The sequence below is a fragment of the Podarcis bocagei genome (assembly GCF_964188305.1).
Source record: "Podarcis bocagei genome assembly, chromosome: 7".
Lineage (NCBI taxonomy): Eukaryota > Metazoa > Chordata > Lepidosauria > Squamata > Lacertidae > Podarcis > Podarcis bocagei.
The window spans coordinates 74,128,926-74,199,300 of NC_138132.1; the positions used below are offsets into that span (position 1 = coordinate 74,128,926).

The 70,375-nt window shown below is 46.5% G+C and overlaps 3 protein-coding genes across 4 annotated transcripts in view; all 3 read left to right on the forward strand.

Annotated features, from left to right (window-relative positions):
- The first annotated feature begins 6,681 nt into the window (after positions 1–6,681).
- Positions 6,682–26,694, forward strand: LOC308591105 (C-signal-like). The gene is made up of 6 exons (XM_081201702.1): positions 6,682–6,860; positions 16,600–16,651; positions 18,040–18,227; positions 19,448–19,603; positions 22,715–22,825; positions 25,370–26,694. Exons 1-6 carry the CDS (start codon positions 6,720–6,722, stop codon positions 25,481–25,483), a joined length of 762 nt encoding a protein of 253 aa, XP_081057828.1. The 5' UTR covers positions 6,682–6,719; the 3' UTR covers positions 25,484–26,694.
- A 3,355-nt stretch (positions 26,695–30,049) lies between these two features.
- Positions 30,050–33,400, forward strand: AURKAIP1 (aurora kinase A interacting protein 1). 2 transcript variants are annotated; one of them, XM_081203769.1, is made up of 4 exons: positions 30,050–30,159; positions 31,101–31,166; positions 31,898–32,367; positions 33,238–33,400. In XM_081203769.1, exons 2-4 carry the CDS (start codon positions 31,115–31,117, stop codon positions 33,346–33,348), a joined length of 633 nt encoding a protein of 210 aa, XP_081059895.1. In that variant the 5' UTR covers positions 30,050–30,159; positions 31,101–31,114; the 3' UTR covers positions 33,349–33,400. The 2 variants fall into 2 exon arrangements, with proteins under 2 accessions (XP_081059895.1, XP_081059896.1); XM_081203770.1 differs by having other exon boundaries at positions 30,117–30,275.
- Positions 33,401–49,790: 16,390 nt separating this feature from the next.
- The window catches only part of LOC308591556 (maestro heat-like repeat family member 5), a gene marked incomplete at its 5' end in the record, with an annotated part of 29,785 nt that continues 9,200 nt past the window's right edge, over positions 49,791–70,375 (forward strand). Inside the window, 17 exons of the mRNA XM_081202323.1 lie at positions 49,791–50,124; positions 51,324–51,463; positions 52,155–52,244; positions 54,332–54,448; positions 55,341–55,451; positions 57,710–57,850; positions 58,358–58,477; positions 59,248–59,526; positions 60,829–60,924; positions 61,802–61,906; positions 63,852–64,112; positions 64,872–64,994; positions 66,670–66,819; positions 67,155–67,309; positions 68,137–68,284; positions 68,678–68,859; positions 70,315–70,375. The exon at positions 70,315–70,375 is cut by the window's right edge and continues 92 nt beyond it. Of these exons, the coding sequence (XP_081058449.1) occupies positions 49,791–50,124; positions 51,324–51,463; positions 52,155–52,244; positions 54,332–54,448; positions 55,341–55,451; positions 57,710–57,850; positions 58,358–58,477; positions 59,248–59,526; positions 60,829–60,924; positions 61,802–61,906; positions 63,852–64,112; positions 64,872–64,994; positions 66,670–66,819; positions 67,155–67,309; positions 68,137–68,284; positions 68,678–68,859; positions 70,315–70,375 (2,613 nt within the window). The remainder of the gene's footprint in view (positions 50,125–51,323; positions 51,464–52,154; positions 52,245–54,331; positions 54,449–55,340; positions 55,452–57,709; positions 57,851–58,357; positions 58,478–59,247; positions 59,527–60,828; positions 60,925–61,801; positions 61,907–63,851; positions 64,113–64,871; positions 64,995–66,669; positions 66,820–67,154; positions 67,310–68,136; positions 68,285–68,677; positions 68,860–70,314) is intronic.

Consider the following 70,375-nt stretch of genomic DNA (forward strand, 5'->3'; position numbering starts at 1 on the left):
GCCTGCAGGAGCAGCCTGGAATTAGCCAATCACGCAGGGCCCATTGTGTAAATAATGTATATATAGCTAGACGTTTTAGGGAAAGATTCATTCATTGCTGCTATGAGCTGAATAAAGAGCATGAAATTCACACTCGACTCCAAGTATATTTCATCTTCCATAAACACAATCTTAACAGTGAGTCCGTAAGTGACTGTGGAGGCCAATTCTGGATCCACACGTCTTTCCACAGTGGGGACAAAGGTTTCCGGGCGGGAGTTGATCATGGTGAGGGTTTGCCAAACGTGCCTTCCTCTTAGCTCGTTTCTCCCTTTCATCCTGAGTCTGAGTGTCTTCAAAGCCCATGACACCTTTGGTAAACGCTGTTTTCCAATTGGAGCGCTCGCAGCCCACTGTTTTCCAGTTGCCAGTGTTCATATTACATTTTTTGTAGATTTGCCTTCCTTCCTGTTATCTATTTCGGCACATGCAAAAGCCAGGGAAAGGGCTTCTGTGGCAGAACTCAGTCAGGTGTCTTCACAAATCCTTCCTTATTCATGTGAAATTCCTCCCCGCTTCCCATTCTTCTCCCAACAGTCTCCGGTAGAGGATCAGTACCTGTCACAGATGGGTGCTGAGTGCCAGTTCTCAGCACATGTGTGTTCAAATATTTCAAGGCACATCAAGCACCATAACCATCAAGGGTAATATTTTGATGGGAAGCCGCTGGAAGGCGTTTGGGGAGCAGAGATGTGTGTGAAATTGTCAAAGCATCTGGGCTGAGGAAGATTGCAGAAGCTGGTGGCAGTTGTTTCAAGGATCAGTCAGGAGCCTTATAAAACAATACACGTTATCTATACAAGCTTTCTTTAACTGCTAACTCTCACGAACCCCCCTGCTCTCCCCCTGTACTTTAAGTGCTGAATCACTTCCTGGCAGCTGTTCCCTTAACCTGTGCTCTCTCTCATTGGGACTCACATGTACTTGCCTTTGCTCTACATTTCTAGGAAGAGGTCTAGGATTTTCAGGTCTGTGTCCAAGCGCTTATTCCCCACCCCCCACCTCCTGCTGTTTCCCCTGCAAAAATCCGCTCTTTAATGCTGGACTGGAACAAACAGCAGTCCGTGGAAAACCCACAATGCTGCTTGCTCTGATTCAGCGGTAGAGATTGGGTTTTACTGGGGAAAGTGGACAGTTGAAAGAAAAACACTCAGACACAGACCAAAACAAAGCGCAGAGCAAAATGTAAGTGTGCAGAGCCCTGAAGTTCCTCAGGTTAAGGACTTAATTCGTTCTGGAGGTCCGTTCTTAACCTGAAACTGTTCTTAACCTGAGGTACCACTTTAGCTAATGGGGCCTCCCGCTGCTGCCCCGACACTGCCGCACAATTTCTGATCTCATCCTGAAGCAAAGTTATTTACCTGAGGTACTATCTCTGGGTTAGTGGAGTCTGTAAACTGAAGCATCTGTAACCTGAGGTACCACTGTAAAAAGGTAAAGGTAAAGGTACCCCTGCCCGTACGGGCCAGTCTTGCCAGACTCTAGGGTTGTGCGCCCATCTCACTCAAGAGGCCGGGGGCCAGCGCTGTCCGAAGACACTTCCGGGTCACGTGGCCAGCGTGACATCGCTGCTCTGGCGAGCCAGAGCCGCACACGGAAACGCCGTTTACCTTCCCGCTTGTAAGCGGTCCCTATTTATCTACTTGCACCCGGGGGTGCTTTCGAACTGCTAGGTTGGCAGGCGCTGGGACCGAACGACGGGAGCGCACCCCGCCGCAGGGATTCGAACCGCCGACCTTTCGATCGACAAGCCCTAGGCGCTGAGGCTTTTACCCACAGCGCCACCCGCGTCCCTAGGAGGTACCACTGTACTACTGTCCTAACTCCTAATCCTTTTACGTAGTTCTATATAACACGGACACACCTTTCCTTTATAACTTTAACAAAAGAAACCAAATATTACAGCTAACTATATAGTTTTTAAAAGTCCATATGCAGTACCCTCATCTTTTAAGTGATCAGCTTCCTGTACTAGCTAACCTGCCCGGGTCTTTATCAGTTTTGCCACAGGACACGTAATTCTTTCCTGAAATCTGTGGTATCCAAACAGGATGGAGAGAAGCGTGAACGCTCATTCTACTTGTGCACGATAAGTCTCCAGGCTGCAGGCCAGTTGCTGTGGGCCAACTCTCTCCCCCCCCCCCCAGGTGTCTGGTCAAAACTGATTTATTTTGGGAGACCTGAATTGCTTCTTGCGTGTTTTATTCCAGCCACCATTTTTCTTCTTTTCTTTTTTGAGATTTTAAATTTCAGGGGTTTAAAATTGTGAAGGGTTGACTTGCTTTACATTTGGTATGTTGTGTCATTATAGGACTGAGGGTTGGTTTGGATGATGCCTGTGGGTCCCAACCAAGCCAGTGATTTAGTATTTGGTTAGAGTGTAGTTTGTAGTAGGGGGAACTGCAGAACTGGCGGAACCAGTTTCTTTGTTAAGTTACTCCCCCCCCTGTCCTTTTCTATAGGCACCTTGCCTTTATAGCTGGGTCACCTTCCTTTGTCTCCCTTTGTGTCTGCAAGGAGGTGACGCCATTTCCCTTGCTTTGTTTTTATAGAGCATGAAGTGAGAGAATGAGGGATTAAAAAGTACAAAACCAGTCCTGTAAAGTTGCCATCCTTTGGGGCTTAATTTATTGTGGGTTCTTTAGGAGCGTGGGCAGGGTTGTGATTGCTTTTAAATTAACACAATTTTAATAGTACAGAACAATCTCCTCCAAATTTCATAGAGGAGAGTCTAAAGTAAAAAAAAAGGCAAGCCCGAAATATTAATCCGTCAGTATGAGCCATCAGGAAGTATCAAAATTCAAGTCCACAATGTTCATAGCAGCCAGAAAGTTTTGTGTCACCTGGGAGATGCCTTTGTATTTCATCTTAGCTCATGTAAACAATAACACCAGGCCACAAAAGAATCTTTATACTGCATTCTTTTAGTCAGAGGTTGATTATTTGTGAATTTTTCCGACTTGCCAAGCCATCTTATACCAGTTAACAACATGGCGCCCTTTAGGTCTTTTCAACATCAAACAACTGGCCAGGCAGCTAGGAAAAGATAGCCAATTCGAGGTTTGAAATGACAACGGTAAGTCCAGTCAAAGGCAATTATGGGGTTGTAGTACTCATCTCCCTTTCAGGCCGAGGGAGCCGGCGTTTGTCCACAGACAGCTTTCCGGATCATGTGGCTGGCATGACTGAACCGTTTCTGGCACAATGGGAACACCATGACGGAAACAAGAGCACACGGAAACACCGCTTACCTTCCCACCACAGTGGTACCTATTTATCTACTTGCACTGGCGTACTTTTGAACTGCTAGGTTGGCAGGAGCTGGGACAGAGCAACAGGAGCTCATGCCATCGCGGGGATTCAAACCATCGACCTTTTGATCGGCAAAGCCAAGAGGCTCAGTAGTTTAGACCACAGCGCCACCCGCATACTGGGTTGTATCCAGTGCTGGTCTTCCTCAGAGGGGTCTCACTGGATACTCTATCCCTGCAGCGAGATGTCTAGCGCTTGCCCAAGTAGGAGAAATGCCCTCTGGGTACCCTTGTGGTTCTTGTTTCTTTGGGAGAGGATCCCTTGCGCAGGAAAGGCCTCTCCCTCAAACCACAGGTCCGCCGTGTTCCCTGTTATTGGTTTTGCTGTCCGGATTGAGCTCAAGCACACACAACATGTATGAGCACGCAACACTCTCCAACAGCTGGCATCCCTGAACAGCTCCTGTTGTGTCAACAGACTTTTGAAGAACGCCAGAGCGTCTGGCACCAGAGAGCTTGACTGATGTGCTGACAGCCAGGATTAAGCAAAGAGCAGATTCAAAGGCGTCTTAAGCCATTAATGAATGCTCCGATTGGCAAGGCGGCAAAAGCTGTCACCAAAACAGCCCGACGACGTGGGGAAGGCTGGGGTTTCCGTTGTTAGGATCTAGCTTTGGTGTGAGGAAATGGTGGACCTTCAGATGTGGCTGAACTACGAATCCCATCATCCCGGGCCATTGGGCCTGCTTGCAAGGGCTGATGGGAGCTGCACTTCAGCAACATCTGGAGGGTAAAGGTTCCCCCACCCTCAGCGTTGGCCAACCTGCTGCCCAACAGGTATTTTGGACTTCAGCTCCCCACAGTCCCAGCCACAGGACAGGGATAGCTTAACGAATGTTATCTTTGCTCTGGTAACCTCAAGGTTAGATTCCTGCAATGCGTTATACGTAGGGCTGCCTCTGAAGATGGTTCGGAAACTTCAGCTGGTACAGAATTCAGCGGCCAGGTTGCTCACCGGAGAAAACATTCCTCTTTAACCAAGCCTTTGGCTAATTGACATCCAGTGCCCTTTTAAAATGTGTTTGGAGGGTGTTATTGGGTTGCTTTGTTTTTGTTTTGGTTATGTATTTTGTGTTTCTGTACTGTGATTTCATGTTGCAACCATCCTGAGACCTGCGGGGGTCTACAAATTCAATAAATAACAATAACATATAATAGGAACATAGGAAGCTGCCTTATACTGAGTCAGAGTTAGCCCATCAAGCTCAGTAATGCCTACACTGACTGGCAGTGGCTCTCTGGGGTTTTAGTCGTCTCTTCCAGAGCTGGGTGGCAAGTGGCGCTGTGGCTGACGCAGGTGGCGCTGTGGGTTAAACCACAGAGCCTAGGACTTGCCTATCAGAAGGTCGGTGGTTCAAATACCCGTAACGGGGTGAGCTCCCGTTGCTCGGTCCCTGCTCCTGCCAACCTAGCAGTTCGAAAGCACCTCAAAGTGCAAGTAGATAAATAGGTACCGCTCCGGCAGGAAGGTAAACGGCATTTCCGTGCACTGCTCTGGTTCGCCAGAAGCGGCTTAGTCATGCTGGCCACATGACTTGGAAGCTGTACGCTGGCTCCCTCGGCCAATAAAGCGAGATGAGCTCCACAACCCCAGAGTCAGTCACGACTGGACCTAATGGTCAGGGGTCCCTTTACCTTTACCCAGAGCATGCTAGGGATCGAACCTAGAACTTACTACAAGCAAATCTGCCCCAGGCTGAGGCTGCTGAACAGACTCTGGGGCTAGGGGGAATTCTGGAGATCTGCCACAGTTGCCATGCTAAGAGGGACTATGATCCAGCAGGTTCCCTGTTTCGTTGACCCTGGGTTTGCTCTCGGGTGGATAAGCACAGATCTGCAGCCATAAAGAGCCATGGTGACTCCTGCCAATTGTTGTCTTTATGGGCCGAGACCTTTCGGAGTTGGCAAAGTGTTTGGCATTGCATGCCAGACGCCCTTTCCCATGGGTGTGTCACTGTTTGTGAACCGTGCAGAGTGAGGACAGTTATTTTTTTTTGGCAATGCTGAGTTGGATTTTTACAAAAAGTGGGGGGGGGGAGAGTATAAAGCAAAGTACAGTCATACCTCGGGTTACAGACACTTCAGGTGGTGTTTTTTCAGGTTGCGGACCGCCGAAACCCAGAAGTACTGGAATGGGTTACTTCCGGGTTTCGGCGGTCGCGCATGCGCAGAAGAGCCAAATCGTGCTTTACGCATGCGCAGAAGCAATTAATCATAACCTGCGCATGCGCAGGTTGCAAACGCTGCAGCTTGCAAACGTGCATCCCGCACGGATCATGTTTGCAACCCGAGTGTCCACTGTACAGAACTCAATGCCAACTTTTTAAATATCTTTAATATCTTTATATGTCTATCTCTGAATTTATGTATCAATATTAATATTAATATTAATATTAATATTAATATGGGTATCGATAGATATCTCAAGGATGAGTTGGGTTCTCAGTGTGATTTCAATTTCAAATACTTTAAAACTTCTTTCCCCCGATAATTTTTCACTGTTCTTTTTGTAAACCGTTTTGAGGTTTGCTTGTTTTACAATCACATCGCACGAAACGATGATTAAAAAATGAATATCTCAGAAGGGGGTTGGTGGTGTTCATATTTTTGGACTCACGCCATACCCTCCAACACTTCTCCCATGAAAATAGGGATGTCCCATTCCATAATGATATTTTTACTATTTATACCCATCTTGCTGGGTTGCCCCAGCCACTCTGAGTCTGAGCAGCTTCCAACATATATAAAAACACAATGAAACATGAATAAAACTTCCCTATACACAGGATTGCCTTCAGATGGCTTGGGGGATCAGATAACTCCAGTGCTTTTTCTCTTTAAAAAATGTTTAGCGGTACTCTCATTTTCCTACTCATATTGAAATACTGCCTCTCAATGAGGCCAAACTTAGATTCAAAAAATGTTTAGGGGTATGCGTACCGCCAGAAAAAAGCACTGGATGACTCCATACCTTCCAACATTTCTCCATTGAAAAGAGGGACATCCTATGGAAAAGCGGGACAATCTGGAATCAGATCAGAAATCAGGGATTCTCTAAATCAGGGAAAATAGGGACACTTGGAGGGTCTGACACGCCTACATATGCAGAGTGCATAAAGGCATCAACCAGAGCTCACGTGGGATCCCTTTTTTGTAGGACTCCCTTTTGATCAGGAGGCGGAAGCGGGGAGACTTTTTTGCCGCATCAATAAGTAAATAAACAAAAGCCTCTTCTCGCCTGGCTCACCGAACGGCGTCAAGATTCGGAGGGGCGGGGTTTTGGGGGGGGGCTCGCGGGAGGGGGCGGGGCCCTGCTTTTAAAAAACCCTCCTCGGCGCTCCCAAAAGTGGAGGCTCCCTGCGCGCTGCGATGGATCAAGCGCTCTGCCGTTCCGTGCTCATCACCGGCGCCAACCGGGGCATCGGCCTGGGCTTGGTCGAGGGGTTCCTGGCTGCCTCCCCCTGCCCAGAAGTCGTCATCGCCACCTGCCGGTGCCCTGAAAGCGCTCAGGTAAGGCGGACGCATTTCCCTTCACCTGCACACACCCGAATCCCCCCAAGCCCACCTGGACCAGGATACTGACCCGTCCCAGTGGCCAGCCAGGTAACAGAGTGGTGTAGTGGTTAGAGGCAACGCCGGCCAACGGGGGTTGGGATCCTGACCCCCTCCCGCCATGAAGATCACTGGGCGACCTTGGACTAGTCACAGGCTCTGCCAGACCAGCCTAACTCGCAGGGCTGTTTTGTGAGGATGAAACAGAGGGCGGGGGGGGAGATGAGATTTGCGGAGACCGCCTTGAGTTCCTTGGGAGGAAAGGGAGGATATAAATAAATATTGAGACCCTCCTCTCTCTCCCCCCCCCCCAAATCTCAGATCTGGAGAGAGCATCCTAAATCATGCTTCTTATGCTGATAGTTTTGGGAGAAACCTTACCCTCCTTATAGTGACGCTATAACCCCTTTTGAAGATTTCCCCTCTGCTCCAGAATGGGGAGACCCTCAAGTTTCCCCTTTCCAACACACTGTATGCCTGTACAGTAGTACCTCAGGTTAAGTACTTAATTCGTTCCGGAGGTCTGTTCTTCACCTGAAGCACCACTTTAGCTAATGGGGCCTCCTGCTGCCACTGCACGATTTTTGTTCTCATCCTGAAGCAAAGTTCTTAACCCGAGGTACTATTTCTGGGTTAGCGGAGTCTGTAACCTGAAGCGTATGTAACCCGAGGTTCCACTGTATCAGCAATGAGGTTCTGAGGTCTACTATCTGCTTTTCCATAGATGCTAAGGAAAACCACACAAATTTTTTTCATAAAATTATCATCCGGCTCTCTAGGATAAGTGAGTTGAACAAAACCAGTCAGTTTTCCAGTGAGTGTGGTTGCATCATGGATTTATATAAGGGCTAGATGACCTTGCCAGTTTTATTTTAAATCTCTTTCTTTAACTCTACCCAATGCAGACGGTTGCCATTGCTCTTTCTGAGTGAGATTTAATTGGCATACCGGCAGATTCAGGACTGCACAGTTAAAGTGGATTATGTCCATAGATATGTACTTTTATTTTTACTTTTTATTTGCTGCCGCCTTTCCAAAGTTCAAACCATGCTCAAGGTGATTTGCAGCATGAAAAAAAATACATAATTATGACATAACAAAAGCAGTAATAAACTGTTAATAAAACATTTTAAAATAAACAACCAAACCGAACAATTTCCACATAAATCACAAGAAGATCTAAAATAAAGATGCAAAAAAAACAACAACACAGCAACATCCCCCCCAACAAAAAAAAAATGCAAACACCCGAGACCAAGAGGCTTTTGTAGCTGGAGTCTGTCCAGCCCTCCCCCCCCCCCCAGCTAGGCTGAACAGGCCTGCAAGACAGGGAGAAAATCTTCCAGGACTCACAGATAATATAGTCTTTGGCTACTTCTGCCTCAGTTTTTTTGATTGGCAGGTCAATCAAAAGGTCGGACTTTTTGAGCTAACAGACTATTGGTTGCTTTGAGGCAACATCATCCAGGCTTCCCAGAAAGAAGTGGGGATGAATGCTCAACATGCCAACATCATCTAATCTTCCCACAGGCAAACCAGAATGAATCTTTGGTGAACTGGTTCCTGGAGGCACCTGCTTTCATCAACCTAAGCCGGTGTTTCTCAAACTTGGGTCTCCAACTGTTGTTGGACTACAACTCCCACCATCCCTAGCTAGCAGGACCAGTGGTCAGGGATGATGGGGGTTGTAGTCCAACAACTGCTGGGAGAAACAATGATCTCAGGAACTGTTTCCTGGCCAGTCCCTCCCAAGTCACCAGTTGGAATAATTTCTCTTCAATTTACCTCACTCAGCGCCTGCCAACCTAGCAGTTCGAAAGCACCCCTAGGTGCAAGTAGATAAATAGGTACCGCTTACCAGCGGGAAGGTAAACTGCGTTCCGTGTGCTGCGCTGGCTCGCCAGATGCAGCTTTGTCACCCTGGCCACGTGACCCGGAAGTGTCTCCGGACAGCGCTGGCCCATGGCCTATAGAGTGAGATGGGCGCACAAACCCCAGAGTCTGTCAAGACTGGCCCGTAACGGGCAGGGGTACCTTTACCTTTACCTTTACCTTTACACTCGCTTAGTACACTGAACCCTCTCTGCTATTTTGATCCCCGTTCCCCCCGGTTTGGAGAGATTCTTTTTTGCACCTCACTGCTGGGCAGATGAGTTCTGTCTCTGTCTATTTTGCAGGGAGGAAAGCACACTCTGTGCATCCTCAGAGGCGCTCTTGTGATTGAGCAGCACCTTCTAGTTCCCTGGGCTGTGAATTCCATTGGGAAGAGCTGCCACTCAGTGTGGTAGAACAGTAGCTTTGCTTCCAAAGGTCCCAGGTTGATTGATTGATTGATTGATTGACTGATTGATTGATATTTATTACGGCCATTGGCCCGTCACACGACAGTTTCCCACCAACATATATATACTTAAACCTCCAAATTTAAAACAGCTAAAAACTTACAAAAACAGACAAGAACCAAAGCAAAATAAGCAAAAGACCAACAACATACATTACAAAAAATTTGCAACATAAACATCGCCCTCTGCTCATAAATTAATAAAAGACATCAGTAGTGATATCACCTAGTTACATCCTAAAACATATATCATGGTTTAAAAGGGTTATCCGAGCCACACAGGAGACCGTTTTTCTTCTTTAGGGATAGGACGCTGATCAAGAATCTGGCAACCGTGAGTGATCTTAGGGGATCTTCATCATTTAGTAGATATCTCAGTTTGGCTTCATTCGAATCATCGGCGATTCCCTTTAGATATGGATCAAGAAACTTGCTCCTGGCCAATGAGTGAGAAGCACAATCAAAGATTATGTGATGCAACGATTCCGGTGCCCCACAATTACAATCACATAAGAGCGATATCTGTCCATTGGAAAATCTATTTCTCAGCACGTTCGATGGGAAGGCGTTGAATCTTGCCTTTATAATGGCATATCTATGAGCCGAAGAAGTTAAGGAATTCAAATAATTTGGGAGCCTTAAGAGGGGTAATAAACCAAGGTTTTGAGGTGAGCAGGTACCATTGCCCAACACCATTTTCTGCTGCAAGTCCATCTCCTCTAGTTTACAGGTTACTGTTCTTTTAGCTGGAACTATATCCTGCTCTAGTAATTTAGATGGGGAGATTCCCATTGCCGTAATTTTCAGTTGTAAATTTTTTGCCCATGGGCTCTGGAAATCATCTCTCCACATACATTGTATCAAATACAAGTTTGGGAGATTGTGCCATAGAGATAACCAGTGACAGAGTATGTGCTTCCACAGGGCGTTTTCCAGGGATACAATATTAAGTTTCATGCGTAACGCTGTATTACTTACACAGTTGGGCAGTTTCAATATCCCTCTTAAAAACTGATTTTGAATAACCTCTAGGTGAGATAGATTGACAAAAGTCCCCCAAGGAAAGAGTTAAAGGTGCCCTAAAAGAATATTTGGATTTAAATTTGAAAAAGGAAACCACCATAGACATGGTATGGGACGCCAGTAAGGCGGTTCTGAGGGGCCTCTTAATACAACAAAACAATCATAGGAGGAAATTAAGGGAACGTAAGAAAGAGGATATCCTCACTCAATTGAGAAACTATGAGAGAAAATTGACCATAAATCCGACAGATGATGATGCCATTCGAGCCTCCAAAGTGCTGCAGTCTCAATACTCAGCGATACTAAATCAAGAGATAGAATGGAAAATTAAATTTATGAAGCAGAGGTATTTCGAGTCAGCAAATAAAATGGGGAAGTTACTTGCATGGCAGCTAAGAAAAAGAAAGAAACAAAATGTGATAAATAAAATAATAATGGAGGATAGTATCATAGAAGACCCAGAGGAAATAGAAAAAAGGTTTATTCAATTTTTTGAAAAGCTGTATGAAAGAGGAAAGGAAGATAGCGTAGAAATTAAGAACTATCTGGATCAAAGCGGAGGGAAATACATAACAGAAGAGGATAGAGCACAATTGAATAAGGAGATCACAGTAAATGAGATCAAGGAGGCTATTAGTAGGATGAAGAATGGGAAAGCCCCCGGGCCGGACGGCCTGTTCTCAAAATATTACAAAACGCTAGAGGAATACCTAGCACCGGTGCTTAAAGATGTGATTAATAACATCCTCCAGGGAGGGAAGATCCCTGGCTCTTGGAAAGAGGCATATATAACTTTGATTCCAAAAACAGAGAATGAAAAAACAGATATAAAAAACTATAGGCCAATCTCCTTGCTCAATAACGATTATAAGATCTTCGCTGATATTATGGCAAGTAGACTTAAGAAGCTTCTAATGAAATACATACATAAAGACCAAGTGGGATTCCTCCCTAATAGACATCAGAAAGAAAATGTTCGCCATATATTAAACATCATTGAATATTTAGATATGAGAATAGATATCCCAGCAGCATTAATCTTCATAGATGCTGAAAAGGCCTTCGATAATGTTTCATGGGAATTTTTATTACAATGTTTGGAAAAGGCAGGCGTCGAAGGCCCTTATATGAAAGGTATTAGGGCAATATATTCAGAACAACAGGCCAGGCTGATTATAAACAACAATCTGACCAAACCCTTTAAGATTAAGAAAGGTACAAGGCAGGGCTGCCCATTGTCCCCCTTGCTATTTATAATGGTATTGGAAGTAATTGCAAATAGAATAAGAGAGGCAGTAAACGTGAGGGGGATAAGAATCGGGAAGAAAGAGTTTAAGCTGAAGGCGTACGCTGATGATCTAGTCCTGACCTTGGAGAATCCAGTGGATAGCACCAGTAGGGTGGTAGAGCTATTGGAGGATTTTGGCAGACTGTCTGGATTTAGATTAAATAGGAAAAAAACAAAAATTTTAATAAAGAATTTGGCTGAACAGGATAAAACCCAGCTGGAAAATAAGATTGGTATCAAAATTGTGAATAAAGTAAAATACTTGGGAATTTGGCTTTCACCAAAAAATATAAATCTGGTTGAAGATAATTATAATAAGGTCAGGCAGGGAATTAAAAAAGACTTAGACACCTGGCATAGACTGAAACTTTCATGGACAGGGAGGATGGCTGCGATTAAGATGTGTATTCTTCCGAGACTACTGTTCTTGTTTCAAAACATTCCGATAATCAAAGGTACCTCCCTCTTCAGGAATTGGCAAAAAACCCTGACCAAGTTTATATGGCAGGGGAAGAGAGCCAGAATAAAGTTTAAATACTTAACAGATTCAAGAGAGAGAGGTGGTTTCGCAGTCCCGAATATTAGGCTTTACTATGAGGCAGCCTGCATATGCTGGATAAAGGATTGGGCCACCCTTAGAAACACAGATTTATTAGATTTGGAGGGTTTCGATATTAGGTATGGGTGGCATGCCTACCTCTGGCAGGAGAAAGGGGAGGTCCACAGAGGTTTTTCTAACCATATAGTTAGAGGTTCTTTATTAGAAGTGTGGAACAGGTACAAAAAAATGATTGAAAAAGGTACCCCGTGGTGGCTCTCCCCAATGGATATCATCAAAATTAAAAAAATAAATATGTCAGGTGAAAGATGTACGTATGAGGATCTCTTAGTAAAGACAGAAGAAGGATGGAAGGTGAAGCCCTATGAGGAGCTGAAAGGCAAGATAAAAGAATGGCTTCATTTTCACCAGATTAATGCATTATGGGGTGAGCATAAGAAATTGGGGATGAACAAAAAAAAATCAAGGTTCCATGTGGAAATTTTAGAGAGTAATGACAAACTCCTCTCCAAAATGTACAAACAATTACTGGAATGGGATACCAAGGAGGACCTGGTGAAGGGAGTGATGGTGAAATGGGACAGAGATATTGGTCATAATATTGAATATAATAAATGGCAGACACTGTGGAGGAAAGGTATAAAATTCACAGCATGTGCAACCCTTCGTGAAAATCTAGAGAAAATGATGTACCGCTGGTACTTGACTCCAGCAAAGTTAGGAAAGATGTATAAAACTGTTGATAATACCTGCTGGAGATGCAGAGATAAGATTGGGACTTTTTACCATATCTGGTGGACCTGTGATGTAGTGAAGGAATTCTGGGGACAAGTTTATGACCAATTGAAAAAAATCTTGAAGTATAATTTTCAAAAAATCCCCGAATTGTTTCTTTTAGGTATGATTGGCGATGAAATAAAAAAAATAGATCAAACCTTTTTCCAATATGCCATGGTCGCAGCGAGGATTTTAATAGCGCAAAAATGGAAATCCCCTGACTTACCTACGATCGGAGAGTGGCACATGAGGTTATACCAATATATCGAATTAGCGAGATTAACACAAAAAATAAGACAAAACAATACAGTTAAATACAATGACGAATGGACTAAATTCTTAAATTATTTTGAGACTATCATGGGAATTAATAATTTATCAGTAGACGATAACTAAAACCTTCGATGTATAACGCAATTTTTCAGTAATACTGCAGAAGTAATATAAGGATATGTAATCCAAGACCAAGTTGAACGGAAGTTTTTCTTTTTTTTGTAAGTGTTCTTGTATTGTGTGTCTTTTTTCTTTGTTTGTTTTTTGCTTCTTCTTTTCTTTTCTTTCTTTTCTTCTTCCTTTTTTGATGGATTTTTTCTTACATGTATATATATGTAACATAGTGTGAAATGTGTATTTTTCTTAAATTAAAAAAAAAAAAGACAAAAGTCCCCCAAGCTGAGATGGCATAAGCAATTGTCGGGATCACCTTGGCCTTGAACACTTTCAACGCCGATGGGATGTGGAGGGCTTCATCGGTGAAGAAGAATCACAAGATCGCCAAGGAGATAGCTTTGGCTCTGTTTGTAACATAAGCTATATGGGCCTTCCATCTAAGGTTATGTTGTAACCAAACTCCCAAGTACTGGAATCTATAAACTTGTTCGATGACTCTCCCATCAATTCTCCAATTGCGGAGTTTCCGGCTCTTTGAGAAAACTAGGATCTTAGATTTTCCATAGTTAATTGTAAGGGAATTTGTGTTACAATATGATCCAAAAAAATTTTAAGGTCCTCCTGAGACCTACTCTAGAAAAGGAAAGGATGACTGCGTCATCCGCATATAGTAACAGAGGGCAACGATAAAGTGCTAGGCGGGGTGCATGAATCCTTTCTTGAGCCTCTATTAGGGGAGTCCTCATGTCGCTTATGAACAAATTGAACAGGAATGGAGCCAATATACAGCCCAGGTCCCAGGTTCAATCGCTTACGTCTCCAGGTGGGGCTGGGAGAGACTCTCAGATTTCCAAACTCATGGAAAATGACTTGCAGTAGAGAGAAGGACTTGCAGAGTAGATGTTAACATTGTAATTAGCATTTATTGCCTAGGGGGAAAGGGTGGAATCCAAATAACTATTTAGGGTAGTATTGAACAAAAGCATTTCACCAACAAAGCACAGAGATTTCTCCTTTCATTGACTTACGTTCTGCAATCCCAAAATCTGTTTCCTGACCAGCTCAGTGTGTTTGTGAAATTGGGATTCTTTTTACCTTGACCTGCCTTGTTCCACACTCTCTTAGTACACTAAATTGTACTACATGTACCAGTTAGCTAAATATTAAAAGTAAAGGACCCCTGATGATTAAGTTCAGTCACAGACAATTCTGGGGTTGCGGCACTCATCTCACTTTACAGGCCGAGGGAGCCGGTGATTGTCCACAGACAGCTTTTCCGGGTCATGTGGCCAACATGACTAAGTCACTGCTGGCACAACAAAACACGAAAACCAGAGCAGTGCACAGAAATGCTGTTTACCTTCCCGCCGGAGCAATACCCATTTACAGTGGTAGCTCAGGTTAAGTACTTAATTCGTTCTGGAGGTCCGTTCTTAACCTGAAACTGTTCTTAACCTGAAGCACCACTTTAGCTAATGGGGCCTTCTGCTGCCGCTGCGCTGCCGGAGCACGATTTCTGTTCTTATCCTGAAGCAAAGTTCTTAACCCAAGGTACTATTTCTGGGTTAGCGGAGTATGTAACCTGAAGTGTATGTCACCTGAAGCGTATGTAACCTGAGGTACCACTGTATCTCCTTGCACTTTTTGGCGTGCTTTCAAACTGCTAGGTTGACAGGAGCAGGGACCGAGCGACGGGAGCTCACCCCGTCGCGGGGATTCGAACCGCCGACCTTCTGATCGGCAAGCCCAAGAGGGTCAGTGGTTTAGACCACGGCACCACCTGCGTCCCTAGCTAACTATTAGGGGTGTACAATTCTCCCTAGGGGGTGGAAAGGCTACAGCCCAATTAAACAAACCGACAGGAGAAGAACGGTCTTGCCTAGGCTGGATTCAGACGCAGATAAAAATTGAGAGGCAGGCGGTTACAGTCCCTTGCCGCTGCCCCATACAGACATGCAGCATATTGGGGGTCCTGTTGCATTATGTCAGGATTGCAATACCGTAAGTACCGCCTCTCTCCATATGAAACCTGAGATCATCATCTAAGGCCCTTTCCTGTGTGCCTCTGCCATGAGAGGTGCAGAGGGTGGCAGCATGAGAATGGGCCTTTTCTGTGGTGGCTCCCTGCTTGTGGAATGCTCTCCCCAGGAAGGCTTACTTGGCACCTTCCTTATAAAATGCCCCTCTTCAACCAAGCCTTTGGCTGATTAACATCCAATGCCCTTTGAAATGTGTTGTGGGTGGGTGGGGGGATTATTGGTTCCCCCCTTCTCTCGCAGCCCATTGGCTGAGCATTGAGGGGATCCAACCTGCCAGCCCAGAAAACCCACCCCCAGGTGAGTCACCCACTTTGGTTAATGCCGCTTATCTCATGGGGGTGCTTTCAGCGTTACTTTCTGCAGGGTTGGATTGGTGCTCTTTTATGAAGAAGTAGTAGTAGTAGTAGTTTGGATTTGATATCCCGCTTTATCACTACCCGAAGGAGTCTCAAGGCAGCTAACATTCTCCTTTCCCTTCCTCCCCCACAACAAACACTCTGTGAGGTGAGTGGGGCTGAGAGACTTCAGAGAAGTGTGACTAGCCCAAGGTCACCCAGCAGCTGCATGTGGAGGAGCAGGGAATCGAACCCGGTTCACCAGATTACGAGTCCACCGCTCTTAACCACACTACACCACCTTTAATTAACGAGAGTTGCCTGTGTTTATGACATATACCCCAAAACCGTCCTTTTCAAGACAAGCCTTACCCCAAACCTGGCAATCCTGGAATGAGACTTTATGTTCTGATAACACTACAATTCTTTACTTGGACTCGTATTATTTTTCAGATCTTTGCAACTGGGCTCATTCCACATGCCTGCTTTACGGTTTTCCTTTTTCATCCTTTAATTTTTGTTTGTTTTCCGCTTTTTATTTATTGATACTTGTTCATAAATGTACAGACGTTCGTACCCATTACAAAGTGTACTTTTACAATACGCTGAAATTAAAACAGCTGCTTAATATAGCAAAGAGCAAAGGCAGAAAGAAGCAAAGGGGAAAAAGAGACCGAAAGAGAGAGAAAGCAAAAGAAGAGGAGGAGAGAGGAGATTAAAGAAGCATTTCTATTATGTATTTTGTGGTTTTTATATTGTATTTTTATGTTGTGAACCTGCCAGGGATCTATGGAAGAAGGGCGGTAAATACATTTAATAAAAAAGACTAATCATAATAATACTATTGCTATCCTTTGGGTGGAGGAAGGCTGGTGAGGGCTGCCATTAAAATTCATTTAGGCAGATGGGATGTCCACAAATGTTGGTCTTGCTCTTTCTTTCTAGGAGCTACAGAAACTCTGCAAGCAGTACAGCAACATCAGGGTTTTGCCGCTTGGTAAGCAAAAAGTTTCCTCTTCTGCTCTGCGCCTGACGTCCCCCATGAAAATATCTGAAGCTTGGGTATCCAGCTGTTACTGGACTACAACTCCCATCATCCCTGACCACTGGCCCTACCAGCTAGGGATGATGGGAGTTATAGTCCAACAACAGTTGGGGGGACCTGAGTTTGAGAGACACCGAAAGAAATAGGATTGTATCCAGTGTTAGTCCTGCTCAGAGTAAACCTGTTGAAACTGAAGGACGAGGGGATGTGACGACTCCCCTGTTAGGAAGTATGGGATTTTCTAATTGAGAGAAAGGTGAATCAGAGGTGGCAGGACTGAAATTTACAAAGTGGCATGGAGATAGTGGATAAGGAAATGTTTTCCTCCCTTATTCAGAAAGAGTGCATGTCTTTTCTTCTTCTCTCGTAACACGAGAACTTGGAGACGTCCAATGAGGCTGAAAGCTGGAAGGTTTAGGACAGGTGAAAGAATATATTACTTCATGCAGTGCATAGTTTAGCTATGGAACTCACTGCCACTGGAGGCAACGATGGCCTGCCACCAACTTGGATGGCTGTAAGTTGGGTCCTGCTTGTGGACTTCCCTTGGGGTCAGCTGGTTGGCGACTATGAAAACAGGGCTCTGGACTCGATGAACACCTGGCCTGATCCGGCAGAGTCTTCTTATGTTCTGAGCATAATTAAGATGGGCCCATTAATTTCCATGGGTCTACTTTGAGTAAAACATTGGTTACAAACAACCGTGGGAGAAAGGCCATGAATTGCACATCATTTGCAAATGCAAAGAACAACAACGAAGAGAACAAATCCCAATCGTTGACCGATTTCCATTTTTGTACACAGACCAGCATGTGAACTGCAGCAAATTCTACTTTGTTTCTCTGCAGATGGGCCCATTAATTTCCATGGGTCTACTTTGAGTAAAACATTGGTTACAAACAACCGTGGGAGAAAGGCCATGAATTGCACATCATTTGCAAATGCAAAGAACAACAACGAAGAGAACAAATCCCAATCGTTGACCGATTTCCATTTTTGTACACAGACCAGCATGTGAACTGCAGCAAATTCTACTTTGTTTCTCTGCAGAATTCTCTGACATCCCTAGTTGCTAGTCACTATAGACAAGGCTGACCTATGGATCATTGTTCTGGAGCAGTTACTCCTTAACTGCTCTCTCCTCCCCACCTGCTCTGGACACCTCGGTGAGAGAGCTATGCAGAAGTTGACAGGTTCAGTCCCCAGGTAGGGCTGGGGATGTCTACTGTCTGAAAGCCCGGAGAGCTTCTGCCAGTCAGTGTAGACAGTATTGGGCTAGATAGACCGGCAGTCTGACTCTCTCTATTATGCATCATCATCTCCTGTGTTCTCGAATCCAGATGTGGTTTCCGAAAGCAGCATCAAGGAAACGGTCAAGAAGGTGGAAGACATTGTTGGGGGAAAAGGGCTGAACTGCCTCATCAACAACGCTGGCATCAATGTCTTAGGTTCTCTGGAAGACGTCACCACGGAAGCCATGCTCAGGACCTTCGAGACCAACACTGTTGCCCAGCTAATGCTCTCCAAGGTAAGAACAAAGTCGGTAAATCTGGCATCTACCATGTTCGCCCGGGACAAGTAGTCCTCTGCCGCAGGCAAACAGCCAGTGACATTTAACCAGCAGTAGTTCTTCTGTTTGGTTGCTAAGCTGCCTGTTACTTAACCTATTTTGTAAGATTTATATATCGCTAGAGTGTTAAAAAAAAGCTCAAAAGTGCTCGAACCTGTATGTGGACCTGTCAGCTTTGCAGCCTTAAGGCTGAGTTAACAGGGGATGGCTTGGGAAGAAGGTAGATGTAGGTCCGCAGGTGGTTTACTCTGGTAGAAGAAGGGCTGTAGCTCAGTGGTAAAACATTTGCTTTACGTGCAGAAGGTCCCTGGTTCAATCTCTACCAGGCTCTCCAGGCCAGGCTAGGAAATATTCTCTATCTGAAACCCTGAAGCGCTGCTTCTAATCAATGCAGGCAATACTGGTTAGTTGAGTCAATGGTCTGATCTGGTGCAACACATGTCCTACATGTCTGTGACTGGCAAGAGTTTCTGACTCCCAAGTCGCTCTAAACAATTATTGTCTTCCCTCCCCCACCCCACCCATCTAAAGTATGTTCCTAGAATATCCACAAGAGCTCAGATAAAAGTTGCACTTCAGTCTGTACCCAGCGTATCACTCATATTGGCTTGGCACAGATTTTGCATCTGCCTCCACACCTGGCTCCTGTAGATGGACTCTGGGGCTCTAGCAGAGAGGCAGTCAGTCATTGATGTCTTGGGAACTCCGCACTGCAGCTCTGTTTCACACAGGTGGTCATGAGAAACAGTCCACTGTGAAATTGGCTGCAGAATTTCACTTCAGTGAGAAATCACAACTTTTGATCGTTGTTTTTTTAAATCAAGTTTCTAGTCCTTATGTTCAGTCGCCCCCCCCCCCATAAATTAATATATAGATAAATAAATCGAGTTTCTATTCCTTTGGACCTGGAGGATCGGTTTGAATCTCAGAACTGCCTGAATCTCAGAAGTTGGAAGAATTTCCAAATAAGATTTCTCAGGAGATAGGAAATAAGAGGATATGCAAATTTGCTTTAACTTGCAGAGTGTATTCGCCCTTTTGTAGGATTGCTAACTTGCTGAAAGGTTATGTTTTTATTTGTTTTAAGGAAATGCTAACCGCGTGCTCTTTTAAAAAATACGTTGCCTGTGCAGACATCACCTTCCGATTTCCCGTTAAAAATAAATAAATTCCTTTAGGCATTTCTGCCGCTTTTGAAGAAAGCTGCCAAGCAAAGTGCCACCATGGGGTGTCACCGTGCTGCAATTGTCAACATGTCATCCATCTCGGCCTCCATAGGGCTTGCAAAATCCAATGACGTTTACCACACGATATACCCTTACAGAATTTCAAAGGTGAGTGTTCTTAGTAGGTAATTATATTGGGAGAATGGAGAGGGGGCGGGCGGGCGGGGGAGTGGGAAGAGATGTAAGATAACTTTCAAAGTGATGCTACTCCTAACTTGGTGTACACCTGTTGAAGTTAATGGATCTACTCAGCAGTGCTCCAAACCATGAATCCTTAGAATGGATGGGCTCTAACTCAGTGTTGGAGCATCTGCTTTGCATGCAGAAAGTCCCTGGGCTCAGTCCCTACCATTTCCAGGAAGAGATGGGACAGACCTTATTAATCTGCAGGAGGTAACTGGACCTATTTCACCTATTGACTGGGAAGAAAATTGGAATATAGCTCTGAAGGTAGCTTTAGATACAGCTCAGTCTATCTGAAGGACTATATTCTCCTGTAAGAACCTGATCAGGCTCTGAGATCTTCAAGGGGAGGCCCTTCTCTCTTTCCTGCCACCCTCACAGGCACCCTTGGTGGGGATACGGGAGAGGGCCTTCTTGGTGGTGGCTCCCAGACTTTGGAACTCCTTCCCCTAGAGCAGTGTTTCCCAACCACTGTTCCGCGGCACACTAGTGTGCCGCGAGATGTTGCCTGGTGTGCCGCGAGTTGTTGCCTGGAGGGAGGTGGGCGAGGCGGGCGGCGAGAGGCGGGGCGGCGACGGCGAGGAGAGGCCGCCCAGCGCGGGGCTCTCGCCGTCTGCCTGCCTGGCTGCCTGCGAGCTCGGCGGGCAGCGCCTCCGTCCGCAGCGCCCGCCTCGCGGCTCTCATTCCCTGCCCCTGCCAAAGCTCACCCTGCCAAGCCGCGCTCTCCTTCCTGCCTCGCTTTGCTGCCTCCTCCCCCCCCCACCCCAAAGCTTGGAGGTTCCCCGGCAAGGGGGAGGGAAAAAAATTGAAACTTACACTTTCGTGCGTCCCTCCCGGCGTGACGCTGCGCACTGACGTCACGGGGCTGTAATGGTGGTGTGCCTCGAGAATTTTTTCATCAAACAAGTGTGCCTTTGCCCAAAAAAGGTTGGGGAACACTGCCCTAGAGAACCTGGACTGGTTTCCTCCTGGCTCGTCCCTCTGCTGGCAGTTGCTGTGAACCACAGGAGGGGAGAGGGCTCTGGTGTTCAAACCCTGCTTGTGAGTTTCCCATGTACATCTGTTTGGCCACTGTGAGAGAAGAGGATACAGGACTCGATGGGCCATTGAGCTCTTCCAACAGGCTCTTCTTATGTTCTTGATGGGATGGGAACCTAACTGCACAATAAGAAAGGAAGTCGGCAAGGTAGAAGGTAGTGAACCAGGATACAGAGGTGACTGGGTTTGCACAAAAGAGCATCTCAAATTCCAAAGAGCTAGCGTATTTCCATAGCTTGATATCCTCTGCTCAGCCAGTAAAAGTTGATTTCCAAATAGTGGTTCCAGTTGATATCATCCCTCTGGTTATATCTGCAGAGCTGGGTTCCCAACAAACAGATCTAATTTGACACCCGCTTTTATCTCCAAAGGGCCATTAAGGGTTTTTTAGCTCTTCTAGGGCGGAGATGAGATTTTCAGAGGCAAACAAAATCATTCCTCCTGATGAGTTCTCAGCGAGTCAGCTACAAACAAACACCTAACATTCCCTAGCCAGCCAGGGATTCAAATATCAGGTGTTGCCTTGACAGGAATCATATTGTATTAGTTGAGGAAGGTTGCAGCACACCCTCTGCAAATTTAAGAGCTGGATTAAAATACGTATGAAGAGAATAGAGGACAAAGAGCTGAGCGCTCTTATCGCCTCTTGACGCAACGTGAGATTTTAGGGTCAGGTAGGAATCCCCGGTATTTTTCAGCCTTTTATGGAGGGGCATCACTTCAGACTTTTATTGTAGGTAAATCTCTTGGAATGTGGCAGGACTAGCTAACAAAATAACTGATAAGGAGATGGTTACCCCTTTGAAGAAATATTACACGACCGGCCTCCAAGAAACCAGGATTGGCTTGGACCAGACTGACATTAATATGAAGGGGTTTAATTATTGGATAATACCTGCCCACAGGTTGCTAAAGTATGGTCTTGGGATTTTGTCACATGTGTATCTTCTAGATATGATACATTATATGATTTGTGCTGTATTTGTGATGTTCTGTTATGGTTTATTATGCTGTTGTTGTTTATTGTTTGTAAGCCACTTTGGGATTCATTTGAATGAAAAGCAGCATAGAAATGCAATCTGTCAATCGATCCTGATTTTTCAGCAGCTTTTGATTCACTCAGTCATAATTGTCCTTGAGATAAGGATTGATAGAAGATTGCTGATGCTGATGCAAGGACTTCATTGGGATACCAAATTCCATCCAAATTGTGATAGAATTTATCTCTAGGAAGAGATCAGTAGTCACCACTTGAAACTATGCTTTCTTCCTTTGTTTTATTTATATTTTAAATGAAAACACTCTGTCTGACCTTGATAGTTTGGGATAAAAGTTGGCAGAGAGTGAATTGGTTCACATTAGCTGAAATGCCACATAACCTCCTTATAATAATTTGAGTTCTTTTTAAAAGGCAGTGGACTGCTGCCAACATTAGTCTTACGCAGAGTAGATCCATTCAAATTAATGGGCAGGATTTAAGTTAGCTTTATTAATTTGGATGTGTCTTATCTCAGCAAAATTTAGCTATAACTCTATATCAAGATATGTGTGTAGGGGGAGTGTTAATGCACAATTGCTATTATTAGAAATTTTAAAAAAGAATAATTATTAGTGGGAACTCCTACGAGTTGCGTTCAATGAAGTTTTACTCAGAAGACTCATTCAAATTAATGAACGTGACGAAGTTAGGTCTATTGACTCCAATGAGTCTGCTTTGAGTAGGACAAGCATTGGCTTTGACCCGATGTTTCGAATTCCTGATATTACTGACGTGTTGTTTGTTGCTTAAAAGTGGTTCATTGCTCAATAGTAAAAGAATTTTGCGGAAAGAAAAAAGATGAGTTTTCATAGAATTGTCGAGATGACGCGGGTCATCAGATTCGGCCCCCTGCAATGCAGGAATCTTTTGCCCGACGTGGGGCTCAGACCCACCACCCTGAGGTTAAAAGCCTCATGTCATCTAACTCTTTCCACTTCTCTCCCTGACCTCCCTCCAAGGCGGCACTAAACATGCTCACAAAGTGCCTTGCTACAGACCTGAAATTGGAAGGGATCCTCTGCATCGCCCTCCACCCAGGCTGGATCCAGACGGATATGGGAGGGACAAAGGTCAGTAAAGTCAATCTTTTCTCCCCCACTCTTGTTTAAGTAAGTTCTTTGCCCGCCATGTGTTGTTGTTCCTGTCAGTATTTTCATCCCTTGCCATTGCAAGGATCACCAAGAAAGGAGGGGGCAGAAGCTACTTTTCCAGACTTCCGTCTCCAGTACTGTGTGGCTTTTTCTTTGATCTGTCAATAATAATAATAATAATTTATTATTTATACCCCGCCCATCTGGCTGGGTTTCCTCAGCCACTCTGGGCGGCTTCCAACAGAATATCAAAATACAATAATATATTAAACATTAAAAGCTTCCCTAAACATCTTGTCTAGAGACAAGATGGCAGTATGAGAGAGCTGTTTCTCTCGTACATGTTTGTTAAAGGTAAAGGGACCCCTGACCATTAGGTCCAGTCGTGGCCGACTCTGGGGTTGCGGCGCTCATCTCGCTTTATTGGCCAAGGGAGCCAGTGTACAGCTTCCGGGTCATGTGGCCAGCATGACTAAGCCGCTTCTGGTGAACCAGATCAGCACACGGAAACGCCGTTTACCTTCCCGCCAGAATGGTACCTATTTATCTACTTGCACTTTGACATGCCTTTCAAACTGCTAAGTTGGCAGGAGCAGGGACTGAGCAACGGGCGTTCACCCCGTCGCAGGGATTCGAACCGCCAACCTTCTGATCGGCAAGTCCTAGGCTCTGTGGTTTAACCCACAGCGCCACCCGCATCCCACGTTTGTTATGTTCTTTTATTTGTTTAATTAGAAGAAATAAATTAGGTATGCAACAAAACCTCCAAAGCTTTGCTTCCGTTACTCTGCTGCATTTGAGGTGCTCTCATGAGCAAATGTGAGTCCACAGCATCAGAACCTATTCCTCAGGAATGCTGTGTTCTGTTCCTGCATTCCTGTGATCGAAAGGTCAGAGAATGTGCTCCCGACACCCAGTACATGCAGGCGTTGAAGACGTGGGCTGTACATGGGTGTACGGAAAATTCCCTCCGTTTTTGATGTTTGGGGTGGAGTGGGGTGAGTGTGGATGCTTTACGTCGCCATTCCTTGAGCTTGTTTGCAGGGTGCTGTGTGCCAAAGACACAAATTCCCTTTCCCTTAAAAAACTGGAAATCTGACAAACTTCCATCTACGCAAGATTGGATCCAAAAATCGACTGAGTATGCGGAGTTAGATAAAACTTGTCTGAAAAAAATAAAGAATAAACCAGAACAGGTGTTTCTTTCAAAATGGGAAGTCTTTAAAATATATTTCAAAAACAATTGCAGAAGTTTAAACTCTGTTGCAGCATTTGGCTAATTTCAGTAGTAGTATCAAGAATGGTGTGAGATGAAAGAAAAACTAAGAATCAGTTAAACCATGATAATAGTTTTTACCAGCAATAAGTTATATGTAATTGAATTAAGGAGTAGACGGGAGGTCAGGTCTGCAGTCAAAAGACCTCTTTTCTTCTTGTTATAATGCTTTGTGTTTTTTGTTTTACTTGGTTTATTATTATTTCTACTTGTTTTTTGTTCAGTTTTGATGTATGGCTTTTTTCACTGTGCATTAATAATATATATTTTTTAAAAAGGAAAGGGGCAGACTGATCAGTGTCTTATGAACACATAACATTGCCTTGCACTGATCCAGCCCATTTTTCATCCTTCCATTTATCAGTGGAGGCTGATACATTGGGGTGCAGGGAGCCCCAATGCGTCAGTCTGCCCTCTGCCAGGTCCCGCCTGCCTACTAACTTACAACCAATCTAGGTGGTGGCCCTGCCTGCCAGCTGTTGGCCCTTGTAGAATTCAGCGAGGAGGAGGACGGGGGCAAAACTAGAATGAGTTGGCTCTGCCTATTGCTGGCTCTAGCACCACCTACTGTTGGTCTCCCTGCCTTCCGCCCTACCAGTTGCCACTGCCTTCCAGTACTGTCCTGGCCCCAAAATAATAATAATAATAATAATAATAATAATAATAATAATAATAATAATAATAATAATAATAAATAATAAAAAATAAATAAATAATTTATTATTTATACCCTGCCCATCTGGCTGGGCCTCCCCAGCCACTCTGGGCGGCTTCCATAAAAACCAAAAATACAGTAAAATATCACACGTTAAAAACTTCCCTGAACAGGGCTGCCTTAAGATGTCTTCTGAATATCAGGTAGTTGTTTATCTCTTTGACATCTGCTGGAAGGGCGTTCCACAGGGCGGGCGCCACTGAGAAGGCCCTCTGCCTGGTTCCCTGTAGCTTTACTTCTCGCAATGAGGGAACCGCCAGAAGGCCCTCGGCGCTGGACCTCAGCGTCCGGGCAGAATGATGGGGGTGGAGACGCTCCTTCAGGTATACTGGACCGAGGCCGTTTAGGGCTTTAAAGGTCAGCACCAACACTTTGAATTGTGCTCGGAAACGTGCTGGGAGCCAATGCAGGTCTTTCAAGACCGGTGTTATGTGTTTTATGTGTGGGTCTCCTTTATTTTATTTTGAAGGACACTGCTGCTGTAATAAGCTTGCCCTCTCTCTCTCTCAACCCTTCTCCTCTGTTCTCCTAGGCTCCGTTGAAGGTGCAAGATGCTGTCCCGTCAATCATCTCTCTTTTAGCTCAGCTCAGCGAAAAAGACAATGGTGCTTTCCTGGATTGGGAAGGGAAAACTTTGCCCTGGTAGCAGTAGCTCCTGGATTCCAAGAACCTGAAGCAACAGCTTGAATCTGGATATACACATTTTAACAGGAATGGACTTTGATTTGCTCACTGGTGTTCCGCCTCACTGTGTTTTTAACATACACGTAGCAATAGCTGTATTGAATGTGGTCCAAAATCCACCTCCGTCCATCGTAGCTAGTAGCTGTTTGACAGGCCTCCCACATAGGAAGCTGCCTCATATCACGTCAGACATTGGTCCATTTAGTTCTGTATTGTCTACGCTGACTGGCAGCAGCTCCCTAGGGTTTCAGTAATGGGACATTCCCAGCCCTCCGTTTGAGTTAGGCCAGGTTGCATCCATAGCTGGGACAAGTATTCTACCACACAAGCAATCAGAAAACTGTCTCAGCCTATCAAAGCATGGATTACCTCAGCAAGGATCATGCCAATCTGATTAGTTGCTCGGCAACACCTCCACTCTGAGAGTTTGTCTGGCTGTCAATAGTGAGCTTACTAACTGAATGATCCCTGCTATTGTATTCCCAACAAGGTTGTGGTGAATAGTGTCCAAGAGGGCTCAGATTAATTTGGATACTCAAGACAGAAAATCCCACTGGTGTATTTCCTCTTTCCTGGTAGTAAAAATACAAAAAAATAAATAAATCATTTATTAGTCGCTTCCCACAAGGCATCACAAAGCAATTTACAACATATAGTCCATAAGTTTATCGTTCTGGCCAGAGGCCATGACAAACTTGTAGCAATAGTATTAATAAAATAATACAGAACACACATCTATAATATAGGCCAACGTCTATGATGTAACAGAGGCAAGATAGCAGAGATACCAAAAACCTTAAATCTAGCTTGATTTCAGATTAAACCTCCGAATCACCACCACAACTTATAGTGATTTCATCTATCTCATTTTTCCTTATTTATTTTGTACCCAGTGCACAGAGGGCCACTCTGTGTGTTGCAAAGCTATTATTGTCACTCAAAAGAAATGGAAACATTTCTGTCAGGGTGTACCTGCTTGATTGTGTGAACAAAGGTTTCAGAACGTGATCTTGGGTCTATATAAGGTGCAGGCTAACAGATAATGAATGTCTTCCACCTGAGGCTGACCACAAATACAAATTCTATCTGCGTACAGGACCTTGTAGCAGTCATCCCAAACTACAGTGGGAATCACTTGGAAACGCAGCTCAATAAATACATTTCTTAAGGAAACTGGTGAGAGTCTGGTCAGATAACTGAAGTGAAGGCACAAGACAGGTGTTGATCATCATGTGAGCTGCGCACAGGTGGGCTGAAGCGAGCTGCTGGCCAGTCCTGTGGAGCCTCCTTTTATTGAGACAAATATGCAAGCTAGGCATACATTTTGGGCTGTGACCTTTACACATCTTCCGTCCCGAGATCGTGGGGTGGTACAAAGAAGAAGAAGAAGAAGAAGAAGAGTTTGGATTTGATATCCCGCCTTTCACTCCCTTTAAGGAGTCTCAAAGCGGCTAACATTCTCCTTTCCCTTCCTCCCCCACAACAAACACTCTGTGAGGTGAGTGGGGCTGAGAAGACTTCAAAGAAGTGTGACTGGCCCAAGGTCACCCAGCAGCTGCATGTGGAGGAGCGGAGACGCGAACCCGGTTCCCCAGATTACGAGACTACCGCTCTTAACCACTACACCACACTGGCTCTCGAGTTATTTTGGCACCTGTTTCCACAGTGTCATTTTCCCCTTGCACAGTGTATGACGAAGGAGACAAAGGTCTCGGAGACAAAGGTTACAGACAGGACACCGCCGACTACTGAGACCGCAAAAGGTCAGACAGAGGGAACGATGTTCCAACAGCCAGCACCCCAGGGTCACGCGTGCAGGCAGACTGTGACTGCCTGCTGGTGGGGAATGTGCTCCCTCCGTACCTCACTCCCCACTCCGCAATTATCCCTACAGATAACTATCTCTAAAATGCTCTGTTCTCAAGAGCAGATGCCAAGGGGGGAATCTGGTGTTTCTAATTATTTGCGGGTCCCTTCTGAATTCTATCCAGAAGTTCCAACCCCGTAGCTGACACTTAAAGTCAATGCAGAGCTCAGTTCTGGAAAATAATAATAGTCTGAAACATCTTGACAAGCTGCTTTACAGAGTTGCTTATCACTCAATTCTATATTGTACAGCAGAGGGGGGGGAGGGAAATGATTGGCATGGTAGCAATTCTTTTAATACACATTAACTAAGCACAGTCCGCTCTTGCCTTAATTGTTGGCCACCTGGATTCTGTACAAAGAAGATATTCTGATATATAGTCCTGATGGTAGAGTGTTTTCTGCACAGTATTCAAAATTTAAATGGAGTTTGATTCGGAGCACCAGATCTCAACACCATAGAGCATTTGAGTAAGCACTTTACTACCAAATATCTTTAGGGTTCAATCAGCTGCCCTCCCTTTTTGTAATAAAACTTCATCAATGCTCCCATAGTTTGCTTTGTGTTGACTCTCACTGCCTCCATATGTCACTGCCAAGAGAGGGTTTCACTCAATACACCCAGAGATATCTAAATTAGGAAGTTTGTTCTAGAGGTTGCTGTTCTTAGTATAGTTCCTTATCATGTGGTTCCAAGTAAAGCATTGGTCAATGTTACCGTGTCCTCCTCTGACCCCAATCTAATTGGCTAATAGTTTTGTGGGTCATTCCCATCCCTTCTTATCAGTTGGGGAAATGATACTCATACCATCCAGAGGGCATTTTGCCTGTGTTTTAGTGGTAAATAAGCCAGGCAGGCTAGGCATCCACCATTCTATGTATTCTTTATAGAACAGGCAGAAGCAAATCTCCAGAAAGTTTATTTGATTTCAGGCAGGAAATAAGGACATTTATCTCATTACAGGAGACTGGCTGCTATTCAGGTCGGTAGGGAAATCCTTACATGCTATTAGTGCATGTGATTGACCAGACTGACCACTGAAAATACTGCAAAAATATTTAACCGAATTGGAGGCAGGGATTGAGCCTTCCTGTGATGATCTCCCACTAATGAACTGTTATTGTGTCAATGACATATTGCAAAAGACACGCTGGAGTAAAGGGGAAACAAACCCAGTCTGGAGAGGCCCTTAATCAGCCCATCCAAGATTTCCTTTAATCAGGGGATGTGCTGGACGATTTCAAGTTCATTCTTCATAAACAACATTGAGTAACAAAGCAACAGGACAACCACAACTTCATACAGTGGTGCTGTTTGGTAACTATAGGGTTGCCATATTTCAAAAAGTAAGAACCAGGACACCCCGAAAGTTGATCCAAGGCGAAACGCTGCCTTTCAGAAATTCCCCCCAGATGTCAATTCTGCCATTGAAATTCCGGTAGTGTCCAGGAAAATCTGGACGCATGGCAGCCCTAGTTTGTGGAGTTAATGGTCTGGGGAGTGTGATCTTTCAATGGGATTCCTTCAAAGCATTGCAAGCAGTCAACCCTGCCATTTAGCATGCGTGCCTGCACACACACAAACCTTTCTGCTGAGTGGAGCCCTGGACTTCTTCCCATAAGTCCATTTTATAAAGTGGTACCATGGCTTAAGAACTTAATTCGTTCTGGAGGTCCGTTCTTAAACTGAAACTGTTCTTAACCTGAGGTACCACTTTAGCTAATGGGGTCTTCTGCTGCCGCTGCACCGCTGCACAATTTTTGTTCTCATCCTTAAGCAAAGTTCTTAACCCGAGGTACTATTTCTGGGTTAACAGAGTCTGTAACCTGAAGCTTCTGTAACCTGAAGCATCTGTAACCCGAGGTTGTTTAGTCGTGTCCGACTCTTCGTGACCCAATGGACCAGAGCACGTCAGGCACTCCTGTCTTCCACTGCCTCTCGCAGTTTGGTCAAACTCATGCTGGTAGCTTCAAGAACACTGTCCAACCATCTCATCCTCTGTCGTCCCCTTATCCCTGTGTCCTCAATCTTTCCCAACATCGGTCTTTTCCAGGGAGTCTTCTCTTCTCATGAGATGGCCAAAGTATTGGAGCCTCAGCTTCAGGATCTGTCCTTCCAGTGAGCACTCAGGGCTGATTTCCTTCAGAATGGATAGGTTTGAACTTCTTGCAGTCCATGGGACTCTCAAGAGTCTCCTCCAGCACCATAATTCAAAAGCATCAGTTCTTCGGCGATCAGCCTTCTTTATGGTCCAGCTCTCACTTCCGTACATCACTACTGGGAAAACCATAGCTTTAACTATACGGACCTTTCTTGGCAAGGTGATGTCTCTGCTTTTTAAGATGCTGTAATCCGAGGTACCACTGTATAATGAGTCACACCTTTCATCAATCTAGCCATGAGATGGGGAACCTGTGACCCTCCAGATGTTGACAGACTCCAGTTCCCATCACCTCCAGCCAGCACAGCCAATGGAACCAGGGATGGTGGGTGTTGGAGTCTAGCAACATCGGCAGGATCCGGACTGGCAATACCTCTCCTGCTCCTGAGCGGCGTTCCTGCTTGGTTGCCAGGGCGGGGATTAAGCTCGCTGCGTTGCTATCCCACGGACTACCGCCAGAGGGGAGCAGCGGCAAATGGGGAAAGAAATGTAGGAACTTTTTTTGCGCCGGAACTTCCGGATGACCGGGAGGGACCGAGCTGCTCTGCCGGAAGTTACCCGTTCAAACAGCCCCCTTCATCGTGAACGGGATGGTAAGCCCTTGTGGGTGGTAAATTAAGATTGATGAGCAGCGCTTCTTCTCTCCCTACACCCGGAAGTAGGAAAGATTGACTTTGGTAGAAGCCGTGTATTCATTTTGGAGGCTACATTAGTGTGTTATCTATGGTAAGAGTGCTAATAAGAGTGACTGTTAATACTGTATATACGGAAAAGCTTTTAAGAGGCGGGGAGAGGCTACGTTGGGGTCCTGCCTTATTAAGGGGTCGCCAGTAATACGTGGTTTATTGTAGCCTGCGGTAGGGAGGGTCTAATTCTGGGGGGATTGACTGGGCATTGGGGGACTCACCATCAGAAATGATGTTTCTGGGTGCGTTTCTGTACAGTAGTAGTAGTAATTTTTTATTTATACCCTGCTCATCTGGCTGGGTTTCCCCAGCCACTCTAGGCAGCTCCTAACAGAATATTAAAAACACGATAAAACATCAACCATTAAAAAGTTCCCTAAACATGTGACCTTTAACACATCTGCATAGGGCAGTTCCTTACACATCTCCAAAAAGGAAGGTAGGGAATGAGATATGTATCAAAATCCGCCTGCTAATTTTGAAACAGAGGTGCTATACATACATTGCAGTGGGTTGGGGAAGATTTTGGCTCTGTAACCTGCATGCCTGCCTACTCGGTATGTTGTTCAGGTGCTTAACTTTTAACTTGGGACACAGGAAGTTGCTTTGTGCGCAATCGGTTCATTGTGCCACCCAGTCTACGCTGACGGGCAGCCAGAAAGTCCTGGGTTTCAGACAGGAGGACTGTGTCATCTCTTCCTAAAGATGGCAGGCATGCAAAGAAGATACTCTGAAACTGAGCTACAGCCCATGAATTCTGATGGTGTGTGGTTATGGGCACTGTATTTGAGGAAGGAGGGAACACAGTCCTATAACGTATAAAGGTTGTTTTTCCCTTTAAAAAATCTGTCTTGATTTCTGTTAGAGTGGTCCTCCAGTATGCTGCTACCACGGCTGACGTCTCAGATAGCGAGGGCCTCTCGATTTGCAGGTAAGCGCAGCCATTCTTTGGGAATGTCGAGTAGATGCCATGCACCAGGTCAGACTATTTGCCCATCCAGACCAGTATAGTCTACCCTGGCTGGCAGAGGCTCTCCGGGGATTTGGACAGAGAGGGACCTTTCACATCACTTTGCAGGACCTTCCTGCAGCCAATCAGAAGCTGTCATTTGGTTTTCAAATGTTTTGGAAGTTGGACATACTTCCGGAACGGTTTTCATTTAACTTTCAAGCTACAACTGCATCTTAATTATATACACAGCCTGTCATTATGTAAGCCATTTTGTTTCCATGTGGGCATTAAACCAACTTTCCCCTAACTTTGTGTCCATCAGATGTTAGACTATCAACTCCCATCATCCCCAGCTAGCACTGCCAACAGTCAGAGATGATGGGAGTTGGAGTCCCAAAACCTCTGGAGTGTGTTATGCTGGACCCAGTCATCATGCCCTTTCTGTGACATGAAATGTTTCCTGCAGAATTTGTTTTATTTAGTCATTTTTCTTTATTTAATATATTAACAAACTTTATATATCTCTTGTAAGAGAACCTCAAAACGGTTCACAAAAATATAACACAAAATGTCAAAATTATTGATTAAAAATGGTTTTAAAAAGGCGTTTGAAAGCATTCAAAAGATTATTGAAATAGTCAGTAGCTGATGCGTTAATTTTTTAAAAAATAATGAATGTTCACATATTTGCAAACTGTGCTCCCACACAGAACGCTTTCTGTCGAGATCGGCCATCTCGCTTCCGGTTCCTAGACTTGCAGCTTCCGCAAATTACAGCACACTTCCCTCAAACAGAAATGGAGCCCAACCCCAGCAGTGGTATGCGTTGGACCCTGAGCTGGAAGAAATCCTGGTGCCAAGGAAGATGTCAATCTCCCCCCTTGAAAGCTGGCTGACGGTCCAGTATGTCCTCCCTAAAGGTGGAGGCGCCATCAATGTTTATGAGAAGCTAGGCTATGAACCCAACCATCAGTATGAGCTCCCCACATCTTCCCGGGGTACAGAGGCTGAGGATGACAGCGAAGAGGGGGGAGGCGAGCTGAACCGGGGCAAAATGGAATGCAAGAACGTTCTGAAGATCCGAAGAAGGAAGATGAACAGACACAAGTACAGGAAGCTGATGAAGCGGACAAAGTTCTTGCGGAAGAAGGTCAGGGAAGGTCGGCGCCGGAGGAAACAAGTGAGTGTGGGAAGGGGAGATTCTGGGGACTGGTGCTGGCATAGTCTGTTTAGCTGAGGAATGGGGAACATCAGACCTGGGTGCTGACACGTAGCCCTCCAGTCATCTTTCTTTAGTGCTTTCACTAGGCTGCACCTCCTCTCTCTATGCCACACCTCGCACTGGCCCTGCTTCTCGCCCTGGAGTGTTTTTGCCTGGCCGGAATGTGTCCTTGAACTCTGATACAGCCTCTCGCTTATCTGGATGGAGGATAGAAAGGTTTGCATGTGCGTATAGGAACTAGCCTACAGAATGAAGGCAAAATTTACATTTGTACCCACTTTTGCTCCTGGCCCTGCCCAACACTGGCATGTGGCCCTTGGCCTGAATTCGTTCACACCTAACCACTTTCTGATTGCGCCCAGTCCCAAGGTTGAGCATTATCATAGAATCCTAGAATTGTAGAGTTGGAAATGACCACAAGGATCAGCTGGTCTAACCCCCTGCAATGCATGAATCTTTTGCACAACTTGGTGCTCAAAGCCATGACCCTGAGATTAAGAGTCTCATGCTCTAGTGACTGAGCTATTTCCCACTATAGTGCAAATAGATGTGTCAGAAGTGGGATATGAACCTGTGCCTCTTTCTGTTCCTGTGTGATACTGGTTCTTCACACCATACCCCCTTATCCAGTTGTCAATTTCCTATGGACCACCTATTTCAGTTTTGATGTCTCCTCATCATTTTCTGGACCCACATGTAATTCTGCAATTCCTAGTTCTGCGCATTAATGGACCGCATCACGGCCATCCAGGACTTGCTGCCCCAAAGTACACAATATCCTAGGGGAGATGTCACTAGATCTTGGTTTTTTATGTCTTATCTTTACAGAAAAGGTTTGAACGAGATCTGGAACGCGTCTGGAGGAGAGCCGGGCTGAGGAAGGCTCCTGAGGGATGGACGGCACCCAAGATATATCTCAAGAATGTGAAGTCCGATTGACGTCGCCATGAGGTTTTTTGTTTTTTTTAATTAAACAATATTTAAAGCAGAAGGGCAATACCTTATTTATTCATTTGTTGTTTCTATATATCTTTATATATATATATATATATATTTTTTAAATATTTTTATTGGGTTTTCACATTTTATATAAACACAAACAAGACACCAAAACAAACATAAAAAACAACGAACATGAATAGTTCCCGAAAATCTTATTTTCTAACCCTAGTCCTTGACTTCCCCCCACCCCCTCCCCTGCATCCCTATTCCCAAACTTATGTCAGCAAGTTGGCATTTCTTCCATCTTAATATTAGTCCTTTTATAAAAAACAAAAATAAATTTTCCCTAAGTTGGACCCCAATTCTCTTCCCTCGATTTCTCATTTTTTCTTACATAATTTTCTTAATACTAAACCCCCTGGTCTTGAGTGTTGTTTAAATTTGATACTTCCCTCCCTCCCCTCCCCGCTTTGCGTCCTTTCCCGAGACATGTCCAAAATAACAGTTTTTAGCCTGGATTCCGGATATCCGAGGCTCTCAATTCTCTTTTAGTCCCTCTCCGCCGGTTTTGTTGGTAGTCCTTTTTGTCTATCATCGAGTCTCGAAAGATTTCCTTAACAATCAATCCAATCAGTCCATAGTCTCTTCCCATATTTAAAAGCAACTGCTGAGGAATTTCCACAAGGCCTAAGTCTTGCTGATAGTCAAAATCAAAGTCTATGTGGAGGCCCCAATTGTACTTCTTTATTTCGAGCTCCTGAATTCCATAAAGTCCCAGGGCCTCCACTTTCATCTTCTGTATCTTTCGTAGGCTTAGAGTGGATTTAATCCAATAGTCTCCTTGCTTGTGTTCTCCAGATGTCGGCTTCTGGTTAGTACTTTCCCAGATAACTTGTTCTCTTTCTTGTTTTGTCTTCTCCTCTTCTTTGTTTATTGTTTCAAATTCAGCTGTGGGTTCTTTCTCACTCAGGCCCTCACTACTTTCAGCAGAACTACTTGTTTCCAAATCCAAGGTCGTCAATTGTTTACTCATAGCTGTAGTCTGCTCCTGTAGGGTTCCCACCAGTGAGAACATTCTTTCGATTTCTCTCAGTATCTTTCCACCCACAGCCATTGTAATTCCACAGAATTCCCCCTAGAGGGAATCTGGTTACTGAGTAACCTTTTCTCCAACAATCCTCTGTCCTATTATTGTTTCTTTGTTTCTCAAAATTTTAGTTCAATTGTAACTCCTTTTAATCCGGAGAGGTCTTAAACAGCAATTTTTTTCACTATTAATAGTCCATTTGACAGCTTTTGACAGCTGTCAAATTCTGCTCCTCTATACAGGCTCCAAAGCAGGTCGCTCCCGGGCCCGGGAGGGAGGGTTGTTTACCACAAAACAAAGACTCTTCCAACACTCCACTCTCCTGCTCAAATTTACCTTTCTAAATCTTGGAAGTTACTGTCTTTTTAAAACTCACCCTTTACAGGGTAGGCACTCCAGCTTAGTTCTTATTTCGTTGCTCTGGATCGTCTGCAAGGGGGGGTGTGGGGACTTCCTTTTAGCACACCCCCCGGTCGTCTCAAATTCAAAAGGTAAAAGTTTTAAAGTTCAGTTCCAAATTACTCACGGGTTCTTTTTTCAGTCCGAATTTCAAGGAAGGAAGTCAGCGCTCTCCAGTTATGGCTCGCGGCTTCGCTCAGCGGCGGTAGCGGTCGACTCTCAGTGCCACGCCGTCCCCTGTATCCCCTCCGTAGCCTTTAAAAAGGCTCATTGCGAATCAGGGGGGGCGCTTAAGGCACCCGCCGAGTCTTCAGTCCGCAGGCTTCCGCGCCTGCGGTTTTTAAGGGTCCCCGTGTCGCCGGCACGGCAAAGACCCATCCACCGCTGAGCCGATTCCCTCCGGAGCTCGGAGGGAATCCGCCATTTCCCGATCGCGCCAACCCGGAAGTCCTATATATTATATATCTTCCTACTACCAAGACACACAAGATGGTTTATAATTTAAAGCATTAAGACAAATGATATAACATATAAAAGTAGGATGGGGGTAGTCTGACTAGAGCAGGCCCTGTTGTCCCCTTGCCTTCTTTCCCCTCCTCCTAGGGCAAGATGTGTCCCTTGTGGTGGGGGGAATTGGAAAATCTGAATGGAGTAGGCTGTTTTCCCCAGAATCAGTGAAGAAATCTAGCTGGGATTGGGCAATCGGCATGTCCGCCCAACATCTGCAAATAAATAACAACTCTGGAACAGGACAGTCTGTGACCTTGAACAGAAGCACATCCACACAGCAGCATTTGGTTGGAGGGCCCCACCTGTGTATGCAAATACAGTGGTACCTCAGTTCTCGAACGTAATCCATTCAGGAAGACCGTTCAACTTCCAAAACGTTCGAAAACCGAGGCGCAAAGGGCTGTCTCCAATTTCAATTGAGAAAATTGAAAAACACACAGCGGAAGCTGTTTGACTTCTGAGGCATGTTCGAAAATGGAAGCATTTACTTCCGGGTTTTGGGCATTCAGGTTTTGAAATGTTCGCCAGTGAAGACGTTCGAGAACCGAGGTACCACTGTACCACACATGTTCTCAAAGTGTGGATCCTTAGATAGAAGAGGAATGCTGTCAGAAGGCTTTGGGATCCTCCAGAGTTTGCAGAAGTACAAGAAATATTTAGGAAAAACCTATGGTAGGAAGGGGACAGCCCAAAAGAGCCTGACGAGGACGGAGCGTGTTCTGTGGGCACAGAATGCTGGTGGGATGGATGGGACAGGAATAAAATGGAGGAGGGTGAACGGAATGGAGTATGCTGGAAGAGAGCATGGCTGGCTGGCTGTGCATCACACCGCAACATTTTGTAACAAACCCCAATGCATTTCTACATTATAAATTAGTCTTTTAAAAAAATCTGATTTCTGTTTACCATGGGACCTGCCTCTCCCTGGCAGTGGGGGCCTCAACCCATGGTTGTACTGGAAGCCTGCCACCCTCGCCCCAGAAGGAGCATTCGTGGTAAGTATCCAAAGCACATTTGTATTGAAAGCTGCCGACTCAGTGTCCTGCATCTGCATTTTTTAAGTTCATGTGTGAAAGGTGGAAATGAAGCATAAAACCCCATGTTTAGCGGTGGGTTTCATTACTTAGGAACTTCTTCGTTTAGAAAAATGGTGAGTAAGATGGGGGATGTGATAGACGACTATAAACTTGTGGTCTCTCCAGATGTTGCTGGAGTCCCAACTCCCACCATCCCCAGCCAGTGATGGGAATTGGGGAGATTCACTGACATTTGGTGTAGGGTCACTGGCTCCCCACCCCTGAAAATAATTTAATGACTTTTTCTGTGGAGAAGTTAAGACTCCTTCTTCTGCGGCTGACAGGATTGGTGAGTTTTGGCAAGGGAGCGCCCCTCTGTCTAGTGAGGTTTTTCCTGCTCTTTTTTGCCCTATAGCAGAAGAGGATTTTCCCGCTCTTTTTGGCCTGTGGCCAATAGGCAAGCAGGGCCAGAAGGTTTCTGCTTGTGGAGCTGCCTCTCTGGTCTAATAAGCCCTGATTTTGCTGGTGTGGGGAAGCATTTCCAGTGGCAACAGCCGCAGTTTAGATAAATAAGGATTACCTCAGGAGTTCACGAAGATTTGAAAAGGGTTCATCCCCATAAGGGGCAGCCCTGTAGTATATATATTTGGGAGCATTCCCTAGAGGCAACTGTTAAAGAAAACCCCAGTTAGGTCTTCCAAATGGCTACAGTTAAAAAAATTAATTACCTCATGAATCCTTGAGGAGTTTTGAAGGGTTCCCTTTGAGCAGAGGTGAGGAGCCTTAGGCCCTCCAGATGTTGATGGGATCACAGCACCCCATCATGCCCTACCATTGGACATGCTAGCTGTGACTGAGGGGTTTGGTTTTTTTTTTTGTTTGTTTTTTTTGTTTTTTGAGGCAGACCATATCTAGAGAGGCACAGATTCTGCACCAAATAAATAAATAAATAAATTTTGATTTCTCATATTAAAGTTTTACAATCACATATCCAACATACAACTTAAAAACAAGATTCCAAAGAATCTCCTCTCCTTTGTGGGTCCTATTGTTAATCATTCCCTCCTGGTTCTTTTATAATCAAATCTTTTACATCTCCGTTATGTCCAAAATTCACCGTTAGATTCCAATCCTACTAACAATTTTAACTGTTTACAATGGTTTTTAAGATAAATTACAAATTTCCCCCATTCCTTATTAAAATTTTGGTCCTCCCGATATCTGGTTCTTCCAGTCATTTTAGCCATCTGCCATTCTTCTCTGGAAGGGACTGTATCTTCTTTCCATCTGCGGGCCAGTCCCTTTGCGATTTTGGCACCTAGAATTCCTAAAAGAAAAGCTTTGTTTTGTTTTGTTTTTAAAAAAGTTATTTAAAAAATATTTTAAAAATGATCCCGGGACTGCAGGCAGCTCTGCGCCGCCATCCGGAGCGGGGCGGGATTTAGCGCCCCGCTCCCGATGGCCACGCAGAGCTGTGCTGAGCCAGGGACTGCAGGCAGCTCTGCGCAACCCTCGGAGCCGGTCTCCCGAGGGTTGCGCAGAGCTTCCTGAAGCCTGGAGAGCGAGAGGGGTCGGTGCGCACTGACCCCTCTCGCTCTCCAGGCTTCAGCGAAAGCCTGCATTCGCCCCATAGGACGCACCCAGATTTCCCCTTCATTTTTGGAGGGGAAAAAGTGCGTCCTATAGGGCGAAAAATACGGTAACATTTTTTTCTTTATCATACAGCAGTATGCACATTTTTAGAAATAAAATGAAATAAATAATTGGTCAGATCAAAGGCACTTCTAACCTTGCTGATGGACTATAATTCCCCACATCCCTGACGACAAGCCATCCTTACAAGCGATATAAGGAAGGGCTTAGGATGGGCAGCAGAGGGAGCCAAAGTCCAAGGAACCCAACAGCGGATAATCTGGAAGTTGCCTTCGAAGAGATCCTCTAGACCAGTGTTTCCCAACCTTTTTTGGGCAAAGGCACCCTTGTTTCATGAAAAAAATCTCGAGGCACACCACCATTACAGCCCCGTGACGTCAGCGCGCAGCGTCACGCCGGGAGGGACATGAATTGCTAGCAAATTACATAATCACCTCCTTGAGGGCTGGCTCATCTTCTCCGAAGGCAGAACCCCATTAATTAACAGGACAGACTCACACCATAGCCAAGACGAGGGGGGGAAACCTCAGTCATGCACAGTCATGCACATGTGGGGGCTAAATGAGGACGAAGACCGGGCAGAGAGCAGGGTTCAAATCACCCCACCTGGCTGGGACAATCCCTGGGTGCTCCCTTGGGCCACTCGCCTGACCCACCTCGCAGGGCTGTTGTTGCGAGGATAACACGGGGAGAACCACGCGCGCCCCCGGGAGCTCCTTGGAGCAGAAAGCGGGCGATGAATGCAATGCACGAAATATATGAGAGGCGACCAGGTTTTGCAGGTGAGGGGCCCCCGCCAGCCTCCGCTTCCAACACCCGGCGCAACGACGCCGAAGTTTCCCCCCGGGCTCGGCTCGGGGAGCAGCGCTGCTCCCCCCCAGCTCCCCTTCACCCTCCCGGCTCTCTCTGCCGCCCACTGGGGACCCCCCTCACCTGCCAAGTCCGGAGCGCCGGTGGAAGTTGCATGCATGCATGCAGGGCGCCGCGTTGCCATTGCATTGCACTGCACTCCATGCAACGCCTGCACGCATGCATTGCCTTGCACGCCCGCCAAGGGGTCTCCCCGCAGTCCGATGCGTCCCCTCCGGCGCGGATGCAGCATTGCAAAAATAATCACACACCCCCCGATGCAGCCCTACCTGGGGGGCAGCCTCCGCCTCCGCCGCTCCGCCTCCGCGGGGATCCCCGGGCTCCATCCTGCCGCCCGATCTCCGCGGGGGCGCAGGCAGGCTGCGCGGGGTCTGCGCGGAAGAGCCCCTGCCCGCCCGGCCGCCGCCGCTGTGCTCATTCCATGGCCGGGAGAAGAGCGCTTCAAACAAAACGCCCAGCCCGCCAGGCCACGCTACGGATCCCAGCAGCCCCCGCGCCGGGGACGGAGGGGGGGAGGCCGGGTGCAGGGATGGAGGGACGGGTGGGCGAGCGAGTGAGTGAGTGGCAGCCGCCAAGCCTTGGCCGAGAGCCAGGAAGGGCCTCCCCGGAGGAGGAGGAGGAGGAGGAGGGAGGCGCAGAGCAGGAGGGAGGGAGGGAACCCCAGGGGTCATCTAGTGACGGTGCCCCAATCGAAAATTTGACTTTAAAAAAAAAATCTTTTGAATTTTTTAATTTTTCCCGCGGCACACCAGGCAACATCTCGCGGCACACTAGTGTGCCGCGGAACAGTGGTTGGGAAACACTGCTCTAGACAGCAGGTTTATTGAGCATTTATCATGATTTGCTATGTAGGCTAGACTATAAGCCCTTCAAGGCTCTTGATAATTTCTGATGTGATTCAGTTGCATACTGGCAAATTCAGGCACATAATATTTATGATGTGGAAATGGTGTACAGATGTTTGAAGCCTGCGTTTTTCATTTGATGAGGCTGAAGAGAGGGGTTAAAAATATTTGCTGTAGTGTTGTCGTGAGAAAGCTGAACAAGTGTGCTTTGAATAGTTGCAGAATATGAAGATGATAAAGACTGGCAACAAGCCTAGAACAGTGCATGCCTCTCAACCATAAAACTGGGACATCCCTTTTTTCACACGAGCACACAACAGCCATTTTAGGCGCCATTATCTGGCCACAGTCTCGCAAGGCACCCCAACACACATGTTTTTTGGGCGCTGTGCCTGAAAAAGCACTTTTTCAGGGCCATGATCTTCTGTGGATCACATGAGTCACGTGGAAATGCAGCCCTGGAAGGTGGAGTCTTGGTTTTTCAACGCATCATGTTGGAGGGTGTGCAGTGTTTGAGAATTATTATTATTTTTTGCAACAATGAAAAAGAAAATGAATGAATGGTGAATGTAAAGGGCCTTGGGTCTGGAGAAGAACAACTATGAAACCAGAAGGATAGGTTAAGGTGGTGTGGTAAATCAACCCAGAATTTCCCTTCTAAAAGTCTACTTTGTATATAAGAAGCCTAGTGAAGCGCCCTGAGATCTTGTGATGAAGGGCAGTGTATAAATTTAATAAATAAAAATAAATAAATAGTGTCGTAAAATTGACACATTGTCAAAGTAGTGATAAAGGGTAAAAGAGTGGAATTGTTTGGATTTTCTCTCTCTCTATATACCGTATTTTTCGCTCTATAACACGCACCCGACAATAACACGCACGTAGTTTTTAGAGGAGGAAAATCCGTAGGCATGCCACCCGTAGGCATTCCCTCCATAACACGCACAGACATTTCCCCTTACTTTCTAGGAGGAAAAAAGTGAGTGTTATGGTGCAAAAAATACGGTAAGCATTCCTGCTATCTATTTCTGGCTATTGGTTATGATCACTCATTGACAATGCTCGCACAACAAATCTGCTTCTTCCAAAGATTGAACTTTTTGTGATAAGGAAAGTGATGAGAAAATGCATGGTAGAGAGTTGTTTAATCTCCAAATAATAGAATAAAAAAATTACAGAGTTGGAAGGGACCGTAAGGGTCAGGATGAATGCTCAAAACAGATCTTCTGGAAGCACCCGTAGTCTAGTCCTTACTGAACATTAGTTCTGCTTGGTTCATGGGGCAGTTATATGACTTGGGACTCAGTTACAGTGGTGCCTCGCAAGACGAAATTAATTCGTTCCGCGAGTTTTTTCGTCTAGTGAATTTTTCGTCTTGCGAAGCACGAAATCCCATAGGAATGCATTGAAATTCAATTAATGCGTTCCTATGGTCAAAAAAGTGGGACGCGGGTGGCGCTGTGGGTAAAAGCCTCAGCGCCTAGGGCTTGCCGATCGAAAGGTCGGCGGTTCGAATCCCCGCGGCGGGGTGCGCTCCCGCTGCTCGGTCCTAGCGCCTGCCAACCTAGCAGTTCGAAAGCACCCCCGGGTGCAAGTAGATAAATAGGTACCGCTTACCAGCGGGAAGGTAAATGGCGTTCCGTGTGCTGCGCTGGCTCGCCAGATGCAGCTTTGTCACGCTGGCCACGTGACCCGGAAGTGTCTCCGGACAGCGCTGGCCCCCGGCCTCTAGATGTGAGATGGGCGCACAAACCCCAGAGTCTGTCAAGACTGGCCCGTTCGGGCAGGGGTACCTTTACCTTTTCCTTTATGGTCAAAAAAAGTCCAAACAAAGCCAAATTTGGTACAACAAGAGTTTATTAAGTGCTCTTTAAAGTCATACATACTGTGAAGAGCATTTCAAAAATTGAAGGAACAATAAATTAAGTTTCTAAACATGACAGAAAAACATTTAAAAATCAACAAAGTGTACAGTACATTTTCTAAGACTCTGGGGCACCACTCGAAGAAGGTTCCTCTTCCACTCTTTGCTTCTTGCTGAAGAACCCCCTCCTCAACTGTTCCCCCAGCCACCCACCACACAGAAATTCAAATCCAGATTTTTTAAAAAACAACAACAGCAGAGTGGCCCAATGGTCACAGAAAATCATAAAAATGCAGAAAAAAACACACAAGCTTCCAGATTCTTGCAAACCCCTCCCCAACACCAAGTCCTTGAATTCCAAACACCCAAACCCAAAATCCAACCCCCCCCAAAAAAAGTTTTAAAAGTTTAAAAGAAATTTTGGAAAAGCTTCAAAAATCACCCAAAACCTCAAAAAAGGCTACCACACCGCGTTCTATGAGTTGCTCCTTGAAGTCAAGTCGCAACTGTATTAACTTTATTAAGAAAAAGGAAACAAACTTGCAAGACGTTTTCTACTACACTACACTTGATCTTAGCCAAAAGGCCTTCGTCTTGCGAAGCAAGCCCATAGGGAAATTCGTCTTGCGAAGCAGCTCAAAAAACGGAAAACCCTTTCGTTTAGCGAGTTTTCCGTCTTGCGAGGCATTCGTCTTGTGGGGCACCACTGTACATTAGTAAAGAAACAATTTGAATGTATTATAAACATGCAACACCAGATGGCGCCAGAGAGCAGAAAGTTTTTCTATGCGAATTTCCAAAGGGTTTCCCCCCTTTTGTTATAACGATTAATTTCTGACTTATTTATATCATTTCCCCCCCTGTGTGTAGATCCACCCAGTGAGCATTTGTGCAGCATGCACCTTTATTGTCTACATTGTAGACAATACTGAGCTAGATGGAGGGCACCAGGGTGGTGAAGGCTTGCCAGCACAAATGGTGAATCTCATGCACAAGTGTCTGCATAGGAGGGAGTGTGTATGCAAAGCAATCACAGGAAGGCTTTATGGGGTACGCTGAGAGCTTCCTTTCTTCTCTGTTACCTGGCATGAGAATCCCAAGCAAGAATTGAGAAAATCTCTCAATGCTGGAGTTGACCAGTAAAAGCAGGGGTCAGCAAACGTTTTCAGCAGGGGGCTGGTGCACTGTCCCTCAGACCTTGTGGGGGGCCGAACTATATTTTTTTTTTGGGGGGGGGAATGAACAAATTTCTATGCCCTACAAATAACCCAGAGATGCATTTTAAATAAAAGGACACATTCTCATCATGTAAAAACACTGATTCCCAGACCGTCCGTGGGCCGGATTTAGAAGGCGATTGGGCCGGATCTAGCCCCCGGGCCTTAGTTTGCCAACCCATGAGTAAAAGGGACCTTAATGGGAGTTGTAATCCAGAACACCTGAAGCACACCGGGTTACGTACAACTTCCATTATATGGCTGTGCTGATTTGGGCAAATGGGAGCTGTAGTGCAAAACAGCAAGTGCTTAAGAGGAGAATTGTGAAAATGCCTTGGTGCTCTTTTCACTGGGGAAGAGATGGCCCAGAAGCCCTTTCTCTTCGTGTTGGCATTTTTGCAAGGCTGGGAAGCTTTAGCCAAAGCAAGCAAGCAAGCAAGCAAACCTTCCTGCCATGGACTAAGGCAAATGTAGGGAACCTGTGGCTCTGCAGATGCTGTTGACCTGAATCTCCCATCATTTCTGACCATTGGCCATGCTGGCTGGGGCTGATGGTATCTGGAATCTTAACAACATGGCTAAAGTACATTTCCCATTATTTCTGACCCATGGGGCTTGCTCACTCTATCATGACGGGAGCCATAATCCAACAACATGATGAAATTACAACTCTCACCATCCCTGGCTGGGACTGATGGGAGCTGCAGTCTAGCAACATGGTTCAACTACAACTCCCAGAATTCCTGACCATGGGCCACACTGACTGGCTCTGATGGGACATCAGCACCTGGAGGCCCACAGGACCCTCAGCCCTGGACTTGGGCAAATCGGCAACTGTGATCCAGGGACAACTGTGGAAAAACTGACATGTAGCAAGAGGCTTTTCCTACCACCTCGCCTCACCTGCTTTTGCATGCCAGTTTTCCTTGCCGTTTCGCTCCCCCACTTTTTACAAGCACCTGGGATACAAAGCAGCCTTTCAAAAAGGAAGCAGACAGGTTTGCTCTCCTGCTGTGGATCAGCCGGCTTTCTCGTCTGGAGCGCCCCAGGATCCCCACCTGCCCTATGTTCTATTAACGGGAACAAAAGAGGCCTTTACAGTTGTGAGCTAAAAGAACGGTTTTTACCATTCTTTTGTACGGTTAAATAAAAATAAAATAAAGCCAACCCAATGCTGGCTTCCTACCTTTTAGCTCTCTGAACAGTGGGGCAGCTAGGTTGTTCTTGAATTTGAACCATTCATTGTTGGAGCCATGATGAAAATTAATATTATTAATGCTATTGTAGCAGTAGCAGCAGCAGCAATAATAATATGGTATTAGTACGACTACAACTTAGCACAGCTAAACACATTATATTGACCAGTGATTTCAGGGTTACCAGGAACTGGGTGTAAGAGATGATATTGCTAAAACAATATCATCAGTGTCCGGGCTGAACGATGGGCATGGAGACGCTCCTAAAGCTATACAGGGACAGAAGCTGTGACTGACAGTGACTCTCCAGGATATCAGACAGGGGATTGAACTTTAGACATTCTCTGTGCCAGACAGATGCTGTACCACTGAGCTTATGGCACTTTCCCAGTGCAGCCATATTGAGGGAATTAAAATTACCCCCAAAAGTGGGGTGATGGGGCCTGTACGGTGACTAAAGCCCAAAGCCTAATATTACCTGACTCCACCGGTGAGGCTTGTAAGTGTCTATTTTCTCAGGAACATGTGTGTCCAACCCATTCCGTGGAAAAAAAAACTGCTTAAAGTTCTCACCAAAAGTTGCAATGTGAGTGGGACAGAAGGCTAAGCTTTTGCATCTGGGGAAGAGTCTGACTAAAGAGGGAAAGTCATGGATGATGATGTGAGTGTGTTTGGGTTGGGCTGGAGCGCGATCAGAAAGTGAGGACACCCTGCAAATGTACAGATGTGGTGACTGGGCTTCTCGCATCCAAGAATGATCAGCTCCTTGAGTAACTCTGAGTCAAATCCATTTCCCTTCCAGCCCGTGTGAGGTCACCCCAGCAAAGCTCCCCTAAGCCGGCTGGAGACATTTTGCTGTCTGAGGCAGAGCAGCAAATAGTGCCCCTTGTAGCCTTCCAACAGACTTGGCTTTCAAGCGGAGGTCAGGAACCTTTCTCAGCCCAAAGGCCGAATTCCCTTCTAGACCACATTCTGAGGGCCACATCCCAATGGTGGGTGCAGGGCAATGGTTGTGAATTTCCCCTTTGCATAGTAGGCTAGTTTCTGCAGACACACTTACACACCCCTCTTAATCTTCCATCCAGACCAGCAACTAGCATTATTACAGTTGGAGGACCGATTCCAGCCAGACAAATAAATTATGGGTGTGACGTAGGACCAGTGAAATGTGTGGCCCTCCAGGGCTCTTTATATAGCCCTTGGAACACTTTCCAGGCCACAGCCCTCACTGGCCCAGCTTCACAGCCTCCTTGAGTGATTTTTGCCTAGGCGAGACGTGTCCTTGAACTCCAATAATGCCTCTTACTTGTCTGGATGGAGGGCAGATAGGGGTATTTCATCTTTCCTGAATCTTCCAACCTTCAGCTTAACTGGATGGTCCCGACTTCTAATATTATGAGGAAGGAAGGAGATTTATCTTCAAGGTTAATTTCAATTAGGGTGCATTGCTCACATTCACGCCACACGGTTGAAGCACTCTTGTGCCACTTTTAAGGTCTTGGAGAATCCTGGGAGCTGTTGTTTGTTAAAGATGATGAGAAAACTATGGGTCTGCGAGAGGTCTTCCAACAGCCCTTAACAAACTAGGGCTCTTTGAGGGAAGCCATGATTGCTAGTGGTGCAAGAGGGCTTCAGATGCTTGGTGTGGATGTGATCACTGCGTACTAATTCTGAGTTGAAATGTTATCATTCAGATTTCTCCTTGTTATCATTCTCCTTTAGCTTAGCAACTCCAGATGTGAGAAACTGGCCATTCTCTGTCTCCATGCATCTAAATTTGGCAGTGGGATGGTCTACCAACCAAAGCATACTTTGCACAGCCTTTTTCTTAACCTAAAAAAGCTCCTCTTTTTATAAAGCCTGAAGCGGCTTGGAAATTCCAGGCAAGTGTTAAGAAACAATTTTGGTGTGCCGCGATCAGGAGAAATAATACAGGCCCTCTTGCTCCCTGTAGAGCAGGGGTGTCAAACTCAAATTCATCGGGGGGCCGCATCATCAGTTTGGTCACCCTCAAAGGGCCGGTTCGAGTTTGAGTGTCTTCAAAGCCCATGACACCTTTAACAGCTGGATTAAGTAATGCAGAGCTTCTGGCTGATGGAACACTACACCTTGATTTCATTTGAATACATATATGAATATAAAAATTGTTTCCAGTTTGGCTTGGTGTTTAAGTTACACAAAATGTGCAGGTTTTAATTTTTCTCATTCCCCAAATTTTAATCGAGCATTTGTTTGGATTTTTTCCCCTTTGCTACCTACCCTTAACCTTTGAGCAGGGTGGGAACTGATGGCCGGACCCTGTAATAACATTTAGGAAAAAATTGCATGATGTGTAAATAACCTAAAAAATAAACCAATTCCTTATCAGCTTTTTTTCCATATATTAATTTTTGCAATGCGCACCCTGCGGAAGCCGCGCCTGACGTTATTTACAAAACATGCACTTGCGTATCGAATTTGCTTTTGAATCGCGAATCCCCAGAGGCAGAGGATGCTGTTCATTGGGCAGCGCGGAAACGCGCCTAAAGAATTAAATAAAGCAAAGCAAAGCAAAAGCACGCCGCCCCGAGTATTCACAGGGCGCGCTCCCGAAACACAAGGGCGCTCTTGGTCTCCCTCTCTCCAACGCGCGCGAAGCCGGCTCTGCCCTTCTCTGCGTTCCACCTCGCGCAGGTGCGCTGGGCTCCCGCCGGGACTTATTTCACCCCGGCGAGCCCGAAAAGAAGTTGAGAGCAGCAGCAGCGGCCTCCCATATCCAACCCCGCCCTCGCCGTGTCAAATAAGTCTCGGCTAGGTAGCTGGAGGAGGGGGAGGCCTGCGCCTGCGCAGAAGGGATCCGAGGCGCCCTGTGTGCGCGCCGTAGCCCAAGCTTCCCTCACAGATATATATAGACCAGACTACAAGGGCCACATGATGAGGTCTGGCGGGCCGGATTCGGCCCGCGGGCCTTGTGTTTGACACCCGTGATATAAGACATTCAGAAACCAACAAGCCTGTTATCCCAGCTATCCCAGCCTGGTTAGCCCCCTAAAAACTCTGATACCCCATAATTAAATACAGTATACTCCCACAGAAACTCCTTACACTGCATTTAAAACCAAAATCGCATTTGGCTAGAAACTGTTTCTCAGGTGGCTAGTCCTGGTCTTTATAACCCTGTACCTTCTTCCAGAAGGCAGAAGCTGAAAGAGATCATTTCCGCCCCCTGCTATTCCTTCTCCTCTCGCCACCCCGCGACCTCGAGTCCCTCCTGAGGTAAAGACACAGCCCAATGAGCAGCCACAACCGCCATCTTGAAACAACCGCCACTCCCAGCATCCGACCTGCCACGCCCCGCACGCCTGACTCTGACCTCCGATTGGCTGATGGGGCCTGGGCTTTGCCCAGATACGGCGCAAGCATGGTGTTGTTGGAGGAACCGGCCAATGGGGAGGACTCGGAACGGGCGGGGGGAGAAAGCGAGGAGGAGGAGGTGGAGCCAGCTCTCCCATTGCCTTCTGGGAGCCGTAGTGCCTGTTCTCCATTCCTCCCTGTTGAAACTTCAGTACATAACACTCCCCCTACAGAAGGGCCTAAATGGAGGCAGTGAGAGATATTATTTTCTTGGGCTCCATGATCATGGCAGATGCTGACAGCAGTCACAAAATTACAAGACGCCTGCTTCTTGGGAGAAAAGCAATGACAAACTTAGACAGCATCTGAAATAGCAGAGACATCACCTTGCCGACAAAGGTCCATACAGTGGTACCTCGGGTTACAGACGCTTCAGGTTACAGACTCTGCCAACCCAGAAATAGTACCTTGAGTTAATAACTTTCCTTCAGGATGAGAACCGAAATCGTGCTCCAGCAGCGCGGCGGCAGCAGGAGGCCCCATTAGCTCAAGTGGTGCTTCAGGTTAAGAACAGTTTCAGGTTAAGAACGGACCTCCAGAATGAATTAAGTACTTAACCCGAGGTACCACTGTATAGTTAAAGCTATGGTTTTTCCAGTAGTGATGTATGGAATTGAGAACTGGACCATAAAAAAGGCTGATCGCCGAAGAATTGATGCTTTTGGATTCTGGTGCTGGAAGAGACTCTTGAGAGTCCCATGGACTGCAAGAAGATCAAACCTCTCCATTCTGAAGGAAATAAGCCCTGAGTGCTCACTGGAAGGACAGATCCTGAAGCTGAGGCTCCAAGACTTTGGCCACCTCATGAGAAGAGAAGACTCCCTGGAAAAGGCCCTGAAACTGGGAAAGATGGCGGGCACAAGGAGAAGGGGACGCAGAGGACCAGATGGTTGGACAGTGTTCTCGAAGCTCCCAGCATGAGTTTGACCAAACTGCGGGAGGCAGTGGAAGACAGGAGTGCCTGGCGTGCTCTGGTGCATAGGGGTCATGAAGAGTAAGACATGACTAAACGACTAAACAACAACAACAACACACAGTTGTAATTCAACCAGTGTTTAATTGCTTTTTAATTGTTGATTTTCCCACCTGGCCCCAATATTTTTAGCTTGCCTTATTTTCATCCGTGAGCTGCCTTGAGTCCCCGTCAGGAAAATAAATATGTGATCATTCTAATAATAAATTCAAGCCAGGCATTTTTCATCCCTATATACAATGCTGGCAAGAGAGGAAGGCCACCCATAACTTAGAGTGAGGAGGTGAAACAAGCATATGATCCTCGGATGAAGGGTGTCATAGAAATTTGATGAATTTATTTTACGTTAATAAATATAATAATGATATTGCCTTGACCTGCTTGGCCAAAAAATCTCACATGGCTTTTGGATTCAGCAAAACCCAGGGGGACCGCAGTGAAACTGCAAGGCCACACCTGCACACACCTGGCCCATTGTCCCAGGCCAGGTGAGCAAGAGGTCTCCTTTCCACTGACATCATTGCACTCCTGATGTTGCCATAAATAATGTTGTGACCTCATGTCTCCAGGGGCTTGGGGGCCCCTAGCAACGCTGGTGAGGAGGAGCCACATTATCAGAGAGTTTTTATTTCCTTTTGCCCCCTGAAGATTACAGATCACAAAGAGGCGAAGGAGAATATCAGGTAAAATAACTCCTGCGCATTCAAACTGGCTGCCTCTGGTTGCTAACCTTCATTCTGACAGATTGTTATTGAACTGCCCCGGATACGTTCCTTTTTTTGACGAAGGGTGGTGTATTTTATTCCCTAAAAGAATAAAATAAATTGTGGGGTTGGCCAAATAACAGCCCATCATGATAGTAAGATTCCATAAAGTTTGGATTCAATTTGCTCCAGGAGTTGCCGTCGTTTAGCCCCAGAACGTGTTTTCAGCCCTAAAGAATCTCAGTCTTAGGACAGGAGAACTAATGAAGGCAAGGAGGCCTCTGAACATATGCAAAGTGCCTTTCCTTTCACCACTTGAGTTGCAGCAAGCAATTCCTACCCCTTGTTGCACACCAACCCAATCACCTTCTTCTTGCTGCTCCAGCCTGACACTCTGCAACTATGGGAGACGCAAGACCCTCTTGGGGTGTCGATGGTGTGAACCCCTCCATCATAGGCTCAGGTTGCATAGATGTGCAAATAAACCATAGATCCTCAAGAGATCACCGTCTCCGCTGCCCCTCAATCCCAAAAGTAAACACAAACCCTGGGTGAATGCCTGGAACCCGTGGACTCTCGCACCACGGAGATTGGGTTGGCGTGCAGCAATAGGGAGGGATTGCTTGCTGCCTCTCAAGTGGTGAAAGGAAGGGGAGTCCAAAGGGGTTCCCAATGAGCAAACCAACCAGGGGGCCATTTCCTCTCTTGCAGGATGACGACCTTCCTGAATAAGCTCCGGGGCCTGAAAAAGAAGGACCAGGAAAGTAATGAAAACATCCAGGAGAGCAACCAGGGGCAGCGGGACAAGGTGGAGGCCCCGTCATCTAGTCTGCAACAAAGTGCCACCCACGACCCGGCTGGCCAGAGAACCTCCCAGCTCTTGCCCATGCTGGTGAAACCTTCCCAGTCACCTGCGGAGGCCAGGAGGAAATCTCAGGCCCCTACGGTAGTCTTCCCAGACCTGGTCCAGCCTCAGACCAGCACTGTCCAGCCAGTCAGCAGCAGACAGGACTCCAGGCCTGAGGATTCTGGGCCAGTGTTCCCAGGTGAGTAGGCAGACCCAGATCCCCTTTGGGTTCCCCTTGGCAAGGCCTGTGTCATCCGAGGCCGGGGTCTCTCTTGGTTTCCTTGATCTCTGGGCGCAAGTCCCACCCACCCCACCCCTCCTTTTTAAGAAGCTGTAACATGGAGCAGGGACTTCCAGGTGGCTGCCCCTGTTCTGTTCTGCATTGCTGGGGGTTGGACTAGGTGACCCCGCAGGTCCCTTCAAACGCTACAGTTCTATGATCCCTTCTCAGTTATGCCATGCATCTGCTATCTGCACTTTCCAGAAACCATTTTTCCCAGTTTGGTGAAAGGGGATAAATTCAACACAGCGCTAAGCAGATTGCCACATTTGCTCAGACATTTCTGCTTTCCTGGTGGGACAACCTACCCACTCTTTCCCCCCTGCATGTTTTGTTCTGGAGGTTCGCCTGCCTACCCCTGAGCCAATTAGGGGGTGCTTGGGGGGCATATGGGGAGAAGAGAGGGTGGGGGAAGCCCAATTGTGCTAGCAGAAGTCCAGGGTGCATGGAACGTACACACATGTGGGAAGTGTCTTGTAATTCTGGATATGCAGGAGTTTACAGTGAAGAGCAACGACAAAGTAGTACTAGGAGCCGTGGGGAGCTCTTTCATTAAGAGGTCCCTGATGAAGGCTGGAAATGACCCTCAGCCACCCCAGAAAGACCCCTCCCCTGAAAGTTTACCCCAGTATGGTAGACACCAGGTGGTGCCATTTGAAGCGTGCAGAGATGACATGGTGCGGCCACCCTTTGGGGCTGCCATTGCCGGTCCGAGGAACTGAGCCGATGCGGCAGTTCTGTGGCCCCTTCCCCACGACCTGCTTCCTGAACCTTTGTCCGGATCCGTTTGCCAAAGTTTGTGGGGATGTTGAATGAGGTCAGCGAGTGAGCGCTCATCCCAATTCATTTGCAGGGAGATGAGACAATGTCGCTAGCTCCCACTTTCCATTCTAGTTTCCCTGTCACTTCCCACGACGAAAAGTGTCCGATTTGGAGTCTGTTGGGGAGCGGGAAGTAGGTTCATTGTGCAAATCGCTTCAACTGAGCAACTTGACTCTGCCGACGTGCCATTGAATCCCATCTGGAAGGAGCAACTGGAAGCCCCCTGACAAAGAACTGACCTTTCCTCTCGTCTGCCTCACTTACTCACCTCTCTCTTTCTCTTTCTCTTTCTCAAGAACTCTCAGATGAGAAATTTAGATACTTGTGGGCGAGTAAGAAGCTGCTGAGAGGAAGATCGCTCAGAGAAAATGTGGAGATGATGGATGAGCGGGAAATTTTGGATACCATCCTCAAACACCTCCAGCCAGCTCCCCAGGTGCGTGTGATGCAGGGTAAAGGTAAAGGTACCCCTGCCCATACGGGCCAGTCGTGTCCGACTCTAGGGTTGCGCGCCCATCTCACTTAAGAGGCCGGGAGCCAGCGCTGTCCGGAGACACTTCCGGGTCATGTGGCCAGCGTGACGAAGCTGCTCTGGCGAGCCAGCACCAGCGCAGCACACGGAAACGCCGTTACCTTCCCACTATAAAGCGGTCCCTATTTATCTACTTGCACTTAGGGGTGCTTTTGAACTGCTAGGTAGGCAGGCGCTGGGACCGAACGACGGGAGCTCACCCCGCCACGGGGATTCGAACCACCGACCATGCGATCGGCAAGCCCTAGGCGCTGAGGTTTTACCCACAGCGCCACCCGCATCCTTTATGATGCAGGGGAGAGTTGATTTAAATCAAATCAATTTAAAATTATGACTCAAATCACTAGCCAGTAAGATTTTGGGAATAATAAATGTTCAGAGTTGTTTTTTGCAGTTATATCAAAAACTACTGATTTGGTTATACTGTTAGAAATGCATAGACAGATAATTATGATATTTCTAGTCTAGTCTATTTCTAGGCATGCATATTTTTTAAAGAGAAGACAAGTGGCAAATAAATGGCAACTGTTCTCTAGACAAAAAAACCGACACTTTTCTTAATTTTATTCCCTTTTCTTTCCGACTTTAAAAGCAGACCTCCAGTGTCCACAGAAAATCGACTATCTTGTCCCTGAGAGCAGCAGTCCCTGGCCAGCAGAAGACCTCTAAGTCAGGACCTGAGAAGGTAAGTTCTGAGTATCGTAGATGACACCGGGTGGGGTGGGGTGGGCAGCATACAATCTGAGGAAAGAAGAACAGAGTTTGACTTTCTTTCTTAGCACAGGCCTTGTACATAGCAGGGAGACACTGAACAAAACATTCAGAGGCAAAGCTCCCTCACAACTACCAAGCCAATCAGAGTGCAGGCTTCCTCAGTAAGCGTCAGCAAGCAAAACCTCCACCTTTCCCTCTTTTGGTTATTTGGCTTGAACATGAACACAATTCACCTGGAATGACCTCCTGTGGGAAGGGTGAACTTCCAGCAAAACATTTTCTTCAAGGAGCGTGGGAGGTCGTCCCCCACCCCTTCTTAGCACACTCAGGTCCTGAGGGACAAGCTAGAGAGGGCCGTAAAAATCTGGTCTCCAGCTGTTTTTGAACTACAATTCCCATTGTCCCTGACCACTGGTCCTGCTAGCTAGGAGTGATGGGCGTTGTAGTCCAAAAACAGCTGGAAACCCAAGTTTGGGAAACCCTGATCTAACACTAATATTTTAAGGAGCTTTGAACAAGGGTTCTGTGGGGGAAGCAAGATCATTCATGGGGCTTCTAATGTCTGGTGCAGACAGAACTCTGATTTCTTCTGAGCCCGAGGGTCCACAGCAGTTGGCTCCCCCTTTCCCCCTTTGGGAAAAGAGAGGGGGCAGAACGTTTGGCAGTCTCCCTCATTGAGCAAGTTGACCAACTCTGCTTCTTCTGGCTGTCCCCGCAGGGAATACAAGGAGATCATCTGAACGCAACCTGCTGCTCAGGTTTTCTCTCTGTCTTGGCAACCAACAACAACAACAACAACAACAACAACAACAACAACAACAACAATAATTTATTATTTATACCCCGCCCATCTGGCTGGGCTTCCCCAGCCACTCTGGGCGGCTTCCAAAAGAATATTAAAATACTATAATACATCAAACATTAAAAGCTTCCTGAAACAGGGCTGCCTTCAGATGTCTTCTAAAAGCCTGGTAGTTGTTGTTCTCTTTGACATCTGGTGGAAGGGCGTTCCACAGGGCGGGCGCCACTACCAAGAAGGCCCCCTGCCTGGTTCCCTGTAACTTGGCTTCTCACAGTGAGGGAACCGCCAGAAGGCCCTCGGCGCTGGACCTCAGTGTCTGGGTAGAACGATGGAGGTGGAGATGCTCCTTCAGGTATACTGGACCGAGGCCGTTTAGGGCTTTAAAGGTCAGCACCAACACTTTGAATTGTGCTAGGAAACATACTGGGAGCCAATGTAGGTCTTTCAAGACCGGTGTTATGTGGTCTCTGTGGCCGCTCCCAGTCACCAGTCTAGCTGCCGCGTTCTGGATTAGTTGTAGTTTCCGGGTCACCTTCAAAGGTAGCCCCACAATGGCGTAGGTGGGGTGCCAGAAAAGAGAACACCCTCTCCCAATTTCAGTCACGCAGGGTGGGTGGGGAGACCCATAAGAGGCTGCGGGTGCAGGTACTAGTTTTCTTAAAAAGCGGGAAGAATCTAGGGTCAGTTTATCTAGGACAAAAGTGTGTCGTAAGAATGAAAGAGGAGCCTGCTGGGTAAGACCAGCAGCCTGCACAGTCCAGGATCCTTATCTCACAGTGGCCAACCAGATGCCCGGGGGAAATTTGAAAGCAAAATTCGAACACAGAGGCCTTCCCCCTCCTGTGGTTTCCAGCAACTGGTATTCAGAAGCATTCGTGCCTCCAGCTGTGGAGGCAGAGCAATTAGGACATGCTGAATTAGGACAGCTTTCAAATTCCTCAAGTGAGGGGTACTAAAGAGTTGTAGCGTGACTTGGGATTTCAGAAGATACTGTGGTTAAATTAATATAATTTAGTTTTGTGTGGTAAGTAAACTGTGTGTCAAATTGCATACAAAGCATTAAAACAATTGTCTAGTACTTTCAATCTATTATTATTATTATTATTATTATTATTATTATTATTATTATTATTATTATTTAGCATTACCTGACATTTTCAGAAGGTAAAATTGAAATTCTTTGGTTTTCGAAAAGCAGTTTATGTAACTGGTGGGGTCTCCTCACTGTGACTCACCCAAACCTCCCCACCCCTTAGACTGCCCTCTATAGATACTACGGACTCAAACTACGGGATTCCAGGAACAAAGATACAGTCCACCAGTACTTGCACTTACTTCTAAAGTTGCCTCTTGAAGAGAAAACAGTCAGAGAGGTGAGTGAATTCCTGTGTTCCCATAAAGTCCTAGGCAGTGCTACACGGTTTTGACAAATGTACACGTTTTTGCCAGCAGATCCCACTAATAGAGCACATTTATTCAAACATTGGTTGGATGGCTGCATCACAAAATTACCTGTGCAAATTTTGAAAGATAGCAATGTTTTGTTTCAAACATTGTTTCTGAAAGTGCAGATTGACGTGTGTTATGAGAATTATAAGGTCTAAGATATAAAATAAGTGTACCAAGCAAACACATAAATAAGTATATAAACCGCATGTCTGAAACAGTACAGGGAAAAAGTCCTGAAACCATTTTGTCTCTCCCAAACTGACCTCAAATGTTTCTCTGCAAGGAGGGAGGAAATGAGAAAAACCTCCCCATTGTCTCTTTGCTCACAAATCCTGCCATAAGGGCACATTTAAGATATGATTAGGGTGAGCCTGTGACCTGGACTCAGGAATTAAGTACCGTAGTTTTCATCACGAAAGAATAGCCAGGCTGTCCAGGTAAACCCATTAGCAGCCAGGTAACCCCACCAACATTTGTGTGTCAGACAGGATTCTGTTGTAGATCTCCCCTTCTCTGATGTATGTATAATATATGGGGGGGGCGGGTCTTGGGCTCCAGGGTGGGCAAATTCAAAATGTCTTGCGTGTCATTGTATGGGGTCCCTCCTGCCTCCTGCGTGTGGTTGTGAGCACCCTGTTGCAACAGTTCATAAAGATCAGGCTTACTATCTGCTTTGCTTCTCAAGATTCTCTGGTTGGCCTCTGTTATTTTCTCCTACCGATAAAGAACCTGCAAAAGGACTCTATGGGCTCTTGGGTACCCCATAAGGGAAAAGGAGCAGTTTTTTCCTTATAACACGTGCATCATTCTCCCTAGGGAATTTCTGAGGCTGTCGGTGTGGCTTCATACTGCCATTTATCTCAGATGCTGATGGCACTGCGTGATTTCGGCCATGCAGTCATTGCAAGGAAGATTGAGATGTCTGAGGTAAGGGTGTCAAATGAGGAAGGAGCATTGCAAGAGCGTAGCTCAGCCATCCCCAACCTGGTGCCCCTTCCCCATCTGTGTGTTTTGAACTGGAACTCCCATCAGCCCCAGACAGCATGGCCAATGGTTAGACACGATGGGAGTTGTAGCACAACAATATCTGAAGGGCACCAGGTTGAGAAGATCCTGGCAGATTGGGTCCTTAGCTGCTATTTTTTTATATATATTATATTTTTATTGGTTTTCAAATACAAAAAACAAATTCATACACTCCATACATCTTAATTAAATCTTAATTCTCTTTTTGACTTCCCTCAATTTGTCTGCAATTCCTTCCCTTTATTACTTTTAACACATTTCTGCCATTTTAACCATTTCCCCTCACAGAGCTTCCTTAAAACTTACAAACGTAATTTGATTATCACTCAGTTTTTGCATATATTGGATAAACTTTTCCCAGTCTTCTTTAAATCTTTGGTCTCGTCGATTCCGGATCCTTCCAGTCATTCTATCCAGTTCTGCATAGTCCATCATTTTGGTTCTCAATTCTTCTATCGTAGATAGCTCCTCCTGTTTCCATTTCTGGGCCATCAGTATTCTTGCTGCTGTCACTGCATATAAAAATAACTTCTTTTCTTTCTTATTTATCTCCATTCTACTTCTCTGTTTATTATCATTGCAAATTGTGCTTGTAACGCTTTAATATTCATTTTAGTTTTTTTTATCTTCAGGACTGGTAACCAATCTCTTCTCATTCTCCATTATTTGTTTTAAAAATTCTTTTTTCCCTTTTTCTCTCAATTTATTGGGTCCTTAGCTGCTATTTAGATCCACATCAAAGCATAAGGGTCCTTAGCTGCTATTTAGATCCACATCAAAGCATACGAAACAGCCTCTGGGTTCCTATTATCTAGAACAGGCACCCCCAAACTCAGCCCTCCAGATGTTTTGGGACTACACTTCCCACCATCCCTGACCACTGGTCCTGTTAGCTAGGGATGTGGGAGTTGTAGTCCCAAAACATCTGGAGGGCCTAGTTTGGGAATGCCTGATCTAGAAAAACAGACCTGTGTTGGAAGAGAATGAATCCTCCTCCATTTCAAAATATGCTCTTTTTCAAGGGATGTGATCCTTACCACTCCAATAAAGGAATTACATAGATCTGCTAATGCTCTCAGTATGTAAGGCCAGAAACTTCCTCTGGGTGTATGTCTCAGCCATCCTTCTGACGTGGGCTCCAGCAGTCCTGTCTCTGTGGCTCCAGATCCTAGATCTAATCTGATCCTTTTGCTCAGTCAGTCAGCCAAACAGATTCGTTAGAAACCATTGGTCATCCCCAAAGTACAAGCAATACAAAAGTGCACTGACTCATGTTTTTAGCTTGGTTGTTGGATGCTTGGCTGGCATTTCTTCAATAGTGGAAGCTAATTTTGGTGGGTGGGGGGTTGTCTCCTGGTTACCATAGAAGATAGAATCACAGAGTTGTAGAGTTGGAAGGGACCCCAAGGGTCATCTAGTCCAACCCCCTGCAATGCAGGGATCTCAGCTCAAGCATCCCTGACAGATGGTCCTCCAGCCTTCGATGAAGGAGAGTCCACAACCTCCTGAGGGAGAGTGTTCCACTGTCAGAAAGTTTTGAATGGAGAACCTCTTAGTGTTTGGAAGAGGGGACACCTCTCCAACTGAGGGGAGGGAGCAAAACCCAAGAGAGAAGGCAGTCGGCAGGTTGGGAGAGGCAGAGAGAAAGAGGAGAGAGGTTTCAGCTGCAATCAGATTTTGAAAATGGGGTGCTCTCGGGCAAGCGTTCATCTGCCTTATGGGAGTGCCTGCTGGCCACATTCCACTATGTTTTAGAGTAGACCCACTGAATTTAATGAACATGACTAAGTTGGGCCCATTCATTTCAACCGGTCTACTTGAAGCAAAGCATAGTTGAGTATCACTCTCTGCGTTCACCTCCATATATTTGTAAATAAGGCGAATTATTACAAAGGCATAGTAACTGCGTGCACATCTAACAGTTCCATAACCTGAGGGGGCCTTGGGGTCGTGTGCCCCCGACTCTCCACTTCTCCTCCAACCCAGCTGGAAGGAGATCAGAACCTTTTCCTTCCATTTTCAGTTAACGTCCATCAAGTGTTACTTCAAACGCCCCAAAGGATGGATAATATTCACTGTGATTTGTTCAAAGGAGGCAAGAAAAATGAAACCCAGGAGTGTGTTGCCCCAAACTCACTTTCCCCACCCTTTCCCTCCAGAATACAGGGGAGAGGAATGCCAGTATCACCATCATACTTTGCTACGGGCAGATGGCTCTTGGGGCGCGGCCTGAAGACCTCCTGCGCTTCATTGAGCTCATCGTGGCAGAGCTCCTCTTCCAATTCCAGAACACCAGGAAGGTATGGCTCTCATTTTCCCACGGACTTCTGTTGTTTGTTCTCTCGGCAATGAGCAGACCTCCTGAACTCCGTCAAGGTCCTTGCACCACATGCCTTCAGACTGTGCCCTAGGGCAGGGTCTCTGGCTTCATCCACCGAAGGGTTGTAGACTGGCTCCACACTTAGGACCAAATGGGGTATTACAGTGGTACCTTGGTTCTCAAACTTTATCTGTTATGGAAGTCTGTTCTAAAACCAAAGCGTTCCAAAACCAAGGAGCGTTTTCCCATAGAAAGTAATGCAAAATGGATTAATCCGCTCCAGACTTTTAAAAACAACCCCTAAAACAGCAATTTAACATGAATTTTACTCTCTAACAAGACCATTTCTGGGTTAGGCTTAGGGTTAATTTTAGGGTTGGGTTCGTGTTAGGGTAAGGATTAGAATTGGGGTTAGGGTCAGTGTGGCTTTATGTTGCCTTGTGATTTTGATTCAATCTCAATTTCATAAAATCCCTTCTCCTTTTAGGACGAGGCTCTGAAAAAGAGCCTTATGAAGGCAGCCATTCTAACAACCGAGGCGCTTGTGCAAACGAATGTGAGACATGTCATCTTCCCACACAAAGTGGAGCTCACTATCTGCATCATTGTGAGTAAAGAAAAAAGATAAAAAGAGGGGAATCTCATGGGGTTTTTCCAGAGCGTTTGTTTTTTTTTATAGCTGTGTAGGTCTAGCTCTGGTAAAATGTCAGTGTTGCAGGTTCTGACCATCTGGCCCCCAACAATTTCTGGGTGGTCACGTTCTGCTCCAGCTCAAGTTTCCAAACCCTCCTGCAAGGCAGCCCTCCATTGTGGCAACCTCAGCAGGATCTCACCAGCGCCTAAGGAAAAGAGGCTGGGTTCTCCCAGGAGGAGAGGGCTGTCCATGGCTCCTAGCCATGATTGCTATGTTCTACCTCCACAGTGGAAGGAAGCAATGTTTCTGAACATCAGTTGCTGGAAGCCACAGGTGGGGAGAGAGCTCTTGGGCTCATGGTCTGCTCCCTGGTTTCTCACCGCTGTGAGAACAGGATGCTGGACTAGATGGGCTATTGGCCTGGTCCAGAAGGCTGATCTTACCTTCTTCTGAGGTAGAGCTCTGTCCAGGTGAAAGATGGATCTGATTCCCAGATCCAGGAAGCCCACTCTTCTCCCCTGGGAGGACCCACTTGCCAACTGCAAAGGTGCTGTCCAGAGGGCTGGGCTGGAGAGAGAGCACAAGTCAGGGCTTGGAGTGGTGGTGGCAGCGATGGTGCCTCCAGGTCTCTGACGTGCTGTGTGCTTCCCCACAACAGGAAATCATTGAAGAGGAGCCGTTGGGATCTTTATCTATTTCTGTCCTGTACCACGCCATCATCGCCGTCAGCTGCATGACGTAAGTACAGGGAGGTACTTCTCCCTGCCCCACCTATTCCTGGTCCTTCCCTTGCCATACACTTGGCCAGACACACTGCATATTTCCTCACCAGGTTTATGGACTGCTGGGTGCTGAGCATTTCCTCTCCTTTCTCTTTCCTCTTCAGTGCCGTGAGACCACCGATGGACTCCAAGCTTCGGTCTGAGCTAGTGAAAAAAAGCACCAAGAAGGTGTTTTCGTTGCCCTCCTTGAAACTTACAAAACTCAAAGCCGGGAGTCCCACGCAATCATCACAGAGCCAGGTGACTGGACCTTCTGCTTCTCGGGATATGAATGGAGGAAAATGGAGTTGCCAGGTTAAAGGATTTGAGGGCAGAGAGTCTGGGCCGTGTAAGCTACAGATAATGCTGCCACAGACACTTGGCCCATCACAATGATGTAACAACCAGAGACTTTGGGTGTATATTTTTGATATTAATCATGTTTCAATATTAACTGCATTTAACCTTTGGCTAGAATGCATCCACGAATGATTCCTGCATGCCTGCATTTTGTGATTCTCATGCCTCCCTCCTACGCTGCATTTAATTTTGTTTGCTTGTTTGTTTATACGCCGCCCACCTGATTGGGTTACTCCAGCCACTCTGGGCGGCTTCCAACAAATTAAAACACAGCAAGACATCAAATATTTAACACTTCCCTATGCAGGGCTGCCTTCAGATGGAAGTATAATTATGTATCTCTCTGACATCTGATAGGAGGGTGTTCCACAGGGTGGGCCCACCACCGAGAAGGCCCTCTGCCTGCTTCCCTGTAACCTCTGTTCTTGCAGTGAGGCAGCTGCCACAAGGCCTTCTCAATAAACAACAACAGCCCCCTCTGAAGATTTGATTGCTATGGCAATGGAGGTTAAAGTACGATAGTTAGGGCCAAATGGTTTGGGACACCCCAAGGAAGTTGAGCCCAGTGTGGAGTCCTGTATCTTTATATCCCATGACCTTTAACCTTTCTTGGTGTATGTCAAAGAACGTCTGATGTTTATGACTCTTTGAGCGCTGTGTTTGAACCCCTGCATAAGCTTTGTTATGAATTTGCTGAGCAGCTGGTGGGCAAGGCTGCCCTGTTGCAATAGCCCTAATATACTGAAGCTTGCTGTGGTTCTCTTGATTATGTGTGCCATTCAAAAGGTGTTCCCTCACCTGGGCAATGGACAATGGTGGTATAGAAATAAAGTCTTACCACAGCAGCCCCACCCCCACCCCGGTGACTGTTTCCCTCTTTTCTCATTCTGGCTACGGGCTGCAAAAGTACTTTTCTTTCTTTATAAAGAAATAGAGTTGAAGAATGTGTGCTTCTCCAGCTGTTCTGCCATTGGCCCCAGTCAGCACAGAACCATAGAATCGTGACAGGTGGTCATCCAACCTCTGCTTAAAAACCTCCAAGGAAGGAGGGGGCTGTTGAGCTCACGTCTTCCTTGCGGGTTTCCCACTGGGTCATCTGGTTGGCTACTGTGGAAAGGGGCTGCTGGACTAGAAGGCTCCAGAGCACATGGGATTTCCACGGGGGTCTTCAGCTTTTAACTGCTTTTGCTTCTCTCCTTTCAGGACTTTTATCAGCAGACGGTCAACGCCTGCCTCAACATGCTCACCAGGTTGCTGTCAGAGGCCCCCTCTCTGGAGGCGCTGCAGGATATATTAGTGGTAAGGGAGCCCCCAAGATGTCAGAGCAGGGGGAGGCAGCAGATCCTGTTGAAATGATTGCACGGGGGGTGTCTGTGGCCAACTCACTGGTTGTGGATGCTGATGGTGAACTGGGCCTCTGTTCTGCTAGGAAGGCTTGTGCAAGGCACACATCCATTTCCTTTCAAAGATATGTCCTCTGCTGATGGCATATGGGGAAGGGCCGTGGCTCAGGGGCAGAGCTTCTGTTTTGCATGCTCAAGGTCCCAGGTTCAGTCCTCAGCATCTCCAGGTGGGGCTGGGAAAAGGCTCTCTGTCTGAAACCCTGAAGGGCAACTGCCCGTCATTACCTGTGGCCAACACCAAGGTTGGCGGATCAATGGCTGCACTTGGTCTAAGGATGCTTCCTGCATTCCATGGCTATGGCTGTGGTGAGGTGTATGTTGTATTATTGTAATTATCACACACACAAACACACAAATGACAGATCGCAGGGCAGTTCACAACATGAAAATACAAAATGAGAACACAAAATACACAGTAAAACAAAAACAAACCAAGGGCCAATTAATTTCTAATTCTATTAATCTTCAATGTGTTTCATTTAATGGCTTCTTTTTTCTATATCTCAAGTTGTTCTTATTTTGTTTGTAAGCTGCCTGGAGTCCCTGTCAGGGAAAAAGGTGGGGTATAAAATAATGATGATGATGATGATGATGATGATGAAGTAGAACAAATTGCAGCAAACTTTCTCCTTTACAAAACAACCCCTTTTTGAAATTTGTCCCCTCTATGGTCCCGGCATGATTGATCCAGCCAGTGGCCAAAGCTTTGTGAATTTGCAGACCTGGATTAATGGTTGTCCTTCTATGTGATGATGATTATTTCTCTCCCGCAGCACACAAATGGCTGGATTGACTCCACAAAAATCTGTGAGCGTGAAAGAGCTGTCAAGAGCACCAGCTTTCTAATGAAATATGTTTCCGAGCATTTGGACTTTGATGTGAGTGACCAAGGCTTAACGCTGCAATTTCATATTTGATTTTTAAAAAATGTATTAAATTTCCATACTGCTCTTCATCTGAAGATCACAGGGTGGTTTACAATATAAAAACACAGGAATGCAATAACAGATCATTCTGATTAGATATAGCAAATGGGTCTTTGGCAATAGGCTTTTCGTTTTCGTTTTTAACTTGTATTTAACTTGTTGGATTTTCTCCGGAAAGGGTAAGTCTAGATTCAATGGAGGTAGGTTACAGGATGGGATACAGGCTAGCATTTATACTGACCCATTTAGCATTTATGCTGTGTAAGACACTGTGGTGTAGTAGTTATGTTGGTCTGAGACCTGGGAGAGACCCGGGTTCAAATTCCCCCGCTCAGCCGTGACTCTCATTGAATGTGACCTTGGGGGCCTGTGACTGCCTCTTGGCCTAGCCTACCTCTCAGGATTGTTGTGGGGATTAAATGAGGAAGAGGAGGAGGAGGAGGACCACCTTGAGCTCCCTGCAGAAAAAGCTGAGAGGTAAATGCAATAAAATAAATAAATAATAAAATTAAAACTTGCATATGTTGCGTGCCTCGAGGGAAGTGGTTCATTAGCGAATACAATAATAACTGGTACTAATCAGCACCGATCCCACAGGAAAAACCCTTCTGCAATCCTATTCAGGGCAGAATCAGGCTAATCGGTCTAACCCTCGAGCAAATATGAGGGTTGTGTGTGGAAATTCCCTTCCTGGCCTATGTAGATCATAAGAACAGAAGAATCACTTTGCTGGGTTTGCCAAGAAACCCATTTGGTTCATCTTGCTATTTCCAACTTCAGACAGAGGGATGCCTCTTGGGAAATTTCAGCCAGGGTGTTAAATTGATTCTGCATCTGTGCATGAGATATATAATAACATAGCAAGGTAGCATCTCTCCCCCTTTCCCTCTGGTTTAACAATACTCCCATAGATGTTCTCAGCGATCAAGCTGCGATATATGAGTTCCTGACATCCTGAGGCATCCTGGACCTCAGATGGTCAGGGCTTTGTAAATGAATAGAAAGACCTTGAAGCTGCCTCAGAAATAGATGGGCCGCCAATGCAGCTGTTTTAAGAATGGTGTCCCATGTTCTCAGCCCGAGGCCCCCACCAGCAATCTGGCCGCAGCATTCTGCATGAGCTGGAGCCTGTGAAGCAGATCCAAGGGCAGACCCCCTAGAAGACATTGCAGTAATCCAGCCTTGAGGTTCCCAAAATATGGACTGCAGTGGTCAGGCTATCCCTGTCTAGGAAGAGCCATAGTTTGCAAACCAGACAAAGCTGGTAAAAGGCACGCCTAGCCCTAGAAGATATTTGGGTCTCTAGCTGCCAAGATGTATCCAGGGGTACCAGAAACTAGACAGGTAAAAAGAGACTTGGTCTACCCAGGATTCAAGCATGTTGCTTTTATGAATTGTGTGTTTCTGTATACCTTCTCCCATAATGTCTGCGTTTTGTTGTGGTGGTTTGGAGAACTGCATTGCCAAATTTGTGGAAGCGAGGATTTTGAAGGAAAACCTGTGTCTTGGTTGGCGTATTGCTTTGGAAAGTTCAGGTGTGAACTAGATGGACTTTCCCCTGCTCCCCAAAGCGGTGTGGCATGGCCATCCCAGGGGAAGGTGCCAGCCAGTGCTATTTTTCTAGAAAAAGAGGTGCCAGGACTCACCATGAACTCACCTCCCTCATTCTCTTATAATGACAACGGCGCCCACCTGAGAGGTGCCAAAACTGTGTTCCAGTGAGTTCTGGCTGGAAAAAAGGCCCTGGGGCAAGCGTTGGGTGGGCCACCTAAGCCCAGATCTCTTGCCCTGCGCCCCTCTGCCACCTTTGCCACCTGAAAGCATGCCAGACGGTTTTCTCTTGCTGGGCTCTGTGGGACAAGGGCTGACTGTGCATCTCTCTCTCTCCACCTCCTAGATATCCCAGGATTTCCCCCTTCTTGGACAGCTGGTGGCGCTCTTGTCCCTCCACCTCGCAGACAACGTGAAGGAGATTGGTCTGCTGTCAGCGGAGGCCTTGCACCATCTCCATCACATCATGATAGCCAAAATGGGTGAGGGCGAGGCTGGGAAAGGGCGTGTTTCTTGCAAGCCGCAGGGTGGGAGATCTGCAGCCCTCCAGAAGCTGCTCCAACTCCCATCATCCCTGAGTGTTGCCCATGCTGGCTGCTGCTGGGGTTGACGGGAGCTCAGGAGGGCCAGAATTCGTGCCAGGACTGGCCTAACACAAACACCCCGTTGGCCAGAGACGAGAGGTCAGTCTGAGGGGAGGGATTCACTGCTGAAGAAGACAAGAAAAGCCGCCTGGATCAGACCAGTGGCCCACCCCAGTCCAGCATCCTGTTCCCCCAGGGGTTGACCAGATGCCTCTGGGAAACCAGTAAGCAGAATTCGAACTCAAGAGCTCTTTCTTCTCCTGTGCTTTGCTGCCTCTGACTGTGGAGGCCCAGCATAGCCATCCTGGCTAATAGCCATGGGTAGCCTTCTCTTCCATGAATTTGAAAGCCATCTTGGTCCATGGCCATCAGTGCCTCCTGTGGCAGGGAGTCCCAAAGTTTAACTGTGCACTGCATGAAGAAGGACCATCCTGAAACTTCAGTTTCATTGGAGGTCCCAGAGTTCTTGTGTTAGGAGGGAGGGAGAGAGAGAAAGCTTTCTCTCTCTCCACTTTCCCCTTGCCATACATTGTGTCTCCTCTTCCTCACCATTTTTCTAAACGGAAAATCCCCCAAATGCTGTGACCATCCTGAAACTTCAGTTTCATTGGATGTCCCGGAGTTTTGGTTGCCCCCTTCTGAATTTTTCCCAGTTCTGAATTATAATTTTTGAGGTGAAATTGAGAATCTTTTTGTGGGTCGCAGTGGGGAAACTGGAGGTTTTGTGCCGGGAGCACTAATGCTGTCTTCTTTTGCCTGCATATCCCCATCCCTGACCCCGTTTAGCTAAGAAGGTGGAGATGAGGCATAAGAACAGGAAAGGCAACGTGGTCAAATGGTTCCGAGAAGACTTCTTCATCCCTGGGCCCGCCATCTTTTACACCGACATCTCCAACGTGGCCAAGGTAGGTGTGGCTTTTTGGACTGTTTCTTGCTAAGACTGCAGCCAGCTCTCAGTTAGCAGCCCACGCCTTCTAGGAGATGAGGGAGAGATTCAGAGCAGTTCACATTTAAAGCCAAAGCTATCAAATCCAGGCTTCCTGAAACAATATGAGAACGGAAACATAAGCTGCCTTTGAAATTCATACATCCTTGAGTTTTTCAGTGCCATTTCCTGGCCAAACAGTGTCTAAAAAAGGATTGTGCAAGCTAAAAGTGTCCAGAAAATGAATATATTAGTGTAAATAACATATGGAAATGCATTGTATTAGAATAAATTTTTTGAAGCCAAGCGCCCATTGGTCTAAACTGCATGCCAAATTCTACTTACAGTGGACGCTTGGGTTGCGAACGTGATCCGTGCAGGATGCATGTTCGCAACCCGCAGCATTTGCAACCCGTGTTTGTGCATGCGCGGGTTGCGATTCAGCACTTCTGCGCATGCACAAAGTGGTACTTCCGGGTTTCGGTGGTCTGCAACCTGAAAAAACGCAACCTAACGCGGTTGTAAACCGAGGTATGACTGCATTCTAAAAGGTCACATTACACAAAACGATAGATAGATAGATAGATAGATAGATAGATAGATAGATAGATAGATGATAGATAGATAGATCCCAACCCCAAACTACTCAGGCACTGCCACAACTGTGAGCCCTGGATAGAGATCCGTGTGCATTACAAGCTGCAAGCTGCCAGGCCAATGGATCCTGCAGTTGATTTGTGGAGTAGCCCTAGCTGTGCATCTGATGGGCCACTGCGGTGAGGAGAGCTGCTTCCCTGCATGTCTGACCTTTGCTGGATCGAGAAGAGGCAGTGTGGTGCAGTGGCTAGAGAGTCTGACCAGGCGCTGGGAGACCTAGGGCTCAGATCCCCACTCAGCCAGGAAACTCATGGGGTCAGTCACAGTCTCTCGGTCTAAACTCCCTCATGAGGATGAAATGGGGAGGAGAGAGAACCATGCATTGCCACCTTGGGCAGAAAAAGAGTATGAAAAGTTGACCCATTTGGTGCCCATTTCATGAGGCGCTGCCAAGCCAATGGGCTATGCCAGGCTTCCTCAACCTCGGCCCTCCAGATGTTTTTGGCCTACAACTCCCATGATCCCTAGCTAGCAGGACCAGTGGTCAGGGATGCTGGGAATTGTAGTCTCAAAACATCTGGAGGGCTGAGGTTGAGGAAGCCTGGACTATGCTAACATTGTGGTGGATGTTTTTGACGTATATTAAGAAATAAACACACAGCCTGCAGGTTCCCACCTAATCTGACTTCGTTTGGCATTGATTGATTATATAACTGATATCCACTATTACTGGCCCTCTCTGTTTCTGCAAGAACAGTTGTCTTATTTTCTAGTCTGACTTTAGATTGTACCTCTTCATGTTCCAAGGTCATAACCAGTTTTAGATGGGGATTGAAAATAGGAAGGCGTCACCTGACTCTTAGTTTTGTTTGTTGTGAAATCTTTCAGTCACTTAAATAAACATTTAAATAGAATCAGAATTGGAGAGTTGGAAGGGACCCTGAGGATCATCTCAGACAGAGTGGATGTGTCTTTCACTAGGTTTGTCCCTTGGACTACCGAAAAGTGGTCAGATGCGGAGCAGAAGAAAACTCCCTTGTCTTTCTTCTTTGTGCCAGGCTTTTGGGGAGCACCTCACGCCCAGCCAGATCAACGAAGTCGTGTTGAAGGCAATTGACAACCTGACAGTGGAAGACAGAGTCGTCTCTCAGGCCTCAGGAAAGCTGCTGAGTTCCTTCCTTGAGGAATGCGGGATGGACATGGATAATGTAAGGCTCAAAATGGAGGCAGGGGGAAGCAGGTTTCCTCTAAATTAAACATTCTCTTTGGATGTAGAATCAGCTTGTTTCTAGGGGTGTAAGAAGGCATTGATTTCCATGTTTGTGGATTGAGCCTCTGTTTCCATTCTGCTGCAGTTCAGCTTCCAAAAAACAACCACCATGTTTTTAATCTCAGTTTTGTTTTGTTTGTTTTTCTGGGGGGAGGGGTAATAATCACTTTGAGCATCTTTTTTATCTTGTCATATATCATTCCCCCCAAATCCCTCATTTTCTTTCAGGTTCACCACACTTTCTCATCCTGGTCTTCTTTTATCTTCTTACAGCTGCCCATAGTTGTGAAGGAGATTTACAACCATCTACACAGAATATCAGACACCCACACTAAGAATGAGACACTCACAGCTGTAGTCACCCTTGCTGCGAAGCGCCTGAACCCGGTCGTAGATAGCCTGTTGGACTGCTCAGTGGAGTGTGATGAGTAAGGGCCTCTTAGAGATGAGTGCGTTATGGGGGGATATATCCATTTTGCCTGCAAATCTCAGGGCGTCTCAGATGCCCTGCATAACCTGCGATCCACCAAGCCAGGCCACAGCCCATCAGCCACGGATGGTGATTTCCCAACTCTGGCGCATCTCCCAGGTTTTTCAAATAGAGCTGCCAACTTTTTGTCCCCTGGAAACTGCTTGCTCTGCAGGAATGAGGCTTTCTTCCACGCTGTGAAAAGCAGTACCCACTGTGGCTCAAACCTCTGTTCAAGATTCAGGTGGAAGCCATGCCAGGTTTCCCACACACACACCTTCTGGACAGGGAACAAATTCCGTTTGGGTCACTTTTAAGTGAGAGCTTACGTCATTTGCAGTTTCCAAAATGAGAACTGTCGTATTTCAAAATTCGCACTATTCTGAATTTTCCAATGCAGTTCTCCAGTCAAGTAGCGCGCGCGCGCGCGCACACACACACACACACACACACACACACACGTAGGCACACAAATGCATGAACTGGTGGAAATAACATATAGAAAGACATAAAATTAGAGGAGATTGATTTGCAAAAGGTGTTTAAGAGGCAAAACTGGATATGAAAATCTGCAAAGTGGAAATGGGGAGAGCTGAATTTAAGTGGGCTTTCTTAATTTATATTTCCGTTTCATACTTGCAAAAAATTGTGCCCCGAGTTACATATCAAAAAGGGGAATAGTAGTTTCTTTCTTTGCTAATGCACGTGTGATATCAAGGAAATACAGAAGGCCTGACTTTTTTTAAGAAAGGGAAAAAGGAAAAATTCTCTTTTGGCAAATTGCAGAAGTGCTGCAGCGATCTGGAAGGCCTTGGTCTCCGATCCGTACTCCAGCATCAAGCTGCTGAGACCCCTCCTGAAAAGGCTACAGGATGAAGACCCCAACACAGAAGTCACGTACAGGCGACGCAGCACTTCTCAAATGCCAATAGCGGTACGAAACCACTCAGTTTCCCTCTCCTGGGTGGTTCTTGAATGGGAGCTGGGTGGGGCTGGGGCTTCTGGCTGGGGGGGCAGGGTTGCATCTTAATAACTGGCCTCTGGGGTTCTTCCCAGCGGCATCTTAGTGGTCCATCACTGTGGGGGGTCTCCTGGAGGCCAGCCCTGGCTCAGGGGCAGAACACCTGCTTTGTATGCAAAAGGGCCCCAGCATCTCCATGTCGGGGTGTCCCTCGCCTGGAACCCTGGACAGCCACTGCTAGTCAGTGTAGACAATACTGAGTGAAATGGACCAGGGGTCTGATTCGCGTCCTGCATAGAGAGTTGGGAGATCTGGATCTGACGATGTCCTCTGCTGAATGCTGTTCTCCTGTCCTTGTCCCTCCAGGCTACCAACGCTTTGTGTCTGATCCTGTCGCTACCTGGGGCTTCGGATGTCCTGCAGAACAAGTTCCCCCAGCTGCTGCTTGCCCTTATCACTCAGATCTATTTTCTTTTTGGGTCGAGCAGAAGAGTTTCGAGGGCGACAAGTCTCATGCCGGAGCCCCCTTCGAATCTCCCTCCGCTGGCGTAAGGGACCTGCCGGTGCATTTGGGGCGGCCCTCCTTTCTCTCTCAGGGCGCTTGCAAGCCTGACCGTAGCAGTGATGGCTCAGCCCTCGCCCAAGAGATAGGCTTCACTTGGACATGGAGTGTGCTGGTCCCGGGGGGAAGGTTACCGTTGGCGTAGTCAAAGTCCGGTCCTGGGTCACTAGCCTGGAAACAGTTCACAAGGAGCGGGGCAAGGTCCGAAGCAGGAAGCCGGGCGGGGACAGGAACACTGGAGGGTCAGGTCTGGGTCCGGGCAGGAACAGGTACTCCACAACGACGTTGCTCCTGCAACCTGGGACCGGGCTGACTGGCCTTTATCTTCTCTGAGGCCAGGGGCGGTCCTGGCCCCCAGGAGACCCGGCTCTCCTGGCCTTAAGGCGAGCACTCCTCCTGGGAGAAACCAGTTCCCTTCGCCTCTCTGCCCTGAGCCTCTGCAGTTCAGGAGAGGCTGAAGGGTTACTGGGCCCAGGGGGAGACTCACCTGTAGGCACTGAGTCCTCAACCACCTCTGGAGCCAGAGTGGATTCACCTGGTGCCTGCTCCTGAGGATCCGGCACAGGTGCAGGCGCCTCAGAATCGAGGCCCTGCCCCAGTTCAGCCGGCCCTGGAGGCAGGGACTCCTGTGCAGGCTGGGATTCCTCCGGTTCACCCTCTGAATCGGATTCCCAGGCCATCACATGGAGGTTCTGCTTAGCTTGGGTAGCTAAGAGACCCAGCCTTCCCCAACCCCTGTGCTCTTCAGTCGCTTTGGACCACAACTCCCACCAGCCCCAGCCAGCACAACTCTGGTGAAGATGGGAGTTGTTGTAGTCCAAAGGACACTAGGATGGGAAAGGATGTTGGAGACTCTCCCACACGATGGGCTGATTTTGGCGTGGCGGGACTCACGTGTCATGAAACCTGAAGTCTCCATCGCAGCCGAAAGGTTGCAGCTTGTGCTGGAAACATGTGAGAGGCTGCGGGGGCTGGTGGTTGTGGCTGGATCCATCAGGCCAAGCAGCTCAAGACTGCAAGATGTCAAGGACCTAAAACTCCCCAGATGAACCTACCCAGACCTTGTGATCCCCTCTTCCTGTGCCTCCTCCACGAGAAGTCCAGAGGGTGGCAAGACAAGAAGGGGCCTTTTCTGTGGTGGCCCCCCATTAGTGGGATCCTCTCCCCAGGGAGGCTTGCCTGGTGCCTTCATTATATACCATTAGATGCCAGGCCAAAATGTTCCTCTTCAGTCAGGCCATTGGCGGATTAACACCCTACACCCTTTCAGCTGTGTTTGTGAGAGGAAGAAGGAGTTATTGGTTTGGCTTGTTCTTGTTTTTATTATTTATTTTGTGCTTTTTATCTTGTATTTTTGTGTTGTGAACTGACCTGAGATCTATGGGTGAAGGGCAGTATACAATTTTTTTTAATGGATAAATAAATATAATATTCTTAATTCTTTCACTCGATTCAGGACCACTGTGCAAGCTGTGAAAAACCTTATTGGATGTGGCGGCTAC

Coding starts and splice junctions, on each gene's coding strand:
- AURKAIP1 (XM_081203769.1), top strand. CDS start 31,115: ATGCTGCTACCACGGCTGACGTCTCAGATAGCGAGGGCCTCTCGATTT. Junction 31,167..31,897: donor GAGGGCCTCTCGATTTGCAG/GTAAGCGCAGCC, acceptor GCTCCCACACAG/AACGCTTTCTGTCGAGATCG. Junction 32,368..33,237: donor GTCGGCGCCGGAGGAAACAA/GTGAGTGTGGGA, acceptor TTATCTTTACAG/AAAAGGTTTGAACGAGATCT.
- LOC308591105 (XM_081201702.1), top strand. CDS start 6,720: ATGGATCAAGCGCTCTGCCGTTCCGTGCTCATCACCGGCGCCAACCGG. Junction 6,861..16,599: donor GGTGCCCTGAAAGCGCTCAG/GTAAGGCGGACG, acceptor CTTTCTTTCTAG/GAGCTACAGAAACTCTGCAA. Junction 22,826..25,369: donor CGGATATGGGAGGGACAAAG/GTCAGTAAAGTC, acceptor CTGTTCTCCTAG/GCTCCGTTGAAGGTGCAAGA.